Below are 61,335 nucleotides of genomic sequence, written 5' to 3'. Positions count from 1 at the left end.
TGGAATTCAAGCACTTGTACGTCACTTTCAAGGTTCATTTCAATATTTCCCAGCATGTTAAACATAATTAAAACACTAGAGCTCCTAGAGAAGCGAAAAATTTCACAGGGCTTGGTAGGGTCCATGTAGCCCACTCCCCTGCTGTGAAGGGATTAACGCCCATTGTCTTGGTAATGCGGTGGAAGCGGCTCACCCCAAGCTCATACGCCTGCCAAAGCACAAGCTGGCTCACCCCCAAGCTCATATGACCAAAACACCAAACGTGATACTTCACGAAAATGTTGAAGTTACAAGCAGACTGTATGTTACCGATACTACAACAAACGGCAGAAAATTTGTAGACTCGTGTTTCAAAAGTTACAATTCAATCGCACGTAGAGACGACTCTCCCGTCAATGAGTCCCGTCAAACAATAAAAATAAATAAAATTGTTTGAATCTTGCTCTTTGTATATTTCATATACTATACTATATAATATTTGTTGTAATCAAACACTTTCTGTTTCTGCATTTGAATTCGCGTTTGAAAAGCTAAGAAATTATATGGCGCAATTAGCTTGATGCTAATGTTATATAGGAAATCCCATATCATTGCTAGCGAAAATTAGCATGGTCGCGTTGCATCACTGATAAATGTTGTGATCTAAACAGCAGGCTGGAAAAGGAGAGGAAAAGACAGGAAAACAAATTCATGTGCTCTCTATCTATCTATCTATCTATCTATCTATCTATCTATCTATCTATCTATCTATCTATCTATCTTTGTGTTAGAAGCATTTGATAGAAGCATTTGTGTTTCTGCTTGTTTGTGATCTAAACAGCAGGCTTGAATCTTGCTCTTTGTACACTTCTTATACTACCTCTCTATCTATCTATCTATCTATCTATCTATCTATCTATATTTGTGTTAGAAGCATTTGATAGAAGCATTTGTGTTTCTGCTTGTTTGTGATCTAAACAGCAGGCTTGAATCTTGCTCTTTGTAGCTACATTTCTTATACTACCTATCTATCTATCTATCTATCTATCTATCTATATTTGTGTTAGAAGCATTTGATAGAAGCATTTGTGTTTCTGCTTGTTTGTGATCTAAACAGCAGGCTTGAATCTTGCTCTTTGTAGCTACATTTCTTATACTACCTATCTATCTATCTATCTATCTATCTATCTATCTATCTATCTATCTATCTATCTATATTTGTGTTAGAAGCATTTGATAGAAGCATTTGTGTTTCTGCTTGTTTGTGATCTAAACAGCAGGCTTGAATCTTGCTCTTTGTACATTTCTTATACTACCTCTCTATCTATCTATCTATCTATCTATCTATCTATCTATCTATCTATCTGTGTTAGAAGCATTTGATAGAAGCATTTGTGTTTCTGCTTGTTTGTGATCTAAACAGCAGGCTTGAATCTTGCTCTTTGTACATTTCTTATACTACCTCTCTATCTATCTATCTATCTATCTATATTTGTGTTAGAAGCATTTGATAGAAGCATTTGTGTTTCTGCTTGTTTGTGATCTGTGATCTGTTTGACTTCTGGGTGCAGAGACTTTCTGGGTGAGGCTGCTGCCTCAGTCTTGCTCTGTGAATTAACATAATAAAGGGTGATGTTTGGCTTTGCTAATTGTTGGCAAGAAGGAGAAGGAGGGGTGATGTCCTGAGAATCCTGAATTCTCAGGAGCTCTAGTGTTAAGTTAAATATTTATACATATTGTCAGGAACAGCACATGATCGCCCTGAGATGCGTTTCACCTGCCGCTCATCGCCCCTCCCCTTTCACGCTATATAAGCTTCCTCCTCTATCTTCCGGGTTGCGAAGTATTGTTGGCATGCCATCTACCAAGCGTTATCTCCTGATTGCTCTCCTGTGTTTTGACCTCTGCTCTCGTTCCAGACCTCGTCTCCAGCCTAGCCCCTTTGTACCTCCGGCCATCTGTCTACCCGGCGTGAACTCGGACCGTCCTGACCACGACAACCGCACTCACACACTGCACACACCACACGGAGTTATTCACCTGTGCGAGTACTCCGTATTCACTCAAGAAATAAAAACATCAGTAATCCGCATTTGGATCCGTGTCTTCCTGGCTGAAACGTTAAATAATACTTCGCCAGTTTAATGGATCCAGCGGACTTACCTGCACTCCTGGCCCAACAAGAGAACACCATCGCCGCGCTCCAGGAAGACGTCCGACGACTCACGGAGACCATGCAAGCTCAAGCCGCGCAGCTGCAGACGGCCCAACAACAGGTGGCACAACACCAGGCGATACAGCAGCAGGTATTCCAACAGCAGGCTTCTCAACACCAGGCTGCTGCCGCCGTCGCTCCTCCTGGTTTTCCTCCTTGTATTCCTGTTGCAGTGCCGGAGCGGTACGACGGTTCTCCAGAGCGGTGTCAGAACTTTCTCATGCAGTGTTCCATGTACTTCGACTATCACCCAGTCCAGTTCCAAACGGAGAAACAAAAAATCCACTTCGTCCTGACGCACCTTACCGGGGAAGCTGGTGCCTGGGGTACTGCACTGTGGAATAGTAAAGACCCGGCACTCGAATCCGAAGCTCAGTTCTCCATGCTATTTAAGTCCGTGTTTGATCACCCAGCTGCAGGAAGAGACGTGGGCACTATGTTATGTGAGATACACCAAGGACAACGCAGTGCAGCCGATTACGCACGAGAGTTCCGTACCTTGGCTGCCGGTAGCGGATGGAGCGAACCCGCCTTGACGACAGTGTTCCGTAGAGGGCTAAGACAAGACCTTCAGGTAGAGCTCGCCTGCCGGGGTGAAGGAAAATCGCTGTCGGAGTTCATCCAAACCGCTGTCAACGTAGACAAGCTGCTGCTCACCCGCCGTCCAACATCAGGGAGAGGTCCTGCCTTCGCTGCTTCGAGTCGCCCGAATCAACCGACGTCTGACACTACACGTGAAGGTGCAGAACCCATGCAACTGGGCAGAACACCCCTGTCTCTACACGAGAGGTCTCGGCGTCTGCGAGAGGGCTTGTGCCTGTACTGCGGTGAGTGAGGTCACTTCCGCGATCGCTGCCCTGTTCGCCCTACTCGCGCTGGGGAAGACGGCACGAACAAACGAGTAAGCAACCCAGTGTTTTGTTTGAACCGTAAGAACCAGCTTAACTTGCCTGTACAAGTCACGTGGGGAGGCATATCCACTAACCTTTCTGCACTGTTAGACTCGGGGGCTGCAGGAAACATCATTGACGTTGACCTGGCGCACCGGTTGCACATCCCCACGACATCTGTCAGTCCTCCGTTGCGTGTTAACGGCCAGCCTATTGGTGAAGGGCTTATTACTCAGTGTACTGTACCTGTTGTACTCCAGGTGGGGCTGTTCCATACCGAACATATCCAGTTCTTTCTCCTGCCGTCACCCCGCGATCCGGTAGTCCTTGGGTTTCCTTGGCTGTCATTGCACGACCCCACTGTTTCCTGGAAAGCTAGAGAAATCACGAAATGGGGTTCTCAATGTCTCGGGGGTTGTATGCACTTACCTCTCCGATCCACGTCTATAGAAAGTCCCGACTCTCCTCTCGAAACCGCCTATCCCATGCAATATCAGGAGTATGCCGACGTCTTCAGTAAGGACAATGCCAGTCATCTGCCACCACATAGACCATGGGATTGTGTGATTGAGCTGCTGCCCGGGTCGCCGCTTCCGCGTCGTACTAAGCCTTACCCTTTGTCCCGTCCTGAGGATGCAGCTATGGAACAGTACGTCGACGAGGCCCTCCAAAAAGGTTTCATTCGTCCGTCCACATCACCCGTAGCGGCGGGGTTCTTCTTTGTGGAGAAGAAAGGGGGAGGACTGCGTCCTTGTATTGACTATCGCGCACTCAACGCCGTCACGTCCAAATTCGTTTATCCCCTTCCGTTCATCTCCGCTTCACAGGAGCGTCTTAGAGGAGCATGCATCTTTACGAAGTTGGACTTGCGAAGTGCTTACAATCTCGTTCGCATTCGAGAGGGGGACGAGTGGAAAACTGCTTTTGTCACTGCTCGAGGTCATTATGAGTATCTCGTCATGCCGTATGGATTAGCTAACAGCCCCTCAGTCTTCCAGGCGTTTATGGATGAGATATTCCGAGACATGATAGGACAGTACGTCATTGTTTACATAGATGACATTCTTATATATTCCTCGTCAGAGGCCGACCACGTCCGGCACGTCTCCGCTGTACTAACCCGCTTACGGCAGCATCACCTCTACGCAAAAGCTGAGAAATGAGAGTTTCACCGGACTTCCGTGGAATTCCTGGGATGTACTCTGTCTCCGGGGGGAATCTCTATGAATATGGACAAGGCGTCTGCGGTCGCAAAATGGCCAGTGCCTCAAACGAGGAAGGAACTCCAGCGATTCCTGGGATTCGCGAACTTTTACCGTCGCTTCATCAGGGGCTTTGGCTCCGTGGCCGCTCCGCTGACGAATCTCCTACGGGGCGGGCAGCGTCTGCGCCTTGACTGGACGGCTGAGGCTGACCGGGCGTTTTCGTTGCTCAAGAGAGCGTTCTCCTCCGCACCCATTCTTCACCTCCCTGACCCCCATGTCCCCTTTGTGGTCGAGGTCGACGCCTCTGAGGTGGGAGTAGGAGCGGTTCTCTCCCAGCGCCAAGGAAACCCCCCTAAATTGGTCCCTTGTGCGTTTTACTCGAGGAAGTTGCAACCAGCAGAACAAAATTATGATGTCGGCAACCGTGAACTCCTGGCAGTTAAACTCGCCTTAGAACAGTGGAGACACTGGTTAGAGGGGGCGGAGCACCCTTTTATTGTTTACACCGACCACAAAAATTTGGAGTACTTAAAAGAAGCCAGGCGACTTAACCCTCGCCAAGCTAGATGGGCGTTGTTGTTCTCCCGGTTCCGTTTTTCTGTCTCCTATAGACCCGGCTCAAAGAACACAAAAGCCGATGCCCTCTCACGCATCTACGATAAAGACACCGTAGAAAAGGAACCGGAGTACATATTGCCACGCACCTGTTTCGTAGCTGCCGTTCGGTGGAATTTGCAAGGCGAGATGGAGGAAGCACTACGCACAGATCCCCGTCCAGACGATTGCCCGGCAGGAAAACAGTACGTCCCCGTGTCTATGAGAGGACGACTCTTACAACTAGCTCACAATACGGCGGGTACAGGTCACCCGGGGATTACACGCACCATACATCTCATATCACGGCTCTATTGGTGGGCATCTTTAAAAGACGACGTTCGCGATTACATATTAGCTTGCAGCATCTGCGCGACGAGTCGCACCCCCCGAACTCTCCCTGTAGGAAAGTTGCTTCCACTCGCTATTCCTCGCCGACCCTGGTCCCATATCGCGATGGATTTCATCACCGATTTACCGAAGTCCGAAGGCAACACTGTCATTCTAGTTGTAGTCGATAGGTTCTCCAAGATGTGTCGCTTAATTCCTTTTCCCAAGTTACCCACTGCCATGGAGACCGCCCTGGCCGTTTTCACTTTCGTTTTCCGAGTCTTCGGGTTGCCCGAGGATATTGTTTCTGATAGGGGTGTCCAATTCACGTCACAATTGTGGAAACAATTCTGCAAGCTGCTCGGGGTCACAATTAGTCTCACCTCCGGCTACCATCCTCAGGCTAACGGGGAAGTAGAACGAGTAAACCAGGAGATAGGGAGGTTTTTGAGGCAATATTGCGTTTCCCAGGCGGGCTGGAGTAAATACCTACCTTGGGCGGAATATGCCCGGAACTCGCTAATACATTCCTCCACCAAAATGACCCCCTTTCAATGTGTGTACGGGTATCAACCGGCCTTCTTCCCCTGGGACGAAAGTCCATCAAACATTCCAGCGCTGGACCACTGGTTCGAGAACAGTGCGCGCACTTGGGAACGGGCCCACGTGCACCTGCGACGCGCTCTTCACACCCGGAGACTCCACGCAGATCGTCGCCGGTTGCCTACACTGGTCTACCACCCGGGGCAGAGGGTGTGGCTGTCCACGCGAGACTTGAACCTGCGGCAACGATGCAAGAAACTCAGCCCTAAATACGTCGGTCCATTCAAGGTCCTGCGGCGAGTCAACGCCGTCTCGTATGAACTTCAGCTGCCCCCTCAGTATCGCGTCCATCCGGTGTTCCACGTTTCTCTGCTTAAACCGGTGTTCTACAGTCCTATGTCTGCGGCGCCGTCTCTTGCCAAGCCACCTGAACCACTGGAGCTCGACGGGCGCCCCGCTTACCTCATCCATGCCATTCTGGAGTCCCGTCGGCGTCGGGGTGGGCTTCAGTATCTGATCGAGTGGGAGGGCTACGGTCCTGAGGAACGTGCATGGATCCCCGCGCGGGATGTGTTGGACCCCCCTCTTCTCGCCGAATTCCACGCTGCTCATCCTCACTTCCCTGCTCCCAGGCGTCGTGGCCGGCCCCCTTCTAACCGGTCTGTTGCGGCTGGAGCCGCTCGTCGGAGGGGGGGTAATGTCAGGAACAGCACATGATCGCCATGAGATGCGTTTCACCTGCCGCTCATCGCCCCTCCCCTTTCACGCTATATAAGCTTCCTCCTCTATCTTCCGGGTTGCGAAGTATTGTTGGCATGCCATCTACCAAGCGTTATCTCCTGATTGCTCTCCTGTGTTTTGACCTCTGCTCTCGTTCCAGACCTCGTCTCCAGCCTAGCCCCTTTGTACCTCCGGCCATCTGTCTACCCGGCGTGAACTTGGACCGTCCTGACCACGACAACCACACTCACACACTGCACACACCACACGGAGTTATTCACCTGTGCGAGTACTCCGTATTCACTCAAGAAATAAAAACATCAGTAATCCACATTTGGATCCGTGTCTTCCTGGCTGAAACGTTACACATATACTCGAAATAATTCGCTTTTTATCACATTATTTAATGGTTGTTTATTTTAAAAACGCCCAATCTTCACGTCTTCACGTTCTCTCATGTTTCGTCCTGGAATTACAAGAGGCTCGTATTTGTTAACCTAATACAAGAGAACTATTCAGTCAGACAGATATTTGCTGTGAAACCAAGTAGTTACAATTTCAAGCATTTTAAAGTACTTTAACCTAAATTCCAGCACTTTTCAAACCTGAAACACATAGCAACATTAAAATTGGTCAGGTAAATGTTCATTCCCCTGTTATGAGGGGTGTTTCTACCACATATCGTTTCTGACAAAACACCTATCGTTTCGGAGAACACTGCAGTGACGCTCGCGAAAGTATAAACGCCTCCACCGTTCGCGCGAGGTGGGCAGAGTCACCAATCGTTTCATTAGGAGAAGTGCCATTCTGTCGTAATAATCAAGATAAACTAGCAACTCGGGCCACCGAGACCAAATTTAAACATCAAACAAGTGAAGTGTCTACAAAAGTAGGAAAAGAAAATAACTGAGATATCGTTAATCTACAACAGACTCTCAAAATGTGACCGTCCCGGTTTGCTTGTACCTGGGCTAATTTGAGACAAAATTACTGCTGTGGAACTCAATAGGAATAGAAAATCCCTATTGTGATGCCACCAAATTAGGAAGTTACTGTGACAATGGGTGTACAAACCAGTACACAACGCATCAGGAAATGAAGGGAGAAGCAGACCCAAGTGCCGTTTAAAGCAGACAGGATTAAATACTAATAAACTAAGGCTGCGCGCACACAATATATACACAAACACGAGCAAACGGATTGCGAAACCACACACACACACGCACACACACACACACACAGAATAGTCAAAATGAAACTGAAAGGACGCGGAAAACTTGACACATAAAAAATAAAACAGTTTCACTAGAGCACGGTGATGATTAATGTCTCAACAGGGAATTGCATCCAACCAGATGTGATTGGATCGGCTTACAGTCAAGGATCTCCACCCTCCTCCAAAGGGAAAACCTGGGGCCTCAACCATGACCGTTACACCTCACAAGTGCTACATGAGAATAAACGTGCCTCGATCTCCCAAAACACACCAGGAAAAGAGCAAAGGACAAAAAACAGAAGGAAAAAAACAGGAACATTTTAAAGTTAGCCACATTATAAAGTGAACAGTCTGCAAATTGTTGCTGTCATTTTCCTGTTTTTATTGACACTAAGTTCTTGATTGTTCACCCTGTAGAGACAGTATCCAGGTTTTGGTTTGTATATGTATGTGTAGTGACAGATTGGGGGTGTGTGTACAGTTTTCCTACCATGTTCAAGTGGATTACGAGCTTGTGGGAAGAGTTAAAGGGGAAACACTGGAATGCGACTATAAACCAGTGATTTTTTTCCCACCGTTTGAGTATTGCATTATGGACCATCTAAAGACCATATGTACTTCTGTGTTTGAGTGTAAGTAACTGGGATTACAGTTGTATGATGTGTAATGTAGAGTGAGGTTAGAGGTGGGGGAGGGGCTGGACACTGGCCAGGACAGAGTGGGTGGATGTGACCACTAGGGCGTGATACTGGGGTGCACAGAGACAATGGAGCTGGCGTGAGATATTTGGGGTGACACATTTTACAGCGTTATTATTTACCACTAGTAGAGGATATGGTGTAATACATCTTTTCTAGAAGATTCTGTGTGCCACACTGTTAGTTACAGAGACATCTGTTATGAATTAAGTCTTAATAGCACATGTGCATCTCACACCAATATCCAAATGAATACCCTATCTATTTATATATTTATATTGCACTTTTTTACAACTCATATTGTCACAAAGCGGCTTTACAGGCACCTGGGTCCAGATCCCTAATGATCATGCCAGGGACGACTGTTACGGTGACAGCTCCGGACCCTTCCCTGTGGGCGTGCCGTTACGTTGTCTGCGTGTCGTTGTGTCCATATATGTACTTCCGTGGGTGTGGGTTGTCTGTGAGCGTGTTCGTAGTCTCACCTGTGCCTTGTCTTGAGATCACGAGGGTCTGTGTTAATCACCTATTTAATGTGCGTTCGCGCAGTGTCTTGTGCTCGTCTTTGTCTAAAGTTCGTGCTTGAGTGAGCTGCATGTGTTTGTGTGCTTGCGCTATTGCGCCGGACTTCACGTTGTCTACACAGAATAAATCACCGTGTCAGCACTAAAACCGTCGTCGTGCCTGTCTCCATCCATCATCACAACGACGGTGATACTGTGAACACTGTGCAGTCACTATTTATCTGACATTGTGTTGAACTGGGCTGACTTTCCTAGACATAATAATGTTTATTTATCTGTGAGAAAGGACTTTAAACTGAAACCTGGAGAAATATCCTAAAATGTCCTGCAAATTTACATATGCTCAGCAGGCACAAGTTGATCATCATCATTTTGATGGTAGGGAGGATCATTTAGACAGACTGGTAACTACACTAGGACACACTAGAAACTTGAACCCTAACACTAGAAACTAGAACCCTAACCCGCTGTTTCTGCTTTAACACAGCGAGTGGGAATGCTGTACCATTATAGTACACAAACACACACAATAAGCCAGATCTCATGGAAACTAACATACTGTTGTGGCGGTGAAGAAAGGAGTCTCACGTGAGACTCTTTTCAACAAGAGACGCGCTTTATTGAGAACCTCATAGGCCTTTTTTCATGTCTCTCTTACTGCAACTACTCCACTCAGCTGCACTCACTCCACGGTGAGTTCACTCCTGGTTTTCCCCACGGAACACACACATATTCGTCCCCCTAACACTATAACTAAAAACATCAAAATAACTATCAACTCACTTATTTAAAACTGACTATTTACAATTCCCAGTCTCTCTCATCTCCCAGGCTTCTCTGCTGACGTGTGGGCGGGCTTGTCAGTCCGTGTGCCCGGCGCCGTCACAATACCATTCACACATGAAATGATGCACAACAGAAAGTACTGTAGAACTGATACTGATGACAGCTAACAAATCTAAACAGGCAATCCCAGTGTCATAAAACAATGTTTACTCAACTCTGACAGTACAGCAAATAATTACGCAATAATACACGAGAGGGAGTGCTATAACGTGTAATATTGGCACTGCTGTGCTGCAGTCGTAGGCACGAGGCCGCAGGCTAGCTTTAGTTCCCATTTAGGTGACTACTTCTTAGGTACATCTGCTTCTAAATGCTGACCGTCCAGGTATGACTGGAGAGCAATGCAGGAAGAACATTTTACAACATTTAGAAGGATTTCTGAATAGAAGTGTTATAACAACATGCTGCACTTGATCTACCACTGCTGTGTAAAGTAAGATAATGGAGGCTTTAACTACATTCCAGCTCTATACTCCAAATGCCCTAGGTCAGTGGTTCTCAAACTTTTTAGACAAAGTACCACCAACTGTCAAACGAAAAACCTCCACGTACCACCTACTACCCCCCCCCCCCCCCCCCCCCCCCCCCCCAAAAAAAAAGGAAAAGCTGTTTGGCAAGTTTAAGTTGTTGACGGGGGGGGGGGGCGAATGTAAATTGTTACCGGGAGGATGTAAAATGGACACGAATTAAGTATTATATCACGATGGTTGGCGCCAGAGCGAACTAGTAACTCATTGAATCATAGATGTGGATCAGAGGTAAATAAACTAGATTTTTTTTGTCGACGTGAGAAATCGGATGTGTGGCGTGTGAAGACGGTCAAATGCGTGTGTCTCACGCATTTGGCAACCCTGCTCATTACACACATATGTTATAATGTAGTTCTCCTGTAGTTCGTGTTGGTAGTGGTTGGTTTACAGCACAAAAAGTCTTCGTGCGACATGCCCTCATACTCATATCGCACGTAAACGAGCAAGTTGGCTAATTCTGCGAGTGACCGTGTCGTTTGAAAGATGCACCAGGTCGAACTGTTTAGCGACATTTTCTCCGCACATAATACGAGTAATCCCTTTTAGTTTCTGAATTTCAGGACTTGTCATAATTCTGTTTTAATAAAAAAAAATGTGTTGTGTAAAAAAAAAAAAAAAGCATCTTTTATTTTCCGAGTTCATCTGGCGTACCACCGCGGGGTGCTCTGCGTACCACCAGTGGTACGCGTACCACAGTTTGAGAACCACTGCCCTAGGTGTTCCCTGTGAAGTGGACTACACAAGCAATCATCATTTTAGTGAAAATAAATTCATCAGGAACCTCAAAGTGCACAGAGATGTGAGTAACAGTTTATCACTATACAGGAAGTTGGTGTCAAAAGTTTACTCATCACTGCATGTGATAAGATGATAAGATAAAATTTTCTGGTGAGTTGAGCCTCCTGGCTCATCTGTCATGCGGGGTGTGCGAACACGCACAAAGCGCTGGGGTTTTGTTATAGGAGCCCAAATGCCAGACCACAAACAAAAACAATAAACTGAAACCTCCGCCACAAGGAATGCGGGAAAAGCGAGAAAGAAAAATACCCTTGAATAAGTATACTCAAAAGGGAAAAAACCCGAGGAGAAAATAAGGAAAACGCGGAGAGAACTCGACGCGAGGTAAGTATAAAAATAAAAATAAAATAATTCACTAGAGAAAAACAAAACGCAGATTGAGCAGACGCGAAAAAGGACAACAGCACGAAAAATAGAAAAGTAAATAACCCACAACAAAGGAATGCGGAATGAGATCAACGCGAAAAAGAAAAACTGAAATCAAAAGACAACCCAAAAACGCGGAACGAAGTCAACGCGACAAAACGGGAGAGAGAGAAGGAAACGAAAACCGTCAGGGAAGGACTGACAATCCAGCCAAAAGCGGCGAAAAACAAAAACCCTTCCTAATCAAACCAAAACTGGAATAGGAAGAAATATAGCGGGAGGAAAACTTGAGAATGGCCCAAAGGGGCGCAGAAGTAAACACTCGAAAAGACAGGGGATAGCGGAGAGAAAAAACACTGTAGAGAAGGCAATGAAAGTAACGCAATGGAAACCACGATACCGGCTGACCGCTTGAAAGACCAAACAACTCAGCAAAGATGAGTCGCAGTCGGCCTCCTTAAGAAGGGTGAAATCCGGCTGCGGCTCATCTTCGCTGATTGAGAGTTGTGGAATGCGAACGCCTTCTGGTATTCATGGCATGCGTAGAGGAGGGACCTGCCCTGACAGGGGACCGCGAGCGCCCTCTGGTGGACATGGGCGGGGCAGCGCCGGGGCCTGCCCTGACAACATCAGCAAACAATTTGGAATATATCAGAGGTTTTAAATATTAAACATCGATTATGTGTAACATCCAGAAAAGCTGCCAAATCAGCTGGAAAGGAACTAACTTGTTTGCTTTTACCTAGTCAGTGATAGTATTTATTGATTATAAATATAGCAAACTTTAACCAAACATTGCTTGCACATATAATATCAACAAACAAATTAATTTACTAATTCTGCATTATAAGTCCCTTTACTGTTTCATCCCCACTCTAGGCTGTGGGTGTAACTAGAAGGTGTTGAGAAACTAAGTTTTTGCTTAGCAATAACATTAGCAAAAGTATATTTTGCTCATCAATGAAATGGATTTTAAAATTAGATATATAATTATTAATTAGATAAATAATTGCTGCCTTAAACTATTAGTTTATACATAATCTTAAGATGGCCTCACAAGGGGCCATATAGCATATTGTTGCATCAGAGAACAGTTTGGTCTATAGGGAGTGAAGTGTCTGTAGAATACAGTATGTACAATAACAAATGTGATTTATGTCATTGACAGTGGGGGGATTCAGCTTTAGAGACCAAAGAATACTTCAGAGCAAAGAAAGAGAAAAACAGCCATGATACAGAAGGACAGAGTTGTGGTGGGGAGGGGAACACATCTGGATGGATGGAGATTAGACTGAAACCCCATAGAAACAAGACAAAAACAGACACACACAAAACCAGACAACCAACCAGAATTTCATACCAATGCGAACATTCAGTGGATCAGAGTCTTCCAAGTCATGAACATCAACAGATAACAATGTGGTTTGTGTCTGGGGAACAAAATACAGACATGAGTTATGGAACAAAGACGTGTAATACAGAAATGAAAGTGAAACAAACACAACAGTATTACAAATGGTGCACGAAGCCCAGATGTAAACAGGGGGGTTTTATGGTAAACTGGGGTGCTGGTGCTGTCATCCTGTCACTGCACGTGGTCACTCAAGTTTGTTGACAGTGCAGTGGATGGATGCCAATGTCTCAGGATGCTCCCACGTCTATGTTACCTTCTAGTTCTGCATTTTAAGCTAGGCTGTAATAATTTAATTTATTGCCGGAGTTGATGCCACACTCCAGAAATGTTTATAATTTCACCTGTGCTGTATATGACCTCATACAGAGCTCATTTTCCCTGTTTTACTTTCTCCACATGGCTGCCCGCCTATTCGAGGAACACTGAGATGAGGAGAGACAAGCCTTTCCAGAGATCCATCCTGGGCCAGCCACCTCCTGCCTAACCAGATATGATGAAGCATCAACCCATTTCCCTGGGCCCTCTCACCACCCTGAATTCTCCTCTGCTATGACTAACATTACAAACCATCAAGACGTTTAGGACTGAACAGGAATTACATAAAGAACTAATGTATATAAATATACACTAACATGAACTTTATTTATCCCTTACATCTTTTCTTTGTTTTTCTCTCTTTAATTTGTTGTTGTGGTGACCAGTGTCGGCCAGAGGAGGATGGATACCCACCCCCCCGAGTCTTCAAGGTTTCTTCCTCATGCCCTTAGGGAGTTTTTCCTTGCCACTGTCACCCTTGGCTTGCTTACTAGGGGCTTGGACTCGCATACTTGTAAAGCTGCTTTGTGACAACAACTGTTGTAAAAAGCGCTATATAAATTAAATTTGATTGATTGATTGATTTCTAACTCCAAAAAGCCATCGCCAGCATGCCTGAATAACTTCCGGCCCATAGCACTCACCTCCATTCTGTTTCAATACCAGTTTACTTATCCTTTAAATACTTAAAACTAAAAAATCCTAAAAAATCCTTGTGTTACATGTTTATAAGTTACAAAATAATCATAGTTCATTTTACTGGCCTTACGCATTTGGATTACATCACTTCATCACAATGTTTTATGATCACATCACAAAACTGTTTTCTTTCCAAGAGTAATGACTGTTCTCTATTTCCTCAAAGCTTTTTATTAAATCATTTTAAAATAAAAATATGAACTGCTTATAAGAGTAAGAAATGTAGGCATCACACTATACTTGGCATCTGAAGAGAGAGTGACACACACACAGACAGGGAATTGCATCCAACCACTTGTGATTGGATCGGCTTACAGTCAAGGATAGAGAAATATAAGGGTCTTCTTCTGTCAAAATGATTTATGACCTTACCCCCCCTCCCCCCACCCCATCACGTGACGTTGTCAATCACTCGTCATCATGTCAATCAACGTCATCTTGTCAAGATTAAGCATTAAACAATATGATTTATTATGTTTTTAAATGTTTTTTATATGTTTTTATGACTCTCCGGCTCTCGCAGAGTGCAGAGCTCTATAACATCAAAGCGTATTAAGCAATGCTTAAAACTTTATTAGGATCTTCTTTGATTTTGTAAAGGTGGTGAACCCGAGGGTAGAGATGGATCCATAAGCAGGTATAAATATACTTTAATTTTAATAATAAATAGCAATAAGCAGACCTCGTAGGGAAAGCAGGCAGCAGCACAAAAGGGCAAGGCAAAAAGGGTGAGTCAACAACCAGGCAGAGTGTCAAAAAACCAAAAAGACTTCAGAAAGGCAGGCAGAGGTACAAAAGGGCTAGGCTAAACAGGAGGGTATCAAAAGGCCAGAGCAGGGATCAAAAACCAGAATCAGTCAGAATGAAATGCAATAATAAGGCTTAGGTAGAGACACTCAGAGAGGCAATACTTCGCACTGGTGTGTGTGCAGAGTCCTTAAGTAGGGTGTGGTGAGTGTTATATTGGAGTCAGGTGTGCTGGTTAGTATTTCGGCGATGGTGCCCTCTGGTGGTCACGGGTATGACTGACATCCCTGACAGATTTTTACTTTCCAGCTTTATAACACGGCCGACCGTCTACAACAGATACCTCCCCTAACCACCTGCGACACACACACACACACGCACGCCTAGTCACACAGACTCGTGCACACACATTTCCCTGTGCCGGTGGATGGGACCAAAACATGGAACTCAGATTTCAGACTCCCTACATCAAAGAAACTGCCATAACTTTTTATCAAATGTTGAAATATCTCCTCAGGAAACACCTGACTCTTTTAATATTAGTCCTTTCAAAAGTCTGCAGGAGTCTATGATACATGTTGGTCATAGTGCTTAATATCCATTATGTGAAGCGTCACTGTGTAGCAGAGATTCAGGGAGCTTCCTGAAGACTTAGGAAAGGCCATCATTTAACAGTAAATGTGGGTTTAACAATAAATGTGACAAACCCAGAGAAAGTTGCAAAAAACACAGGACCGAGGCATGAATTGTGCACCAGTTTAACACCAAGTTTAATCTATCTGCATAGCAGTTCACAAACAGTGCTTCTGTGGCAATTTCTTTAACTTTATCTTAAAGTCTTTAGTGGAAGCCATGACAACAGTTGCACTGTACATCACATTTTTTACATCACACAGTGCTGTAACAATCTGACCAACTCAGCAGTTACTAATAAGGTTTGAGGTCTAATTGGGTGAGTACAAACCAAGCAAACGCCAGACTACACAGAGATTGTTCAGGTTACTCTTTACTCGGCATTCCCAGAGCATCAGCAACAAAAAGAGTCCCCAAGCTCAGAACACCAATAACTACGACCAGTCCAAGGCCTGGATGTGTTGTAGTCCATTATACCACAGTTAGTTCCGACCCTACAATGTGATTGGCTGAGAGGCGATCTAGGAGTGCCAATATTACACGTTATAGCACTGTAACCGAAGCTCTCCATGTATTACTCCGCCACATAGGCCTACAGGTAACCTAGCAACGAAGCAGCGTTTACAAGACAAACAGCGCAACTACAAACAAGCAGCAATATTATCAAAATGAATTACAGGGAGTTTGTTAAATCCATTGGCTTCAAAAGCATTTGTTTCGATCTGAAACTGGAGGATGAAGCTATAAATGACCAGCCTGATTCCTCCAATGAGCCAAGGTTTGTCACGCTTACAAACAATGATTTGGATGAGCTGGAAATGCAGAGAAACGAAGGTAATACCGTAAAACAAACATCCTGGGCTCTTAAAAGCGGAGGACAAATTTCGATTGGGGTGTAAAAAATCACAATTGACAAAATATGGCACATTTTGGATTATTTGTATCACCTGTATGAAAATCATGGTAAGGTAGTTGTCTGTATCCATTTCCTTTTTGCACCATTAAGTTAATCACACGTTTACATTATTTATACTGAACATATGTGAATTGCGGAGTGATATGATTTGCTTGTAATTTGAACACAAAAGAGGAAGTATGGGGATAAATATATACCTAAAAGTATCTTCACCTAAATTACAAATAATTATTTTTTGTGATAGAGTTTATGCTAATGTATGTTTAAATATATATATATTTATATAAATATGAATATATACCTAAAAGTATCTTCACCTAAATTACAAATAATTATTTTTTGTGAAAGAGTTTATGCTAATGTATGTTTGTGGATCATAACTGCGAGGGAACACGATGGAATGTGTTCAACACCTATTTAATGTGCGTTCGCGCAATGTCTCGTGCTCATCTCTGTCTAAAGTTTCGTGCCTGTGTAAGCATTGGATGTATGTGCTTGCACTCCGCACTGAGCTTCACGTGTTTGTTTTGTGTCATTAAAGTTGTATGTTGCACCGTTCCTTCGGTTGTCATGCCTGCCTCCTCTGCACGTCACAATTTGGAAATATAATTATTAATTTTTAATAATAACCTGCAATCATTCCAAACTAATAATTACAGTACTCAATTAAATGTATAAAGATATGATGTGCTACATCCACAGCAATTTAATTGATAAAACTGAATTTTGTTTCCCGGATGGCGAGACTATGACATCACACTGCTCAGCCAATAGAAGCGGTCCAGCTAAGCTAAGCCTCAACTCTAGCCTGGTACAGAGCAGGTTTGTACAAACATATATTTTGCTGTAGTAACTGAGTGAGGCTTAAGTCTAGCCTCTTTCGTGGAACTGAATTTGAGCAAAATGAGCCAGGCTTGTCTTAAAAAGCCCAGCTTACTGAGTTAGCTCGCTTCGTGGAATAGACCCCTGGTCCTGTCCTTGTTTTGTTTTTCTCTGTTTCTGATTAGTTTTACCTGTTCCTTGTATCTTGCCTTATTAGCTTGTGTATTTAAGGCCTCACTGCTGTTCATTGTACTAGCCTGTGTTCACATTCCTCCTCTGTTTTACATTCTATATGCTTAATAGGTTTCAAATGTAGCTTCTCTATTTTTGCATTTTGCCCTATGTATTCATATTCTGTTCTATTGTCACAGTACAGCCCGTCTTCTCTCTCAGGTGTGTTTGTTTGTGTTTACCTGTGCGTGTGTTCGTCATTATTAGTTTATATCCGTAAGTCGTGTCACCTGTCGTTTTTCTTGTAAATGTGACGCACTTGTGTCTTGTTTATGTTTAGGTATTAGGTGTGCATGGTGTTTTGCGTCCTTGTCAGTTGTTATCTAACTTTGTTCCAGAAAGTGTTCTGTTTTCATGTGTCTATTAGCACTAAGCATTATTGCTAAACATATAATAAAACATTCAAAGCCTGCTCTCACCTCAGCATCCAGCCTCACCCCCTCACGTTACATCTGATTTTGTTTACTTTTCTAGTTCCTACAGATTTTCAATCCCAGACTATTCTGTGTAGTCTGATAATGGATTTGCCATAAATAAAACTCACTCATCTCATCATTTGTGTCCTCCTTTTGGGTGCTTTGTGTTACAATAAAAAAACAGGTCTGACTGCTGAGGATACATCTTATCTAGAAGATTTTATGTGCCACACTGTTACATACAGAGCTACAGTAAGGATGTCTCTCCTCTACGTTAATAAAGTATCAGTGGCACTAATGCATTTGTGTTTATATATTCCTGTTTGTGTGCTTGCCCTCTGCTTCTGTGTTGAGGTCATGACCTCTAACAATATCTGCACTCTCATAGATATCAACCACCATCTCCACCCGCTCTCCTCTCTCCAACTCCAGAATACCATTAACATCATGAGACACACTCCAAGACATGTCTAATATATTACAGACAATCACTAAACTCTAGCGCAGTGGTCGGCAACCTTTGAGACATGGGGTGCCAACTTTAACGTGTCTAGTCAGTGAGTGTGCCACTATCAACCATTAAAATTGGAGTGGGGGGGAGGGGGGGGTTGTGTGGCGAGTGTAAATTGTTAGCGGAGGGGAGGAGTAAATGGAGTATAAACGCCTCCGCCGAGCAGAGTGTTGAGGAGCGATTTCGATTGGAGGATCGTGCTCTCTGTCTGAGATTTTTTATTATAAATTTTTTTTCTGATGCTGGCCCAGCGTGTCGCGTGCCAGTGATTATGCCTCGGCGTGCCAACGGTTGCCGACCCCTGCTCTAGCGTCTCTCTGTGTGAAGACACTACAGAACAGCTGCTCCTCTTTACTCATGTGATGTTTCCTGACTGAGTTTAATTAATGTGCTGCTGCCAGTTAAGGAAGTGACCAAGCAGCAGTGGCGTCTTCTATATACAAGATTACTGTGGTCAATGTGTGAAAACAACAGAGCTCTGGCACTTTTTAACTTGTGGTGTTCTTTTACTCTTAAAGTGTAGAATCTGTGTATAAACTTTTTTAGACGTGTGTATATCCGATGAATGTATAGCATGTGACAATATTCTTATATATATATATATAAGTGTTTTGAACATGATCGGGATTTGCTTTGTCTTGGTTCATTCCAGTCTCCTGGAATGATGCAAGACATTCTAGGATTACCTAACCATATTTAGATATTACCTCACCGTGATTATGATTGTTTTATTAGGGCACAGGCTAATTACCAAGGAAAATAACATATCTCCAACTTACAATACAGGCCTTGCACAGCAGTGTTTGGAGGACTTCAGCATTCGTCATGCACATGTTGCTCCAGGGAAGGTGAATAGATCTCTTGCAGTATCTCATAAATGAATGCCTGAAACACGGAGGACACCATGACAAGGCCATATTAGAGAACCCAGTATTCATAGCGACTGGATCACCTGTTAAGTTATTTCAGTGGCCAGTTCATAGATGTGTGAAGTTTGTGACCCATCTTAATCATCCTCCTTTAACCTTCACAATGAAACTAGCTAGGTGTGTGTTTATCAAATCATTTCAGAGATCAGAAACACTGGTTCATGCTTTACAACACTTCTGGACTCCTCCAACATCTCCATGTACTTTGGTTCAGCACCTCAGTACAGGTCGTGTCACATGCAGACGCCCAGGAAGCCACATTGGTGAAGGAGTTAGTGACACACATATATAGAGGGAGTAGTTTCAGCCAGCAGCTTTTCTCTTAGTGTGATCAAAAATAATTTGAACACAAACAAATTTGAACACAAATCTGTCTGAACTGATTCTTTTTACAGAGAGAAAAACATGGAAATTAATAAGAACATTTATGAAAATACAGAAGTTATTAAAGACTACAGGTCTGATTCAGACAGTGAAGATTTATATGTAGTCATGAAGGGTGCGCTGGAGACTCAGAGGACCAGAAACAAGAAAACATCAGGTCAGTACACTCATATGCTCTCTCTCTCTCTCTCTCTGTTATTTATGTGTTTGAAACATTCAGTAAGATATAGTGAGAAACATTTAGATAATGTGTTCATGATTTACTTCTGTCTTTATTTCCAATCTTTCAGAGCAAGCTTTTAAACAATATTTTCACAATATTTCAGGACAGAGCGATGAAGGCCAGGGTGGTATAGGCACATCTTTAAAATCCATTGTGCATGAAGTTGTTAAGCTCCATTGCCATATTGTCAGTTTTCACCCCAATCAAAATGAGCCATCTGAAATTTACCCAACTGTGCAATGAGAACACACACACATACACACTAGTGATCACTAGGGGGCTGTGGTACACACATGCCCAGAGCAGTGCACCGCCCTAGCCCAGTGCCTGGGGAGCAGTTGGGATTAAGTGCCTCGCTCAAGGGCACTTCAAAATTTAACCCATGACCCTCCGGTCACAAGACTGGTTCATTTACCACCATGACTGTCCAAACAGATGGTGATGCTGACAACACAGGACAGAGTCCAAGGTGCACAATGAACTGAATAATATACTCAAGTCAGTTAAGGAGCAGAACAGAGCTGTAGCAGCAACAGACTTCTTGATTTTTAAGGATCTTGATTTTAGGATCTCTTCCATCTCACCGTTGCATTAGAGGATCTCTCACCAAAACATTATTACATACACATTAAGTTATGGAGGGTCCAAGGTGTGTCAAATACCTGTGCATGTACACGAATGCATTAACAGTGACCGCACACTATAACTGGTATTGCACTGACAGCTGATTGCACTGCCCTCCATGGGACACCAGGTGGCCTCAGCGGGGTAGACACGACTCCATACTTTATTCATCCTCCAACATTACACAGCAGAGGTATTTCAGCTGTAGTACTTCATGGATGTCTAATGAAATGAGCTACTGAGCTGAAATGGGAACATAACTTTTCATGCCTTCAGAGAGCAATGAGAGAGAGAGAGATGCATCACATTTTTAATCAGCGCCAATCTTCACCAAATTATTACAAAACCGTAATTAACTATCAAATACTGGGTAAATACATCATAACTCATTCTGTACAACATTCTCAAAATAATTTTGTACATGAAACCCCCCACTCTGAAACTCAATCACATCACATCTATCGTGGGAATCAGTATCTAACACAATCTCTGTATGTTAGACTAGGCTATTTATTAATAGACGTGCACATTTGCATACCAACATGAGCACAAGGAACTGTTGACCACAACGTACAGAATTTTTCCAGCAGTTCTGCACGTCTATGTGCATATCTGTTTATTTGTCCTGTGTATAGTTGATATGTTGCCATTCCCTCTTGTTAGCTGTACTGTTTGTCTGCACCCTCCCGTTGTTATATTAGGGTATTTAAACCATCATGTTTTGCCCTCTCACTGTCGGTCTTTGTATGTGTTTGTCATTGTCATGGTGTATTTGAATTTGCAGCTGTGTTTGTCTCTACGTCAGTAAATGTTCATCATTTGCACCTCTCTCGGCTTCCCCTCCCCCGCTCACCATGACAGATGGTGATAATTTATTCGTCTCTGCTGTTTATAATCACATTCGCATCACATTTTTAATCTCAGCCAATCATCATCAAATAATTACAAAACCATAATTAACTATGAAACATCAAATATTGGGTAAATACCTCATACCTCAAAAATATTCTATACAAATATTTAAATAAAAACGTTCTCAAAAGAAGTTTGTACATTTTTTTTTACACACTATTTTTGTCACAATCACATCTATTGTGGGAATCAGTATCTAACACAATCTCTGTAAGTTAGACTAGGCTATTTATTAATAGACGTGCACATTTGCATACCAACTTCAGCATAAGGAACTGTTGACCACAACGTACAGAATATTTCCAGCAGTTCTGCACTTCTATTATTTATTAATTTAAATGCCAGCACAGTATTTGAAATGTCTAAGTACACTGTGTTTTCAGTTTATCTTTAAACAGACAGCAACCATTTTCTGTAGATAGAGCAGCTTATATAAATACAAATCCTGTCTATCTATCTATCTATCTATCTATCTATCTATCTATCTATCTATCTATCTATCTATCTATCTATCTATCTATCTTTCTTTCTTTCTTTCTTTCTTTCTTTCTTTCTTTCTTTCCTTCTAGGTGACAGACACCACAGCAAAGTTTCCCCTGTCACTTCCTCCTGTCAGTGGCATAAAGTCGAAATATCACCCACATAATCATTTAGAGCTGAAGAGTGTTGTTTACTCACATTATTCAACACAAATTAAGACTAACAATATCATAGCAGAATGGAGGTTATGGAGGATATTAATGAAAATTCAGCAATAACTTCAGATAGCAAATTAGATTCAGACAATTCATATGAAGATATTTATGTGAATCACAAAAATATGGAAACATTCGATCAGATGTGTCAGAGTGCTCTAGTGAATTAGACTCAGAGAAACCCACACACATTCAAAACAAACATTTTCATCTCCAGAACACTGAGAAGGTCCATATAGCAGATCCTCAGTATAGAGGTAAGAGCAAATTTATGTGGGGATTTTCCACTGCCCAGTTACTGTATTACACATAATCACATATTATACTGAATCACTGATAGGCATTTAACAAAACATCAGTGTCTGTTCTAACAGGGTGGGCATTGGTTAAAGGCTTATATGATGTTCAATCTGCATTCGGTCATGTACTTGTGATAATAGTGTATAAAAAGTGAAGCACTGGGGACTTCAGCCAAGGCCGATTCTCTGAAAAAATTTACTGTATTTTCCATACTATAAGCCACTACATTTTTCCCCACAATTTGAACCATGCGGCTTATGTTGAATGAATTTTCAATTTATATAGCACCTTTCAGAATACCCAAGGTGCTTTACAATTTAACACAGGTACAAGTCACAGACAACCAATCACACACACACCGGCGGGAAGCAGCAGCCAATTGCGCACAGCGTACTCTCTACCGGGATTCACAGCCCCCTGGGGGACTGAATGGGGTGCAGGAAGGGGAGAGAGGACAGACCCTAGTGACAGAGCACCATCCACCACTGGGCACACACACACACATACACTCAGACACTACTTTTTATTGAACAGAGAGACACAGACACACACTCAGGGAGAATGTGTCAGGGACTGCCAATTTACCTAACCTCCATGTTTTGGGACTGTGGGAGGAAACCGGAGATCCTGGAGGAAGCCCACACAGACACAGAGAGAACATGGAAACAGATAGGGACTTGAACCCAAGACCCCAGTGCTGAGAGGCAAACGTGCTAACCACCAAGCTACCATGTTGCCTAAGGTGAAGTAATAATAATAATAATAATACATTTTATTTATATTGTCCTTTACATCACATGATCTCAAAGGGCTACAGGTTAGAAAAGGGGAGAAACAAATATGTCATTAGTAATAAAAATAAGTAGTTTTAAAAGTTTATGAGTGTATATACATATATATACACATATATACATGTATATATTTTTTAAAAAGGGGTGAACCATATGTTCTGCTAAAAAGAAACGTCTTTAGACCCCTTTTAAAAGAGTCAATGGATTGTGGTGCCCTCAGGGGGTCGGGGAGGGCATTCCACAAGCGTGGGGCAACAGCAGAGAAAGCCCTATCTCCCATGGTCCTCAGTCTGGTTCTGGGTAGATGGAGGAGGTTTAGATGAGTGGAGTGGGAGGAGCGGGTTGACTTTTGTGGGATGAGAAGTTCTTTGAGATAAGGGGGAGCATGTCCATGGATGCATTGAAAGGTGAGGAGGGAAACCTTGTATTCAATCCTGGTGGAGACAGGAAGCCAGTGGAGTGAGTGGAGGATGGGGGTGATGTGTTCCTGTTTGCGTACTCTCATCAGGATCCTAGCTGCAGAGTTCTGGATGTATTGGAGCCTCTGCAGGCTTTTGCTAGGGATCCCTATGAGAAGTGAATTGCAGTAGTCCAGTCTGGAGGAGATGAACACATGGACAAGCTTTTCAGCATCTGAGAGAGAGAGAGAGTGGGGCGAAGTTTGGAGATGTTTCGCAGGTGATAGAAAGATGTCTTACAGAGATGGTTGATGTGGGATTCGTAAGTGAGTTGGGGATCCATTTTTATGCCAAGGTTTGTGACTACTGAAGAAAGAGTAATATTGGAGCCAGAGAAGGTGATGCTGGTTATTGATGATGATTTGATCTGATGAGGAGTGCCGACTAGAATAACTTCGGTCTTAGAGTTGTTGAGTTGTAGGAAGTTGTGCCCCCTCCATGCCTTTATCTCCTCCAGACAAGTGGTAAGTTGCGACGGAGGTGATGGCAATGGAGAGGGAGGGGCTGCAGCTCTGGTGTTGATGTAGAGCTGCGTGTCATCGACATAACAGTGGAATGATAGACCATGACGGCTGATGAGTTGACCAAGGGGAGTGAGGTAAAGGATAAAGAGGATGGGGCCAAGAACTGACCCCTGGGGAACACCACAAGTGACTGGGTGTGGGTTTGATGTGGAGTGATCCAAGGAAATGTATTCTGTCCGGTTTGTGAGATAAGATCTGAACCAACTAAGGGCGGTGTCAGTGAGTCCAATGGTGAAGTGGAGCCGGTTTAGTAAGATGTCATGGTCGACAGTGTCAAATGCAGCAGATAGGTCCAGGAGAATGAAAAGGGAGGGGGAACCAGAGTCTGAGGACATCAGGAGGTCATTTGTGACTCTTACAAGGGCAGTCTCTGTGCTGTGAGCAGGGCGGAAACCAGACTGAAATTTTTCATAGAGGTTGTTGTGTGTTAGATGGTTCTGGAGATGAGTACCCACTACTTTTTCAAGTACTTTTGATATGAAGGGGAGATTGGAAATGGGCCTGTAGTTTGAGAGGATCTCTGGGTCAGGGGTGGGTTTTTTGAGAAGTGGTCTGATAATGGCTGTCTTCAAGATGGAGGGGACATTGCCAGATTGGAGAGAGTGATTAATGACAGCGGTGATCAGGGGGGATAGGACAGTGATATGGGTTTTTACCAGTGATGTTGGAAGTGGGTCTAGGGCACAAGTGGTGGATTTCATATTCTTGATGATGTTCTGTACTGCTTCTGAAGAGACCATAGGGAAACAGCTCAGGGGCTGGGAAAAGATATTTAGACATAATAGATATTTAGACATAATACTGCTGTAATAATGCGAAGTCATGTGGTCAGAGGTGAACTTCGATATAGCCAGTGTGTATTTTATTTAAAATAATTAACACCCTTGAGCCAGTGTGTCTTTGGACATAGATAATGCCGTGCCATTTGCTGTTATGGATAATTAAATTGTAGCTCTTATTTATGCATAGAAACATAAATCGACAATATAATCTGTAATGTCTTTATGCGCGGATAAACAAGGGAAGTCGGAATTCAACACAACACAATCGTGCGTGCGTACAGCGTGAGAGAGCGATTGCGTTGACGAGATGGGCTGCGGTGGAGGCTGCGCTGCCTCAGCTTATTATACAAAACACTCTACCACACTCCACAACATTCCACAACACTCCACTGTGATGCCACTGCTCCTCCGTGCACCGCGCAAAATAAAAAAAAGTCGTAACTCCGTTCCATCGTTAACCAGACCCGTCGTTAAATGAGGACTCACTGTATTCAGTTCAGTAGATATATGCGGCTTATAGCCCGGTGCTGCTTATACAATATTTTCAATAAAAAAAAAAAAAACTTTGTAGGTAGGCTTTTATTGAGGTGCGCTCTATAGTCCAGAAAATGCGGTAGTTATTTCACTATATCACTACATGACCCAAAAGCTACTGTGGTGGATGGAAAAGAGAAATAGCTAATTGCACGACTACGCCACCTAGGGGAATTGCACCCCCAGGAACTTGAACTGGCCAAAGAGACCCCAACGCAGAGAACAAACCAGAAGAAAACTAAAGGAAGGCACCCAGGTTCAACACCACTTGGACCAGAGATGTAGTTTCAATATTATTAATAATATAAAAACACTGATATTCACTGACCCACAACAATTAACTAATAAGAAGAATAAATAGGGATGGGGGGTTAACCAACAGGGGAAAGTTAGGGGATCAAATATTTCCTGCACTACACACACCCACCGTGATCAAACCACACATCTCACACACTGCTCTAGGCTACCAATCCAGTGCAAAAGATTCTACCACTGGGGAACATCTACCTCTGTACGGTTCCTGCCCTGCTCACAAACACAAAACAATTGTAAAATAACAGGGATGGAGGGCAAGATCAATAAGAGGGATGGACACTTCTGCCTCACATGAACAGACACTAAAGATAACTGTCCAAAAGCAACTTGGCACGCACAAAATTAAGGAAAACAAATCACACCTAAACCACAACAAAAATAAAATAAAAACCTGCTCAACCTTAACCAAATCCCATGTGTTACCGCCCGGTCTAGGTCAGACGGATAACAAGAAAAAAATTACCCTGATAAGTGGATTAATAAGAAGAAACCAACAACAACTTAGCAGTTTCAAAATATATATATATATTTAAATCAATATAAATGCATGATGGTACATGCATAACACCGGTAGTGTGACGACGGGGTGGGAGATAGAGGCAGCCTGAGACGCAGGTTGAAGTGAAGGGAGTTTATTCTCCATGACAACGAAAATGAAAACAGACAACGAAAACAGGCATTCAAGTGAAAATAATAGGTTTAGGCAGCTTGTAGTACAGAGCTCGAGAGGTCCAGTGTGGCTTCCAGAGGCAATGTGCAGCACTGGACCGAACGACCTGCGGGCTTAAAAAAGAGAAACACAATTGTGTAACATAAAGGTGTTAGTACTCGGGGGAAATTGATGGTGGGAGTGGTTGCGTGCTCGGGGGTGTGTGCTGGGATCGGCTGCTGGCCGGGACATGTGCCCTCCGGTGGCGACCCGGCCCCCTCACCGTGACAGGTAGGCCCATGCTGAAAAAGGAAAAGAAAACCAAAACGACAAAATAATCAGCAGCCTACCCTACCAGGTGATAACCAGCACCTGGTATACTATAGTGTTAAATTATAATTTTAACTACAAATCCATGATAATCAAAATACTAATGAACCCACATACAACCAAGCAAAAAGAAACAATCACCACACCCAGGAGCAGAGCAGTTTAACAATGCTTTCTAATGGATGGCTGATACACAACAAAATCTCCCAAATGGGAGAACAAACGAGGAGAGCCTGCCACTCTCTCCTCCGTCCACACTCCAGGGAGCCTTTTGTAGCCGTGAACTTGAGTCCGACACCGCCCAGGAGCATGTGACGCCATAATCACACACTGGTGCTCCTGTAAGAGATCGTTACAACACTCCACACAACTCATGACATAACACCCCCTCCCATAAAACACAATAAAGGAACCACAAACCATACAAAAAAACTGCAGAAATATCAGCCTTGGGACAGAGCATCAGCAACCACATTATCTGTACCTTTCTTGTGTCTAATAACAAGATTAAACCCTTGTACTTTTAAAGACCACCTCATCAAGCGATGATTCTTATTCGCCATGGTGTTTAAAAACGTCAGGGGGTTACGGTCTGTAAAAACAATCACAGGTACTTCCACCCACATAAACCTCGAAATGTTGCAAAGCGAGGAGCAGTGCCAAGGCCTCCTTCTCCACAGTGCTGTAGGCTAGTTGGTGCTTCAAAAACTTGGAATAATAACAAATCGGATGATCCAAACCCTGATTGTCCTCTTGCATTAGAACAGCACCAGCGCCCGTGTTACTTGCATCTACTTCTAGTTTGAATGGTCGTAGGTGATCTGGAGTTGCAAGAACAGGTGTGCTACACAACAAGGTTTTTATCAGATCGAATGCTCGCTGGCATTCCAGTGACCATGTAAATACAGCCGTTTTCCCAAGCATAGGTAAGAGGAACTACAATCGAGGAGAGGTTTCAGCAAAAACAATTATAACACCCGGCCATACCCAGAAATCGCCGTAGCTGCCGTTTATCCTGAGGAACAGGGAAATTAACCATAGCTTGAACCTTGGCATCAAGGGGACGGACTTTCCCATTAATATATAACAACACTAATATGTATAACACTAGTTTCCCCAAATATACAACCTCACTACAACCAAACTCGCATTTTTCCAAATTTTAAACTAAAGATGCGACTCATAAACTTTCAAAATAGTGGCTAATGCCTCCAAATGCTCCTCCCATGTTGTCGAAAAGACCACCACATCATCGAGATATACCCCATAATTTCGAACCTCACCTACCACCATAAGCATGAGCCCACCAAACTATAAAACAACAGAGCACATTACGGTAAAAAGCTGGTGTGGCCATCGAACACCAGACATGTCGATACCTGCTAAATATTCAAGTGTACTCCACCGAAGGACACATCGCCAGACTCATCCATGCTACATGCCGCCTTATGTTTTGTCTTGATTTATGTGTTCATGTAGGCAAAAGGAACGAGAGAACACAGAGATACAGGCAGCGTGTTTATTCACCTCTTGTTCTAGCACACTAAATTAAACTAAAGTAGCGTGTTACATTCCATTGAGTAATTATTATGAGTTGTCAATTGTGATTTTCACACTGATATTCACTTACTCACAACAACTAATAAAAACTCCAGGAATAATCAAGTGCCTAAAATGTGTCAATGGCCCCAAAGTTCTTCATTTGCTTTTCTCTACATGTAATTAAACACAGTAATATTGGAGGTGAATCTCTGTATAATACAAAGAGAATATTATAGTTGTACAATAAAGTTGACAGAGTTGTACAGTAACAAAGTAGAACTACTTCACTACTGTACTAAAATGCTGTATCTGTACTTTACTGGAGTATTATTTTTTTCTCCTACTTCCACTTTTACTTCACTACATATTTTCCATCAGTTTAATACTTTTACTCCGATACATTCTTTACGTGCTGTATAGTTACTCGTTACAATTATAAACATGTTAGCTGGCGCTGTCACCAGGTCAAGCGATCAGACTGTCTAATGAGAAAACTGTGCATGCTCCGGTCGCGTCTCGTTTACTCTGCTGCTGCCTTCACTGAACACTTGAGCTTCGTAATCTAGGTTCACTTGACACATTGTGACTGACGCAAGGGTCTGCGTGGCAAAAATGATGCAATCGCAGTGGCTCCGCCCATGCGCGTTGGGCACGTGCGCGGTCGTGTTGCGAGGTCGTGCACTCCTCGATTTTTGTGCATGCGAAGTTACAAGGTGGAATTCATGCACTTGTACGGCACTTTGAAGGTCCGTTTTCAGTATTTTTCAGCACCTTCAGCTGTCAGTAAGTGCTAGTTAGGTTAGATATCTTAGCTAACTAACCTAATTATGTTCATTACGTGCTGCAGTATTCAATTAACATTAGCTGGCAATCATTAAGGTGATGTCATGCCAAATTGTGTTTTTAGCAACAGTAATCTGTGTCTCTTTTCATGCTGACTAATCATGTGCCCATTTTTATAGTGTAGTGTTCTTATAGGGTAAGGGCATTTATTGAGGGTAAACGCAGGGCAGTAGGCTCACCCTTAGAATCCGAAGGATGGATTTTACGTCCAAAATACACCTCGTTTTCTCAGCTAAATTAAGACAAACTTGTACTTCTGCATCAAACCTACAAGGTAGCGGAACATAGGCTATCTGTTTTTGTGTATGAAGTGTTAAGCCCAGTTTTTAAAGTTGCTACTTGTTTGTACATACAGAACACTTGTATTTGTATTCTTTGACATCTTTGATTTGTAAGTGATATATAAAAACAATTGATAATCAAACTTTGACGGCTTTCTTTAATTCAAAACACAATACTTGTACTTTTTACTTTCAGTACTTGGGTAATACATTTTAGAATAAACTACTTGCTGTCACGTAGGGCTACGCCCCCTTCTCCTCGCTGTCACTCCAGTGTCTCTGTTCCTCGTGTCTCTGTTGTTCCTTGCCGTTAGCCCCGCCTTGCTTGTCTGTTGCCCTGGTTTCTGTCTGTCTGCCACGCCTCGTTATGATCGTCCTCACCTGTGTCTTGTTTGTTTTATGTTCATATAGTCCCTGTATTCCCCCAGTCTGGTTATCGGTGGTTTTGTGCTTTCATGTTGATCGCGTTCCTGAATCCATGCAGTGTGTTTCTATGTTCATGTCTGTGTTATCCTGGTTCTGTGAGTATGTCTTGTTATCGCTGCCCAGTCGCCCTGTGTTATCTGTTTGTTTCAGTTGCTCTGCGTTCTACCCGTGTTTTGGTTTCTCAGTATTCGTTCTGTCATGTCTCTCCGTGTTTCGTGTTCGGACTCCCTCACTGATCTGACCTCCGCCTTCTTATTCGACCCTGATTGTGGTATTCCCTTTATTAAATATCGCTCTCCTCAGTGCTTCTACTCAAGTCAATTTTTTTATAGAGTACTTGTACTTTTACTCAAGTATGGGTCTCTAATACTTTTTACAACACTGAAAGTTGAGTCTATATAATCTATCTAACATCAGTGCAGTTTAAGGACATCTTATATAGTATACATGTTAATAGGTACTTTTATACAAAACCCTTACAAATATGACTGAATACAATTTCAGCAATTGAGGATTAAGGGATTTTGTTCAGGGCCCCCAACAGTGATGGCGGTTGACCTGTCAACCTTCTGAACTAGTATAGTGTTATATTAGGTTCTGTAGGTCCCACACATATACACACTGTTTGTGGTCTAAACTAGTATAGTGTTATATTAGGTTCTGTAGGTCCCACACATATACACACTGTTTGTGGTCTGAACTAGTGTAGTGTTATATTAGGTTCTGTAGGTTCCACACATATACACACTGTTTGTGGTCTGAACTAGTATAGTGTTATATTAGGTTCTGTAGGTCCCACACATATACACACTGTTTGTGGTCTGAACTAGTGTTATATTAGTTCAACATGTGCAATGTATTTATTTAATTGTCTAAAATATGATGTATCTTCAGAAACCAACAGTCCAAGGAGCAGATGCTACAGACTGACTGCAGTGTGTCTGTGTCTGCTGTGTGTTCTCCTGCTGACTGTCATCATAGTGTTGTGGGTCAAGCTACAGACCACATACAACAGCCTGACTGCAGAGAGAGACCAGTTAAAGAGAAAAGCAGATGTTTGCTGCCATGGTGACACATTCTAAGCATTTGCTACCATTATGAACAGCATTATACACAATTTTGCTGAGTGCTTAAGACTGTAATACAACAAGACATGCAATTCAACACAGTAATATTGGAGGTGAAGCTCTGTGCTGCTCTTCCTGTATGTGTACATATAGAGACAGAAGGGGTGTTGATGTGATTATCATCACCATGATGAAACATTTTTTTATTCATTTGGGCACCACTGGAGGTGCAACAGACTGGAAGATCTAACTGAACTTTCCATTAAAAACAAAGAAAAAACCCTATTGCTACACTTCATTGTAATATTCACTGTAATAATCAATGTATTGTAAAAATATTAATTTGCATTAATGACAGAGTTACATGGAAGAACAGGAAAAATTCTCATGGCAATTTATTATCAAACCAAAAATAATGTGTCAGAGGGAGAATCCAATAATCAGAGAGTAAAGGCAGTAAAAAAACACCAAACAAAAAAAAACAAAAAACAAAAAACAGAAAGGCATGAATGACAAGGCAAAAATGTTATGATGATGATGATGATGATGATAATAATAATAATAATCTAAATCCAATATTGCTAGGCAAAAGTCTGAATTCACAGCAGACTCACAACACATTAATGCGGAATAAACAGCACAGTACACACTTAGCAGAAGAAACAGTGACAGAACTTTGCCAGAAGATGAATAGACAAGTATAAGAAGACATATATACAACAATAAATGAATGAGGATTCTGGTGAAGATGAGTGAGTAAATATTTGATGGTTGGTTTAGTGTTCCAAGCTATGAATGGAATTCTGGAAAGTGTAGTGGATTGGACTGTTGATAATTTAAGACTTTTTAATACAAATGTTTTTACCTTTCTTGAAGAAATGTCCTGAGTTCTTGTTTACAAAGTCATTCATTATATAATTTTCTGGAAATAGAATCAAAAGAAGAGGCAAGTAGACAAGGCTGGAGATACTTCAACTCCAGTATGTACTACGTCTTTACTGGGAGGAAGAACTGGAATGAGAGCAGACAGGACTGCAGAGAGAGAGGAGCAGACCTGGTGATCATAAACAGCAGAGAGGAACAGGTGAGAGAGAAAGAGAGAGAGAGAGAGAGAGAGAGCGTGTTTGATTACCAGATTTTAATTTATTTTATGTTAAAAATGACAGGAGTTCTTAAGTCAACATTTAGGCAGCAGTCAAGCTTGGATTGGTCTGACTGACACAGACTCAGAGGGGGTGTGGAAATGGGTGGACGGTACAGCACTGACCACTGGGTAAGAGAAAACTGAACTGACCTTTTTAATGGTGAAGATACTAGTAGTTTATCTTCAATATTGTCAGGAACATACTGGAACCTCTGATTCTCTGTTTCAGGTACTGGAGCAGTGGGGAACCCAATAGTCTCGTTGGGGATGAGGACTGTGTTGTTTATGACTTTGGGCCCAATACTACATGGAACTGGGCTGATTATCCTTGCACTCGCAATTTTATTTGGATCTGTGAGAAAACATTTTTTTGCTGAGTCTGCAGTGTGTGTATACTTAAATACCTCTATTAGATAGTTAATATGTACCTTTCTATCTTATTATTGTCTTATTAATTCTTATCAATCAATGCACTTCAAGAATTAAGTGATGTTTATTATTCCACATTTTATATTATTTACATATTACATAATTCATTTCAGAGTTTTAAGACTGGAATTAATTAGAAATGCTTGGGAAAAAGAAGATGTCAAACTTTCTGAAGATGTCTGGAAAGCCTTAAACAAGTAATGAAATGAAATGTGCCATATTTTGTCAATTGTGATTTTTACACCCCAATCGAAATTTGTCCTCCACTTTTAACCCATCTGTGCAGTCAGAACACACACACACACACACACACACACACACACACACTAGTGATTACTAGGGGGCTGTGGATCAAACGTACCCAGAGCGGTGGGCAGCCCTAGCCCGGCGCCCGGGGAGCAGTTGGGGTTAGGTGCCTTGCTCAAGGGCACCTCAGTCATGGCCTGTCTGGGAATCGAACCCACGACCCTCCGGTCACAAGACCAGTTCCCTAACCGCCAGGCCATGACTGCCCAAGTACTCTCTTGCTCTGTTAATGCTCAGCACTGTTTAATACAGTTCACAATACTCCATAGCCTGCGTTGTTCCAGATGTATCACCGTTGTGTGATAAATGTCAATCAACAGAAGGTACCATCTCCCATAGCAATGCGTTATGTCCTAAGATTTATACATTTTGGATCGCTGGTGCTCCCTTCCTTTAGTTCCTATAGTTTAATTATGGCTAAAAAAAATACTTGTTCTTAATTTTTGAAGAAAAGCTGAAGCACTTTCATTAAATTAGGCCCAGGCACTGGTGATGCTGGTTGCCACTAAGGTGCAGCTCTCTGCCTCCCTCTAGTGGAGTGTGGCCTACCACACTGGTTGTTATTCTTGGGTCTCACCAACTACATGTTCAAGAACAAACCCAAAATAACAGTCCATTGATACAGAATCAGGTGTATGGAGTTTCCAGGCTCTTGACTGGTAAAACATTTATTAAAATGGTACATTTAGACATGCTGGATATATTTGTTGTACTGGAAAACTCAAGCATGTTTCTGAATGTATTTAAAACAAAATATTTAAAAACTGCACAAGTAAAAGGCACAAATGGTAGCAAAAATAAACAAGATTTCTGTTAACCTGTGGGGTGATTTTTCACTTTATAGAACATCTATCCATTTGGGTTCTGCTGTAGCGGATACATATGTTAGTTTATGGATTATGAACGGGGCACCATCCTGATTGCTCAGGAACCAGTATTGTGATAACGGAGATAGGTGGAATATGGTTTAATCAGTCTCATTAACAAAGGGTTAAGTTCTGATTCCGCGCAGTGACCTAATACCATCAATCAAAATATGTAGGCTATTTACCACCGTGACCAGATTAATGAACAAATATCAACATTTATTAAATGGTTAATATGACAATTGATATAAAGGATAACATGTGGAATGATTTGGCTCAAAGTGAAACTAAACCTATACGTGAATCTACTAATCAAACCAGATATATAATAGTAAACAACAAAGAATAGAACATTAAACAACAACAGCAAATAATCAGCAATTATTGACGGTCATGGAACTTAAATGGATTATAGATGTTTTAGAAAGAGAGTAGGATAGTATGAAGAGAAGGTCCGGGCATAGATTTCTATAGTAACAACTATTGCTAGATCGAACTCTGGGAGGTAGAGATATAATTGGTCGCTAACAGACGAACTGGCAACCCCAAAACAGCACGTGAAATCTGGGTCTTACTGTGACGTAGCCCGGCACGTCCGTGCGTGTGTCCGGGGGGAGGAAGGCGTGTCGACCGACGCGCGTTCAATGTTCGTTCACTCCTGAGGTGGCTGGGTCAGCTGAGTCTGTCTTTCAAGACGGCTTGAAGCGCTAAGACCTAGCGGTGACGTCACAGTCGTGGTTGGAGGGTAGCAGTTCACTTGATGAGATGACTTCGAAGTTAAACTAAAGTTAATTTCTATCGGCCAAACAGAAATAACTCGAATTTAACTAAGAAAGGAAGATGAGCTTGACTTTAAAACAATGAAAACAAAGTAAGTTTGACGACGACACAGACTAAATAAAACACTTTCTCGAGAAATAAATTATAACGAAGATCTTCTAGAAGTTGGATAAAGTTCGAACTTAATTGCGGTCTCTTGGCATCACTCCAACTCTTCTTTTCACTTCTCGAGGGACACCTTTTAAGCAACATTTAGGGGCGTGACTGTAGTTCCCCATGAGTTGCTATTCTGGTGATCATTGGACTCTGATTCCTGAATATGCATAATCTCTGCCCGGACAGGAGGTAATCCGAGAAAGGAGAGAGAGGGGAGAAGGGAGAGAAGGGGGGTTTGTGACCCTGCCCGTCTCTCAGAGATTTAGTTAATGGGAGATAAAAGCAGACTATTACAATTTCAAGACAATTGGAATTCTCTGATTCCTAAATAAATTGATTTGTATGCTCTGCCTAAATAAGTATTAATTTGACTCTACCATCCTATACCATGAGCCATTCTTAATTTCCACTTCTGGACACTGAATGACACATAATGCACAGACAGGTATAAATATGAGGTCACAAAAGCACATATGAACATGGTTACATTTGGTAAGTGACACAACTTAATATATGTATATGCCTACTATAGCACATTACATTTTGATACTCGGATAGATATATAAATCTTAATTAGACATTACACTGGACTACAAGTGTATTGAGAGATCTCAAATAATGTAGCACATGGATATGAGAATATGTAGGTCTCTATGACCTTAACACACAGAACTTAATGAGCATGCATATCTAAACAGCAGAACACACAAAAATATGTATATGCATGCATGCCTTCATGATACAATTCAAAGCTACAAAGATAGGTGTATCTAACTACTGAAATTATAGTAATACATGGATATGCATCAATGTGGTGTGATTATATAACCACAGAGATTCTGATAACATTACTTAATGCTGAACGCATGAAAGATCACGATTGGTTTCTTTATATCAACCACAGATCACATAATGTTCAATTCAGAGGTACTCTGTCCTGGTGACTGAAGGCTGGGAAGCTGGATATTGGTTCCATGCATACTTGTCCTTTCCTTGGGTGAAAGATAGTCATGTTTGGTGTCTCTAGACTGCATCCGCCGAGCTGGTTCCTGAATTCCGTGTACAGTTCAGATTTGGAGTTACAAGGATTTCTAAAATATTGCACCTTTAGTTCTGGGTCTTAACACAAGAATTCAAGGTGTTATAAAATGGGGTCAAACGTTGGAGAATCAGATAGGCCTGTGATTTAGGTTTATGAGTGTAGACCTTTCCTGTTCTCTGTGCCCTCCTGAGAAGGGTTGATCCTGGCCAGAGCACGTTAAAGGTCTTTGTTTTACTCTCAGACGATCAGATAAGTTAAGACTTCCTAAGCTTTTTGGAGAGGAGAGCCATTAGGAGTAGGGATTCCTTGGTGATTGTTACCGAGCGAAGGACCAGTGTTTATGTTTACATACAATTAAAGAGCTGTGGATGGGTTAGTCTCTTGCCTTCCAAGGTGAAAGTAATCCACTTTGTGATTTTGCAATGTCTTTGGCTGTCTCCGCTACACTGCGGTGGATTCAATACAGTGGAAACTGAAGGCTAGTTTGTCTGGTTCCATCCCACTTTATTATTTTTTTATTAGACCTTTATTTATACAGGTAGTCCCATTGAGACTTGGCGTCTCATTTACAAGAGAGACCTGTTTTCAATACAATATAAAACAATTAAGCTAAAAATAACACTTAAATAATATACATATTGTTCATACACATCATAAAACAATGTACAAGATATAAAAAAATTACAATAACTAAATAACTATTATTCATAAAACATAAAACATAGCATTTTTATACTGATTAATAATTACATGTGCAGGTATCTACACATGTAATTATTAATCAGTATAAATATGCTATGTTTTATTTTAATTGCTACTATAGCACAAATCCCCAAAAGACAATGCTGGCTATAATTGAAAGGTGTGAGAACAGAAAACACATACTTTACTGTGTATGGGACTGTGTAGCTGAAGACACAGAGTCAGAGAACATGTTCTACCACAGAAAGCTCCCACAGAGGGAATGCATGGAGCAATGGGGGAAGACACCGTACCTCGTATCATGGAGCCAGTAATAGTATTACAGTTAATCTGACTTTGGGCTGTTAATCTGAAGGTTGTTATTTCCAATCCCAGCTCAGCCATGCAGGTACTCTTGAGCACCGTCAGTAATTTTGTTGACTTGTACGTATACTGAGCAATGACAATAAAAGTGACTCAATGTTTTACCATTTACACTAGTTTGCTGATAAGTAATTCCTTGAATCAGATTATTTTGGAGTTCTGTGGACCTGAGACCAATAGCACCACCTGAAGTTTCAGGAAAATACAAATTGGCTCATAAGGTCAAACTGATCCAGCACCAAGATGCAGATTCATAGTCAGTCTGGCAAGTGTGTCTAGACAGATTACACACAGTGAAATGCCCCCTTCATTAGATAGTAATTTAAATCTGGCCATCTGTGTCACGGTACGGCGGCCCCCTACTGGTCGCCCCCGTCTACAGCAGCAGCTTGTCCTGTGGGTGTGGCGTTGTGTTCGTCCCTCAGGTGGGCGGAGCCCGCGATCCGTCTCACCTGAGGGTCGTTTGTTCGTCTATATATGTCTTGTCTTTGTACCAGTTGACTGCTGGTTATTATATCCTTAATTCGGATCAGTTCACGGGTTTTGGTTTGCGCACTTTACATATTAAACCATCCTATTTCCCTGAGACTTGGCGTGATCGCTTCCATTTATTTTCGCTCACCCTACCCGTCACAGAATAACCAGCCTCCCTTCGGAAGCCGCCAGTCTCCTTTGCTTTCTCCTTCGTTCGTGGTCATGTCTCGTGGTAAGTGTTTGTCTGCGTGGTGTTTTGTGTGAAGAGCTTCGCCGTGCTTATGTGTTTTGTGTATGTGTGTAGCACGGCGAGGACCAGGGCAGTCTGCCCTGGGAAAGCTCTTCCTGTACATTGTTTGTCTGTCTGAAGAGTTTCGCCGTGCGTTAGTGTTGTGAGTGGCACGGCGAAGACCGGGGCGTCTTCCCCGGGAAACTCTTCATGTTGTGTGAGTGTAAAGTGTGTACGTGTGAACGGGCGTCTGGATCAGTGTGCGTGCTCGTGGTGTTGAATGTTTAATGTTTTGTGTAAAGCGCGGAAGCCGCTCCTCACTGTCGCCTCGCTCCCCGTTGTGTTGTGTTTCATGTGGGGAGTGACTGCGAACCTGAGCGGCGCGTCGCTGTTATGTGTTTAAACCGAGCGCGCATGTGTGGGTCTCGTCCGTTCGTCGTCTGTACACCGTTTTTGTCTAGTCTTTGCGTGTGTGTTGTTCTTGCGTGCCCGTGATTATGTTGAATGTAATTCCACACATGCTCCTCCCCCTTGAGTGTGTGTTGGGGGTGGACCAGTGATGGTCCCGTGCCACGGGGAGTGGCACGGAGGGCGTCGCTCCTGAGGGAGGCCCTGACCAGGAATGTGGGGGGTTCTCCTGAGCAGGTGGAACTCTCCTGCTAAGACGGAGACCCCTCCCCCATTGTAAGGGGGATCAGGGCAGTGCGCGTCTGTGTTTTGTGTTGGTGTGTGTGGGTGTGTGTGCATTTTGTGTTTTATGTGCAGGTGCTTCTCCCTGGCGGTGGATCGTGGCAGTCCTGGACCTTGTGGGGGTCTCCAGCTGGCAGGAGCCCCCTTATGTTGTGGGGTGACCGGAGCCCGGTCGGAAAGAGCCCCTCCCTAGAGGGCTGGGGCCCCCGGATGTTTGGGGACGATAGGGCTCTGGTCTGAAGAGCTCCTGCTGAAGATGGAGATCCTCCCTCCTGCTCGGGGTGACCAGGAGGCCCTTGGGGGCTGTTCCCCAGCCCGCGATAAGGGTGCTCTGGGCCTCGGTCTCTGGCGCTCCTGGGTTTGGTGGAGGAGTCCACCTCGTAAAGTCAGGCCCCGGCTGGGGCTGACTCCCCAGGAGGCTGGGGTGGCCCCTAGCAGAAGGCAGGGGCCAGCTCCGGGAGGAGGTAGGTCCAGGAGGTGACTTAGCCACGCCCCAGGGAGGTAACCTGCACACATACACCCCGGACGGACACGGAGCCGTGGCCCGCCGTCCTCGCACCTGTGGGGCTATGCGGCTTAAGGCCGGTTAGGGCGTGAGGGCCCTGTGACCGACCGGGGCGTGGTTTTGTCTTGTTGACGGCCCAGTCGGTCCAGGGTCCCACCCAGGTAGGTGAGCTAACCTGTGTTTTGTGTTTCAGCTCCGGGACTACAGGGGGTGTGTCCCTTGTCCCTGCCTGCCTGCCCCTTTGTTTTGTGTGCTGCTGCTGTAGGCCGCACAGCCGGTGGAGGGGAGTGCGGCTTGGAGGGGGGATCTGTCACGGTACGGCGGCCCCCTACTGGTCGCCCCCGTCTACAGCAGCAGCTTGTCCTGTGGGTGTGGCGTTGTGTTCGTCCCTCAGGTGGGCGGAGCCCGCGATCCGTCTCACCTGAGGGTCGTTTGTTCGTCTATATATGTCTTGTCTTTGTACCAATTGACTGCTGGTTATTATATCCTTAATTCGGATCAGTTCACGGGTTTTGGTTTGCGCACTTTACATATTAAACCATCCTATTTCCCTGAGACTTGGCGTGATCGCTTCCATTTATTTTCGCTCACCCTACCCGTCACAATCTGCATTTAATACTTTTTAATGCAGATAGATTATAAAAAGCAACACAGTGACTATAAATATATACATGTGGAAATTATATATAAAAATATTGAGCACATATTCATAACACATTCACTACTATATCAATAGAAATGTATTTAAAGTTATAAAAGTTCCTAAAAATGCCTCTCTTAACAGTACCAGGTGACAAAGATTGTAGATGTGTAGAGTTTACACAACAGGATCAATATCCAAAGCCAGGAAACAAACAGTACAAAATCATCCAATCCATGAATATACATAATCTCACCAAGATAATATGAAAATCTAAAAACATTCATTCCCTTATCAGAGCTGTGCTACAGCAACATAAAAGAAAATAACAGGACCAAACAACCTTTATAAACATAACACACATTAATATTGTCAATGACAATTTTGACTTTGTAAAATGATTGTACAGTTATGAACGACACAAAAGACAACTTCAAACAATGGACAGTATTAAGAACTGTAAAAACTCCAAAGCTTGATTTTACCAGGAAGTGCTATGTAACACTTTTCTCACAGATCCACTTGTTTTTATTAGAGCATGTCCAGTCATTCCAGCCCTTTGAATATGTGAATATGACAACCTCACCACAGTGCTCAATACCTTTACCATTTGGCTCCCCCTGAGCCCAGTACCTGAAATTCAGAGAATCAGATTCAATGTCTGATCACTGTTCTGAAATCTCTCAGCTCAGACTTCTGTACTGAGTTCTGCAAACCAGTGAAGATTTACTAAAAATCTCTAAAAATTAGTAAAGGTGAGAGAAGCCACTATATCCTTATCAAACCAAGTCACATGAAATTCCAATTCAATATTAACCACACCCCCTAACATCAGGTTAACTATTTCAATGTTAACCACACCCCCTAACATCAGCTTAACTATTTCAATATTAACCCCACTCCCTAACATCAGCGTAACTATTTCAATATTAACCACACCCCCTAACATCAGCTTAACTCTGTCATTTTTCTCTTATTGGGTCATACAAATTCTTACAAATTTACAGCAGCCACCACAGAGCTTATAAACTATGTACTGTCTTCTGACAAATTAGAATAGTAATACATTCAAATGCTTATAGGTTGATTTTATCAGAGTTTAATGAGTGTGTGTCTTATTTTACACTGATTCTCTTACCCAGTGTTTGGAGGTCTGGAGCCATCCACCCATTTCCAGATGCCCTCTGTATTCATATCAGTCAGTCCGATCCAAGCATGAGTGTTGTTCACCATTTCAAACATAAACTCCTGCAAACATAGTTCCTACATAAGAAAAGGCATTAGAAGTATAACTGTTCTCCCTCACAGGAATCTCCCTCTCTCACCTGTTCCTCTCTGCTGTTTATGATCACCAGGTCTGCTCCTCTCTCTCTGCAGTCCTGTCTGCTCTCACTCCAGGTCTTCTCTTCAGTAGAGATATAGTAAAGACTGGAGTTGAAATAATTCCATCCTTGTGCATTACATTTTCACAAAAAGAAACACATACATAAATATACTAATTCATAGTAAATCAGTGTTATGAGGGCTTGAAGTTCCACTACATTGTCATTTCTTTGTTCATATTATGCTACATTCATTTAACACTAGAAGCGCCAAAGCTCCGGTCATTTGACCGCTGTGACGTCTACTAGAAGCGCCGCCTCTGGTCGACCTAATTATACCTAGAAGCGCCGAGCACCGGTCACTTGACCGCAGTAGCACAAAAAATAATAATATCTTTGCACTGGATCCAATTTCAGAACCCTCCTTTCATGACTTTTCCCAGAATTGTCCTTTTAATAAACTAGTATTTTTACATTGTTAAAAGAAACCCTGCACATGCTAGTTTCAATCGATTTCGCTCGTATCTCTGTAATATTGTCGTCGTCGCCTACACTTCAAGACTGTGATTCTCTTTTCTGCCAGCGGGTGTCGCAAAGATTCGTATGTCATTTAATATTTAGTATAACTAAATAAAGATCAATAGTTTTCAAAACTAAATTATTCAAAGTTCAAACTGATTATTGTGTAAAGACAAAACGGAATTCGTCCGTTGAACGAAAGTGAAAGTGTTTCACTTTCCAAAGTCTTAAAATATATACTTTATTTATTAATATTATTTAATATATACTATATATAAGTTTACATCAATGGTTTTCAAACCGTGAGAGCGTCTTGCTTTGCCTAATAAATGCTTTAGTAGTTTGCAGGAATTCTGCGAATGGTAATTAGCCTACTTATCAAGTCAATATCTCAAAGAAATGATCTCTCGGGTATAATCCCTCTTCGCCAGGGCTAGCTGTTAGATACATACATTATGTATGGCTGCTTTTGACACACTGGCATTACAAAAGAATTAAGCAGAATGCAAGTTACGTATGTAAATGCATACCTTTGCGAGCGAAACTGAGATGATGGCATGGGCGGTGCTGTTATGAACACTTTATTCACAATAGCATTCATGAGGCAACGTGAGCTATAAATTCGTCGGGACGCGGCTACACAGTTTGAGTGAAAACTCTGCTTGGGCGATCGAACAGCAACACAGTTTGCTTGAAAGCTCGGTTTTGGCGTTTGAACAGCAACATAGTTTGCGTGACTCCTCGGTTTGGGCGTTTGAACAGCAACACAGTTTGCTTGAAAGCTCGGTTTGGGCGATCGAACAGCAACACAGTTTGCTTGAAAGCTCGGTTTTGGCGTTTGAACAGCAACATAGTTTGCACCCGTTGTTGGCCTGTAGCTGTGTTCTACAACCTCCAAAACCTGGCTGTAATTAATAAATATTGTTCAAACAGTGCATGAACATTAACCACAGCGGTGGAGGTTTATTCTCAAGTTCACAATTCACTACATAAATGGAACTTAATTTGAGGTGGTGAACGAAACTTATGCAATATACGCTAAAGAGAGACGGGATGCACCCGTTGTTGGCCTGTAGCTGTGTTCTACAACCTCCAAAACCTGGCTGTAATTAATAAATATTGTTCAAACAGTGCATGAACATTAACCACAGCGGCGGAGGTTTATTCTCAAGTTCACAATTCACTACATAAATGGAACTTAATTTGAGGTGGGGAACGAAACTTATGCAATATACGATACATGTAAATCGGCTATTCACCGATCAAACACCTCATTTGAAACGGCAACACAATACGGCAAGATAAAAAAGTGAACATTAGAGAGGACAGAGGCAACTATATTCGTGAAGCCATCCGTATCATTTTAATAATTTTGCGTTTTGTTACGCAAAGGTACATAGCCTACCTTTTATAATGATATTTTTGTAATTATTTTGCCTATTTATGCTTTTTGTTCTTTGTCTAACACAAAACATTATAGACATTTATTTGTAGATTTGTTATGTTCACCATAGCCTACAATTCACTAACATACACAACTTTTAGACATTAAAACTTGAAATGGCGTAACATTGAGTATACAAACAAACTTGCTTTAGCTCGGTCTACGGGCTTCACTTTGCTACTCTGAGTATCGAACAAGCTTTTTGTGGATGTGGGGGTGGAAGGCTGCAGCGCAGTCTGTTTCATTAGCAAGACAAAAGACGTGAACGCTTCACAGTGGGGGTGCGGGCCAGTGGGTTAGTGGTGTGGCGAACGTACATGATAATATAGTGACATATATGCCAACAGAATAACACACAGACAAATAAGCAAACTATTACACTAACCAAGCAAACTATTACACTAACCAAGAAACAAAACTGAAACTATATTTTGCATTTACGTTTTCGCACAAACCAGGAAATGCAATATGAAACTAAACAAAACTGACAATGGGAAAGCTACTGAGAACAAGGTCACAAGGCACTGATTCTAAAAGGTTTAGTCACATTAATTTGTTAACATATTGACGTTACGTGCAAATGTCACCATTACGAATATTTTGTTTGGGCGGCTCATTCTTCCTTTTGTGCAAAACGCCATCTAGCGTTAATTATGTGTCAGTACCAGCTCCCCTGTGTAAAGACTCAGCGGTCTTTTGACCGCCCGAGGCGCGCTTTAAGTAGGTGAAAACAACACGGCGCTAGTAGGAGGTGGTGAAATCGGTCAGATGACCGGCCCTCCGCGCTTCTAGGTATAAGTATGTAAATGAGGCGCGGCGCTTCTAGTGTTAAAGGGAGCGTTATAGTTTGTTCAGGTTGTTCATGTTCTTTAGGCTAATTTCTTTCTTTACAGTCTTTAGCTGAACATAACACACCATTAATTTTACACCAAGTGTATAAAATACTTTTTCATAACATAATAAATAGCTAATAATAAATAGCTTAGGCTGAACAAATATTGTGACGTGTAGACTTATTTTACCTGCTGTAGGATATTTTCCTTGTGCAGGATCGCTGTAGTTCATATTTATTCACTTACCCAGTACTGAAAGTCCTTTCTGCAGTACAGCACTCTCCATCAGTAACTGGTCTCTCTCTACAGTCAAATTGGTGTAATTGGTCTGTAGCTGGTCTCTCTCTACAGTCAAGTTATTGTAACTGGTCTGTAACTGGTCTCTCTCAACAGTCAGGTTGTTGCATCTGGTCTGTAACTGTTTTCTCTCTATAGTCATGTTGGAGTAACTGGTCTGTAACTGGTCTCTCACTATAGTCAGGTTATAGTTTCTGATATGTAGCTGGTCTCTCTCCATAGTCAGGTTGGTGTAACTGGTCTGTAACTGGTCTCTCACTATAGTCAGGTTGTTGTTACTGGTCTGTAGTTGGTCTCTCTCTATAGTCAGGTTATAGTTACTGGTGTGTAACTGGTCTCTCTCCATAGTCAGGTTATAGTTACTGGTGTGTAACTGGTCTCTCTCTGCAGTGAACGTGACCCACATCACTATGATGACAGTCAGCAGGAGAACACACAGCAGCCCCAGACACACTGCAGTCAGTCTGGAACATCTGCTCCCTGCTGTGTCTCCTCCTATAGTGAGGAATCAACACACAAATATGGTTTAGTCTTTTTTATCTGTCCATCTTTATACCAAGGTCTTTTTGTCTTTAATCACTCTTTACACTTTTACAACCTCGTACAAACACAGTAGCTTTAGACTTAGCACTCATTATCCATAATCATGGTTACATTTTTCCGCTGTAACACAGTGTTCTTTAATTCCATTTCTAACTTTTCCTTAACATCAGCTAGTTTAATTAGGCCAACATGATCATTTAACTGAAACATAATTTTGGATATGTTCTGTATGTTAACTAATTTCTGAGTTATCAGATAAAGAAGCTCTCAAAGAAAAGTCCCCACATACCTGTTTGTTTGGTTTGTGGTTTGCTTGTATCCGTGACTGGTGTTTTGAGGTCATGACCTTTAACATCATCTGCACTCTCATAAATATCCACCACCATTTCCACTCTTTCTCCTCTCTTGAGCTTCTCATCAAAGCTCATCTCAGCAGCAACACCCTGAGACATCGTTAATCTACAACAGACTCTCAAAATGTGACCGTCCCGGTTTGCTTGTACCTGGGATAATTTGAGACAAAGTTACTGGTGTGGAACTCAATAGGAATAGGAAGTCCCTATTGTAATGCCACCAAATTAGGAAGTTACCAAACCATATCTGAATAATTGGTGTTCCTGAAATCACTGTACCTGTACATATTTATACAGTGCCTTGCAAAAGTATTCATACACACTTTTCAGATTTTTATTTATCAACAATTTTTAACACTTTGTTTATTTTCACTTCACATTTAATTGATACTTTGTGTTGGTCCATCATACAAAACCTAAACCTTGGTGGGCGCAATGTGAAAAAATGTGGAAACGTTTTACATACCACAGTTTTTTCTGATCTAAGGTCACCAAATCAAATCAAATCAAATTTATTATATTTATATAGCGCTTTTTACAACAGTTGTTGTCACAAAGCAGCTTTACAAGTGTCAGAGTCCAAGCCCCCAGTGAGCAAGCCAAGGACAACAGTGGCAAGGAAAAACTCCCTAAGGGCATAAGGAAGAAACCTTAAGAGGAACCAAGACTCAGGGGGGGAACCCATCCTCCTCTGGCTGACGCCGGTCACCATGACAACAATTTAAAGAGAGACAGAAAAAAAGGAAAGGATGTGAGGGATAAATAAAGTCCATCTTGGTGTGCATTTATAAACATGAGTTCTTTATGTAATTCCTGTTCAGTCCCAAACGTCTTGATGGTTGGTAATGTTATACATGAGTTCTTTATGTAATTCCTGTTCAGTCCCAAACGTCTTGATGGTTGGTAATGTTATACATGAGTTCTTTATGTAATTCCTGTTCAGTCCCAAACGTCTTGATGGTTGGTAATGTTATACATGAGTTCTTTATGTAATTCCTGTTCAGTCCCAAACGTCTTGATGGTTGGTAATGTTATACATGAGTTCTTTATGTAATTCCTAGTCCTAAAATGTCTTGATGACTTGGCTGTTTCTGAAAATGATCAAAAGACTTGCCTTAACAACTACAGGCCATAATTAATTTAAATTAGAAATCTGAATGCTCGACCCTCTAATATCTAAAGTCAGTTTGCAAATATTAGTGTAACAGTGAGGACAAGGCACGACCAAGACAGAGCATTAATTTTTAAAACGAGGTTTATTTAACAAATGAGACAACACCGAACAAGAGGGATGAGATCAGACAACAAAAGAAGTTATGTCCTTTGGTGGATTGCATTTGAATACTTACCAGGTATCTGCGTTTCTGGTGTTTGATGGCTGGTTAGAAGCGTGAGTTGAGTATTAACATATTCCGCTGTTTCATTGTAATATGGTGGACTGATCATTGAATACACAACTTTGATATATACTGCTGTGGTGCGATGTTTCCTTTGACATCTGATGCCGTTTCCCAGGTAGGTTTGCTCATCTTAGGTACATTTTATTGGTGCAAGTGAATTTTTAATTCCTTTTAAGCGGCTGTGCTGGGTAACATGAAATCGTGGTAGTTACTGAGTCTGCAAACTGGTTCATTCCAGTTCTTGTGCTGCTTTTTTATCTGGGTTGTGATTGGTCATCTGTTTTGTCTGTGAGTGTCTACACCAGGGGTGGCCAACCCGTCAGAGACCAAGAGCCGGGTCGTTTGTTCGTCTATACAATTATTGTGGTTATTATTTCCTTAATCTGGAACAATGCACGGGTTTTTGGTTTGCACACTTTCTATTAAACCATCCTATTTCCCTGAGACTTGGTGTGATCGCTTCCTTTTTAGTTGCTCACCCCTGCCCGTCACTATATATATATATATATATATATATATATATATATATATATATATATATATATAAATATATATAAATATAAATATATATATTCTGTCAAAACCGACAATTAAACTGTTACATTATGTGCCACACTATGTTTCTTGGTGAGGGCAGACATGTTTTAATGACAAGTTATAAAAAAATAAGCACTGCAAATCAGTCCTTCAGTTTACATTGACATTAACCAATACATCAAAGTCTATGTGACGCAGGAACAGAGGCAGCCGAAGGTCGAAGGGTTGAGCTAGCGTAGCGCTCCGTGTACCGAGCGGATAGAACAGATGACTCCGGTAAGAACAAAGGCGGGGGTGTGTGCATGTATGTACACAATAAATGGTGCACTGCAGTGGACATTGTCGATACACATTGTTCACCACATTTGGAATATCTAATGGTGAGGTGCAGACCATTTTATATGCCGAGGGAGTTTTCTGCTACTCTGATCACAGCGGTGTACATACCACCACAGGTTAACGCTAAGCTAGCTCTAGAAGCGTTACACAGAGCAATCAACAACCATCTAAATACACAACTGGATACAGCACTGATTGTGGCAGGGGACTTTAATCATGTGGACATAAAAAAGGTGCTGCCCAAACTCCACAAAAACATTAATTTCCCGACCAGGGGCAGTAACACACTGGACCAGGTCTACACTAACATAGCGGGGGCTTATAAAGCCACAGCCTCACCACACCTTGGAGCGTCCGACCATCTAGCAATAAAACTGATCCCGGCATACAGACCTCTTATTTGTAGGTCCAGACCAGTTGCAAAAACTGTGCAAGTGTGGAGCAACGAAACCACCTCAATCCTTCAGGACTGCTTCGAGAACACTGACTGGGAAGTGTTCAGAGAAGGTGCAGACATAGAGCAGTACACATCTTCTGTCCTGTCCTATATACAGTTCTGGGAAGTGTTCAGAGAAGGTGCAGACATAGAGCAGTATACATCTTCTGTCCTGTCCTATATACAGTTCTGGGAAGTGTTCAGAGAAGGTGCAAACATAGAGCAGTACACATCTTCTGTCCTTTTCTATATACAGTTCTGGGAAGTGTTCAGAGAAGGTGCAGACATAGAGCAGTATACATCTTCTGTCCTGTTCTATATACAGTTCTGGGAAGTGTTCAGAGAAGGTGCAGACATAGAGCAGTACACATCTTCTGTCCTTTTCTATATACAGTTCTGGGAAGTGTTCAGAGAAGGTGCAGACATAGAGCAGTATACATCTTCTGTCCTGTTCTATATACAGTTCTGGGAAGTGTTCAGAGAAGGTGCAGACATAGAGCAGTACACATCTTCTGCCCTGTCCTATATAGGCCTACAGTTCTGGGAAGTGTTCAGAGAAGGTGCAGACATAGAGCAGTACACATCTTCTGTCCTGTTCTATATACAGTTCTGGGAAGTGTTCAGAGAAGGTGCAGACATAGAGCAGTACACATCTTCTGTCCTGTCCTATATACAGTTCTGCACAGACTCTGTCCTGCCAACCAAGATCATCAAGGTGTTTCCAAATCAGAAGTCATGGCTGGACAACACAGTGTGCAGTCTGCTTAGGGCCAGAGACGCTGCCTATAGACCGGGTGACATGCTGACGTACAGCAGTGCCAGAAGAGACCTGAAGAAGGGCATAAAGGAGGCAAAAAACAGATACAAACAGCTTATAGAGGAGCAATTCAACAATAACAATCCCCGTAGTATGTGGAGAGGCATTACAAACATAGCAGACTACAAATGCAACAACCAGCAGCCCGCTCACTACCTGACACTTTGAACCAGTTCTTCGCACGCTATGATACACAAGAAGGCGGAGTACTGGCCGAGCCCCCGAGACCTGAAGAGCAGCAGCCATATCTCACTCTCCAGCACCATCAGGTGAGATCCACTCTGAGGAAGATAGATACTTCCAAGGCTGCGGGGCCGGACAAGGTTTCAGGCAAAGCAGTAAAATGATGTGCGGACCAATTAGCAGGTGTATTTCTGGACATTTTTAACATCTCCTTACAGCAGGCTGTAGTCCCCATCTGCATTCAATCATCTGTTATTGTACCTGTGCCTAAACAGTCAGCAATAACTTGTCTCAATGACTACCCACCAGTTGCTCTGACCCCTGTGATCGCAAAATGCTTTGAGAGACTCATCCTGAAACATATTGGGGACAGTATTCCACTCAGCTTGGACAAACACCAGTTTGCCTACAGGGGGAATCGTTCCACAGAGGATGCCGTCTCCATCGCACTCCACACGGGCCTGTCTCACCTGGAGCAACCTGACACATATGTCAGGATGTTATTCATCGACTATAGCTCTGCGTTCAACACAATAATCCCTCATAAGCTGGTGGCCAAACTCTACAATCTAGGACTGTCCCCCTCACTGTGCTCATGGATCAAAGACTTTTTCACTAACAGACCACAAGTGGTGAGAATAGGGGACCACACATCGTCCCAAATCATTTTAAACACTGGTACACCGCAGGGCTGTGTGCTCAGTCCAGTCTTCTTCATACTTTTCACCCATGACTGCAGCCCCATCCATGCCTCCAACACATTTGTGAAATACGCTGACGACACCATAGTGATAGGCTGCATCTCTAACAACAATGAAACTCAGTAGAGAGAGGAGATTCAGCACCTGGCACGGTGGTGCTCAGACAACAACCTAGCTCTGAACACCACCAAAACATTAAATACCTCGGACTCCACATCACAGCTGATCTCACCTGGACACGAAATACCTCACACCTCATAAAGAAGGCTCATCAGAGACTTTTCTTTCTGAGGAAACTAAAGCAGTCTGGACTCACCCCACAACTACTTGTGAACTTTTACACCAGCACAATTGAGAGTGTACTTTGTCTCTGCATGACTGTATGGTATTCTAGCTGTACAGTATAAGAGAGAAAGGACCTGACCCGGGTGGTCAGAACAGCGCAGAGGATCATAGGGAGTACACTCACAGATCTGGACTCTGTGTATGCTGGCCGCCTTCATAAATAAACCAGCAACATTATTGAACATCACACCAACCCAGGACACCATCTCTTTGTTCCTCTACCTTCAGGACGAAGATATAGGACAATAAAAACCCGGACTAACAGGCTGAGGAACAGCTTCTTTCCCAGAGCTGTAACATCCATCACTCCCCCTACAAACCCAAACCCTTAGGACCTATTGCACTACACTATTCATATCAGCACTATTGCACTATTTCTCATTAGCAACTTTGCACCCAAAACTTTTATTGGTGCTATTAATATTTTTAGTTTAGTTATAATACTTTAATACTATACATAATGTAAATACACTGTTATACCATCATGCCACAACTGCCTCACCTACACCATGTTGCTGATACAAACCAATATCAGTATCTGTCCCGACAGACTAGTGAAATGTTTTATGTTTATATGTTGTCTTGCACTGTTTTTATTCTTTTAAACTTATGTCACTAAGAGGTACCAATCAGAATTTTGTTGTATCATGTACAATGACAATAAATCTCTACTCTACTCTTTTAGCAAAGTGCAAAGGTATGTCTTAAATGTTAATGCCTTAAAGTAACTCTTTCTCATCCTTTAAGTGGTCTCACAGCCACATACAGGGTGTAGTGGCAGCTCTTTCTCCATCTGTTTGCCGCCAACGAAGCGGCTGTGTAGCTATTAGCCTGACGCGATATAAATCCTCAAACTCGGTTTTCTTCATTAAAACGTCCTTTACTGATGTCTTAGATCTCAAACAATAAAAACATTAACAGTTCAGTATGTTAGTTTAACCAATTTTTTGAGGTCTTAACTAATCGTTCGTCAGAAAACTGTACCCAACCGTCCACCTCCACCCAACCGTCTAAAAGAGAAGAAAAAACAAAACTGCACATTCTAACTCAAAGAAAACAATCCAGCTAGTGGCCAAACTCAGGAACTTTTCAACAAATAATCCACAGCAAATACACAGTATGTTTTTAAACATGGCTCTTACACAAGGGTTGAATTTCTATAAGCAGCTACAGAAAATGGTTGCTGTCCATTTAAATATGAGCTGAAAACAGTGTAGTTTGATATTTTTAAATATGCTGGCACTGACATGAATAACTAACTGCAGTGCATGAAAGATTCTGTACATCGTGGTTAGCAGCTCCTTGTGCTGAAGTTGGTATGCAAATGTGCATGTCTATTAATAAATAGCCTAGTCTAACTTACAGAGATTGTGTTAGATACTGATTCCCATGATAGATGTGATTATGACAGTGAAGAGTTTCAGAGTGGGGGGGGGGGATTTCATACAAACTTATTATGAGAACGCTTAAAAAAATATCTGTACAGAATGATGTATTTACCCAGTCTTTGATGTTTGATAATTATTTGGAGATAAAACATTCCTGCATTCTCAGTTTGGAGGTTGAATAAGTGCTGTGTCATGTAATTGTCATGCCCGTGATTGGCTGAGATTAATAATTTGATGCATGATTATAAACAGCAGAGAAGAATCTGTCATGGTTAGTGGGGGAGGGGAAGCCGAGAGAGGTGCAAACGATGAACATTTACTGACATAGAGAAAAACACAGCTGCAAATGCAAATACACCATGACAATGACAAACACATACAAAGACTGACAGTGAGAGGGCAAAACATGATGGTTTAAATATCCTAATATAACAAGGGGAGGGTGCAGACAAACAGGACAGCTAACAAGAGGGAATGGCAACACATCAACTATACACAGGACAACAGACAGATATGCAAACAGCGGGTACCGTAACTATACATGTGTGGAGGGCACAACCGTTACTTACAGCAACAATCCTCTCTCTCTCTCATTACTCTCTGATGATGTGAAAATGTATCTTCCCATTTTAGCACTTCCTTTCAATGGAATTGAATGAAGTTCTACAGCTGAAATATCTCTGCTGTTTGATATTGTTGGAGGATGAATAAAGCCTTAGTCTGCAGGTGTACAGCTAATAATTACCGCCCCGCTGAGGCCACCTGGTGGCCCTTAACATGCAGTGCAATCAAATGTTAGTGCAAAATAGTGTACAATCACTGTTGATACATGGATATACATGAATGGGTACTTGATGGGGGTGGCTGTTATGGGGCGCCCGTAGCGTGACAGATACAGTTCACTCTGATAGTGCAGAATTATAAAACAATTACTTACCAGTAATCTTCTTTATATATTTCCATTTTTTAATTGGAAACTTTTCAGTTTAATTTCTCTCAGCACTATATAATGAAAGCACAAATAAGCAATTGTAGTTAAAAACGAATGGAATCAATTTATAGACCAAAATGTATTCTAAACGTTTGACTCCTCAAAGTACATCAAAGTAGCAACCTTTTGCAGCTTTAACTGAACATATTGCATGGCTCTGTAGAACGCTGTGGTAGTCGTTTTGGTTCAGGTTGACTATCAGGGCCTAAGAATATGACTTAGAGATATACATATTTTTACGACCCAGATGAACCCAGCTTGCCATTTATTTATTTGTTTTATATGTGTATATCTATAATCTGTCATCTATAATGAACAATAAATTTAAATCAATAACTTCAGGCTGGGCCAAGGCAAACATAACAAACAAAATTCCATAATCCCCCGTTTCAACTTAATGAACCTTATAAAAAGAAAACAAATGAAAATAATAATAATAATAATACATTTTATTTCATAGGCGCCTTTCTGACACTCAAGGACACCTTACAGACAACACAGCAATAAAATAAGAGAACAAACATAAAATACATAAACATTACCTATCTCTCTATAACCTAAACAGGAGAAAATGCCCCAAAAGAATATGGCAGCCCAGCCTTACAATTTTAAATCAATAACCCAAAATAAACAAACCCCAAAATCCACAATGATATTCTTTATGCACTATACACACAACTTCAATAAATGGGTAGCATATAAGCATTACTTCACACATGTCACGGTAGGCCGGCCCGGAGGCCACCAGAGGGCGCCCAAACACCTTCGGTCACACGCACACCCACAACTACACGCAGCACACCCTCGCAGTCTCGATCACTCCCACCTTCCCAATCACCAGAATACTAGCACCTGTCTCTAATCAGCTGGGGTGTATTTATTCCCACAGGTCGCGCCGTCCAGTGCTGCGCATTCACCTGGCTACCCCGTCTCGCTCCGTGGGAGAGAAGAGTATTACTCACCTGTGTGCCTTAGTTTTTAGTTTTATTAGTTTTATTATTAGGATCCCCATTAGCTGCTATCTCAGAGCTGCTATTCTTCCTGGGGTCCAAAAAGACAAACCACACTAACAATACAAGCCAACTTAATAACAATAACAACAATCATAAAATTAAAATTAAAAATTAATACTAACAATAATAATAATAACCATAATAATAAGAACAATAATAATAATCGTTACCATTATTGCCATTATCATTCTCACCATCACCATAATGACATTATCAACAATATCAACAACTGAATAAGTAAAAAAAAAAAGAAATAAATCCGCTTATAAATAAATACAGCCTTAGTCTTCGTTGCTCGCTTGTCTTCTATATTTCTTTTGCTTTACTGTTTCTACTGCCGTGGTGCCTGAGTTCCTAAGTTTCCATGGAGAATAAAACAGGTCACCCTCAGCCTCTGTCTCCTGCTGCTTCTGTCCCAGCGTCACAACACAATGCTAATTGAATTCTCTCATAAGAGACCCGAAGGTAAACCATCGGTTCGAACACACGCAGCCTGTTACAAATCACGCCAGAAATCACTAGCATCATCCAATGACCGAGAGACCTGCAAAATAACTCCAAAACAACCAAACACCAAAATAAACCCGAAAAAAAAATTTGACCATAACAAAATTCATTAATCAACAAATGGTTTAGTCTGATCTCTTTATTCCGTTGTTATCACATGTTCAGAGTACATTTGGGCACACTGAGAAACAGAGGGGGGAGAATGCACAGTAGATTCAGAGTAGTCTCATATGTGTATTCCTCGTAATAAGGAGCTTTCCTGTTTTTAGTGGAAGAAACTGAAGTATCAGTTGTACACAAGCTTTCTGTCACTACACACGATACATACAGAATCACTAAATAATATTCCTTCTGCTAATCAGAAGAACATGTACTAAATCATAAGCATCCTCACCACAGGTATTACTGTCTGGTATGGTAACACCACACAGGCAGAGAGGAAGGCTCTGCAAAGAGTTATAAAGATGGCAGAGAGGATTATAGGGACAAAACTTCCTTCTATGGACTCTATGTATGAGCAGCGCTGTCAGAAATGAGGAGAGGGAATCATTAAAGACTTATTCCATCCGGCTCACTCTCTGCTCAGACGTAAGCACTTGCACATACAATACACACACAAACATACAAGACACAGAAGGGCAGACAGTATTATAACTCACAGAACTCGCTTTTTTAACAGTTTTTTCCCATCTACAGTTAGGCTGATGGCAAAACACAGCCACTGAAAATGTATAATAATTAATTCTAAATTTATTGTATATGCTGATGACGGGCAACTGTGTAATGAAATGTTATTGTTTATATATACTATGATATATCTATTTTTCTTTTTCTTTTTCCGCTGCTGGTCAGGGAGCAATTGTATTTTCGTATTGTAACTTTTGGTATGTTTGTCTCTTTGCTTATCTTTATGGTGGTTATGTTGTTTTATTGTTTTTAAACTGTTGATGATGAGAGAGCTCTGCACAAGAATTCCAATGTGTCTGGACTGTGGTCTTTACACAAATGGCAAATAAAAATTTTATCTCATCATAAGTGTCACGCTACGGTGCCCGAACCCTTCCTTTGGGGCGTGTGTTAATGTTGTCTGCGTCTATTCGTCTGCGTCTGTGTACCTCCGTGGGTGTGGGTGCGTCTTGTCATTATCCGTCTCACCTGTGGCTCGTCTCGTCATCACGTGGGGTTGATGTGGTCTGTCTATTTAATGTGCGTTCGCGCAGTGTCTTGTGCTCGTCGTTGTCTAATGTTGGAGTCTGCACGTTGTGTGTGCTTGTTTTCTGTGCGCTAAACAAAGCGCTATATACGTAATAATAAAAGTGACGTCTGTCGCAACAAGGACTCTGTGTCTCGTCCGTCTGCCACCGCCCAGCGTCACAGAACGACGAGCCGTCTGAGACACCACAAATATGCCAGGCTACGCCACCCGGCCAAAGAGGGGCCAGCGCCCCAGCAAGCGGCGACATACTCCTGCCCAACACCGTGCGACCACTGTAACTCCCGACCTTATGGAGCAGGACCCTTTATGCAGCATCATGCTGCTCCGGGCTCGGGAGGCCAGCACTGGGGAACTGGCAGAGTATTTCCGCCAGACCGCGGTGCGGATGTGGAGGGAGCGACACCCCTCTCCCACCAGAGACCTCTCGCCCCTGAGGGTCGGCTACCTCGAACTCTGCTCCACAGAGAAGACCCCTGAGAGCGAGTTCGAGGGGGAGGAATCGGAGGGCGAGGAGGAAGAGGACGATCAGGCTCCCTCGGTTTGTTCCGCTTCCACCGTGGACTACGGCGAGGAGGAGGATTACCCTCCCTCCGTTTGCTACGCCCCCACAGTGGATTATGGTGGGGGAGAGGGGAACGAGGAGGACTACCCACCGTCCGAATGCTCCGCTCCTGCCGTGGGCTACGGCGAGGAAGAGGAGGAGGAGGACGACGATTACCCTCCGTTCGAGTGGAACGCACCTGCCGTGGGCTACGGTGAGGAGGAGGAGGAGGAAGACGATGATTACCTTCCGTCAGAACGTTCCTTCCCCGCCGTGGGCTACGATGAGGAGGTGGAGGAGTTCGAGTCGGAGGAGGAAGGCAGTCCGCCTCCCTCTGAGTGTTCTGCTGGGACTGTAAAGGGGAGGTGGACACCAGAGACGGTCCCATCCTCCGATCGTTACGGAGGAGAGAGGATGGACTGCTCCCGGGGTGGCAGCCCGGAGCAGTCCATGGAGTGGGACCAAGGAGAAGAGGAGGAGGAGATGGAGACCGCAGGGGATCTCCCAGGCGTGCCTAACCCGTTTTTCCCTTTCGTTCCACTATGTGTAAGTGTACCTGTGTGTGTGTTTGTGAACGTCCCGTTAAATGTGTCTAACGTGTTTTCCCCCGTCTTCCCAGGGAGGGTGTTCTAGACTGTGCGTGGCGGACTCTCCGCCGAGGGCGGTCATCTCCCAGACGCAGGACTGGGCACTTCAGATCCGCCCATCGACGTGGGTTCGGGGCACTCAGTCCTGTTGGCACCCCGGGACGGGTAGTGCCCTTGGTGGGGGCGTCTGTCACGCTACGGTCCCCGAACCCTTCCTTTGGGGCGTGTGTTAATGTTGTCTGCGTCTATTCGTCTGCGTCTGTGTACCTCCGTGGGTGTGGGTGCGTCTTGTCATTATCCGTCTCACCTGTGGCTCGTCTCGTCATCACGTGGGGTTGATGTGGTCTGTCTATTTAATGTGCGTTCGCGCAGTGTCTTGTGCTCGTCGTTGTCTAATGTTGGAGTCTGCACGTTGTGTGTGCTTGTTTTCTGTGCGCTAAACAAAGCGCTATATACGTAATAATAAAAGTGACGTCTGTCGCAACAAGGACTCTGTGTCTCGTCCGTCTGCCGCCGCCCAGCGTCACAATAAGGTTCTTTTGTAATCTTAAATAATATTAGCAAAATGGCATAAATTCCCTCATATGTCTCAAGTCAAGTACAGGCACTACATTTTATGGTCCATATGTTGTCAAGAAAACACTTTTTGAGATGGACTACATTATTTGTTCTCCCATTAGGAAACACAAGACTTGGGTGTTTTGCGTTATTAGGTTTTTTACTCAGGGAATTCCTAATGGGAAATCAAATCAGTTATTACTGAAAGCCATTGGGAAAGTTGTCACTGACAAAACTTTACACTCATTATTGTGGTGATATTTGCAAGTGTAGTATACAACAATAAAAAATACTTTCAACTTTTGTTATAATAGTGTGCATGTTAATCAGTTCATGGTCTTTTAAATGAGGCTAAAACATTTTGTTCTCACTCTTGTATTGGAGAACCTCAGCTTATGTTTTGTACTCTCTCCAAAACATTACTAAATACACATTTTAAGTTTGTGAGGGTCCATGACAAGCAAGTAGCAATCTATGAATGTTAATGCTTTAACAGTGATGGCACACTATAACTGTCTTTGCACTGACGTTTGACTGCACTGCATGTTGAGGGTCACAAGGTGGCCATATACTTCTTGTATATCTGCTTATAATCATGCATCACATTATTAATCTCAGCCAATCACAGACCACTAAATGTTTAGTTGAAGTTCACACTCGTAAACTTGTACACAGTACACAATCTCACACATATGGCAGGATTGAGTGTCTAACACATATCTGTAATTAGACTGGGCTGTTTGTGATTAGACATGTACACATTTACATATCTGCTTCAGCAGAAGACACTGCTGACCATCTGAACATGTGATGGTTCAGATCTGGTCTACACTGATATTAGTTATTATTTTTAGTGACTGCATACTTTGTAAAAATGAAACTGTGCTTTCAGCATATCTTTAAATATATATCCGTTGTTCTCTGTAGAGGCACCAATGAAGTAAGTGGTCTATGGCAGCACAGACCACTTACAGAACAAGAGAGAGAGAGCAAGAGATTTACTGTTTATCTAAATTAGCAGACATGTTTTGATCATACAAAACACAAAGCATCTAAGCAACAAACAATACCACTGTTTTCAAGGGGTTATACAAAAAACACCCCTGTGACTTCCTGCTGTCAGTGGCATAAAGTTAAATTCACACCCACAGGAGAGTGGAGAGTGTTGTGTACTCACACACTATTCAAAACAAGTACAGCTGTACAACTGGAGATTGGGATGGATATTTATCAAAATTCAGACAGAAGAGCAGATTCAGACAGTGATAATAAATATGAAGACATTTATGCGAATGCGGGAAATGTAGAAACTTGCGAGATCAGAAGTGGAAAGGAGCCCTCTAGTGAATTAGACTCAAAGAAACACACACCCGTCCAAAACAAATATGTTCATCGTATGAACACTGAGAAAGTTCATACAGCAGATCTTCAGTACAGAGGTAAGAGAAAATTTTATGGAGAGCACACTGACCAATTACTGCACTACGATAGCTGATTACTTATAGGCCTTTGACTAAACATAGTTGTGTCCATGGAAACGGTGGGGATTAGTTAAAGACTTATAAGGTTCAGTCTGCAATGATATTGTCTTGCAATGATATATGAAGTCCTTTCAAAAACATGTTGGAGACTTCAGCCTAGGAAGTAGTTTAGATTGTGATCCCCTGAAACAATGAATTTAAAAATTACATTACATCAGGTAATTTTTAAATGTGTATGAACCCAGGAACCAGAACTACATGGAGCAGATGTTTCAGACTGACTACAGTGTGTCTGGGGCTGCTGTGTGTTCTCCTGCTGAATGTCATCATAGTGCTGTGGGTCAAGTTCACTGCAGAGAGAGACCAGTTACAGACCAGTTACACCAATCTAACCATAGAGATAGACCAGCTACAGACCAGTAACTACAACCTGACTATAGAGAGAGATCAATTACAGATTGGTTACAACAACCAGACTATAGAGAGATGCCAGTTACTGACCAAGTACAACACCCTGAAGGTAGAAAGAGACCAGCTAAAGAAAGAGCAAGAACAACTCCAAAGAAAGTTTTCTGATCCAGGTAAGTGCATATTTGCAGACCATTCCCAATAGGAAGTTCCCAAGGAAATTGTGTCTAAAGCAGGTAGTGTCGAAATACTTTAGTTTGATTTAGTTTAATTACTAAAAACTATGGCACCCTTTTCATTCTGTCCAAGTAATTCAACACACTTATTTCAGAGGTGAGGCTCTGTGCTGCTTTTCCTGTATGTTCACATATAGAGACATCAATGTGTTAATGTGACCTTTTTTAATTCATTGGGAACCCTTGGAGGTGCAACAGGCTAGTAGTATCTAACTGTTGTTTCCTTTAAAAAGTACTCAGAAATGTGTACAAACATGGGTGTCTCTTAAAGAAGTGTTCTAAGAAACAGATTTCCATATTAGGATGGAGATACTTCAGCTCCAGTCTTTACTACGTCTCTACTGAGAAGAAGACCTGGAGTGAGAGCAGACAAGACTGCAGACAGAGAGGAGCAGACCTGGTGATCATAAACAGCAGAGAGGAACAGGTGAGGGTGGAGCAGAGGAACAGGTGAAGGTGGAGCAGATTAATAGGTGAGGGTGGAACAGAAGAACATGTGAGGGTGGAGTAGAGCAACAGGTGAGGGTGGAGCAGAATAACGGGTGAGGGTGGAGCAGATTAACAGGTGAGGGTGGAGTAGAGGAACAGGTGAGGGTGGAGCAGCAGATTACCAGGTGAAGGTGGAGCAGCAGAACAAGTGAGGGTGGAGCAGATTAATGGGTGAGGGTGGAGCAGATTAATGGGTGAGGGTGGAGCAAATGAATGGGTGAGGGTGGAGCAAATTAACGGGTGAGGGTGGAGCAGCAGATTACCAGGTGAAGGTGGAGCAGCAGAACAAGTGAGGGTGGAGCAGATTAATGGGTGAGGGTGGAGCAAATTAACGGGTGAGGGTGGAGTAGAGGAACAGGTGAGGGTGGAGCAGATTACCAGGTGAGGGTGGAGCAGCAGACCAGGTGAGGTTGGAGCAGATTACCAGGTGAGGGTGGTGCAGAATAACAGGTGAGGGTGGAGCAGCAGAACAGGTGAGGGTGGAACAGAAGAACAAGTGATGGTGGAGCAGATTAACAGGTGAGGGTGGAGCAGAATAACAGGTGAGGGTGGAGCAGATTACCAGGTGAGGGTGGAGCAGATTACCAGGTGAGGGTGGAGCAGCAGAACAGGTGAGGTTGGAGCAGCAGAACAGGTGAGGGTGGAGCAGCAGAACAGGTGAGGGTGGAGCAGAATACCAGGTGAGGGTGGTGCAGAATAACAGGTGAGGGTGGAGCAGAGGAAGAGGTGAGGGTGGAACAGAAGAATATGTGAGGGTGGAGTAGAGGAACATGTGAGGGTGGAACAGAAGAACAGGTGAGGGTGAAGCAGATTAACAGGTGAGGGTGGAGCAGCATATCATGTGAGGGTGGAGTATAGGAACAGGTGAGGGTGGAGCAGATTAACAGGTGGGTGGGGGGGGGGGGACTGTTTTTTTTTTTTACTTTTAATTATACAATTTTCCCACTATGACAGGAGTTCATCAGTAAAACTCTCAGCAGCGTGCGTGCTTGGATTGGCTTGACTGACAGTGAGAAAGAGGGAACTTGGAAATGGGTGGACGGTACAGCACTGACCACTGGGTAAGAGACCACTGAACTGAAGTCTGATCATGATGGAGTTAATGACTCTTGCTCATTACCTTTAGAAACACAGGTGAACCTCTGATTCTCTGTTTCAGATTCTGGGATCGTGGGGAACCAAACAGTTATGCAGGAGATGAGGACTGTGTTAATACTGGCTATGGGTCTAATGTAAAGACGTGGGCTGATTATCCTTGTATTGACCATTTTGGTTGGATTTGTGAGGATATAATTTTTTACTGAATCTGTATCTGCAGATAAGAACAGGATTAAAAACATTTCTTTGCACTTTTAATATCTTTTGGTGTGAAACTTGTGTCGTGGAAATTTTCTGAAAATGGATGAGGACTCAGACGTGGTTAAATGATTAATTTATTACAAAAATATAAATATATATAAATAGGACAAAGACAGATACAAGACAGACACAAGACAGACACAGACATGAGAGTCTCATTCAAGCATGACAACTCTGAAGGCAGGGGGGCAGTCCCCCTGCTTATATACAATCTTAAACACAATTCAGCAGTTCTAACAGCAGGTTATCTTTAGCACAGCATGTTCCAAAACATAAGCGTCCAGCAGGCTACTTTGTCTCACATGTGTGTATCTCCTAATATGGACTTCCCTAGAGTTAGCGGAAGCAACTGATGTATCAGTTGAACACAGAGAAAGCTAAATGACCCAAGACTAGTAGCCTAGTGACTACCAGTTAACAGAGTGCTCTTACCCTCAGCACTCTCCCTGACCTGGGTCACGTATAGCACACATGCATAATATGAACTAAACATAAGTACATGATTACACTGAAACACACCACTTCATTATTGTAGTCCTTCTGCTTAGTCAGAATGGACATGTCCTAAATCATAAAGTTCATAATGATCTAACTAAACATGATCTAATCAATGATGATTAGTCAATAATCAATAATTTCTCTCACACTTGTATATGAGAGAATTGTAGAAGTGGAGCAAGGAGATGAAATTAGCCGTCTTTCCACACACTGTCATCACTATACTGCTACTCACACGCTATACATTCCCATACTAACAAAATAGTTTCCATTATATTTCACAATCATTTCTGCTTGACATAATATAACAGACCAATTGCAATTGCAATTTCCCCCAGGGGATTAATAAAGTATTTCTGATTCTGATTCTGACCAGTTGTAAACACACAAGAATTCCTGAACATTTGTTAAAAGTTCAATGAAACATCTCCCTAGCTGATTCTTTTTAAATTTATTTAATTTCACTACACATTTGTAGCAGAGAAAGATTTCTCGTGTCATTGCTATTCTGATGACACTCAGCTATTTCTTTCTTTCCCATATTCTGACACCCAGGTTTCTGGGCGTATTTCTTCATGCTTGGTGGATATTCATGATGACCACTCACCACTTGAAGCTCAACCCTATCAAAAAAATTCCAGGAACCCCAAACCCATACAATGTCCTCACCGTTTCTTTCCAGAACCCCATGTAAACACAATCAGAAAGACCTTGAAGCCTGGGTGTAACTTTGGACAACCAGTTGTTCTTCTCAACATGTTGCAAACCTGACCACATCCTGCAGATTTCTCCTCTGCAACATACAGAGAATATGACCCTTTGTAACACAGGATGCTACCCAGGTGCTTGTGCAGTCTCTAGTCATCTCAAAGCTAAACTACTGCAACTCCCCATTTGCGGT

At 42.6% G+C, this 61,335-nt stretch overlaps 3 protein-coding genes across 4 annotated transcripts; 2 read left to right on the top strand and 1 right to left on the bottom strand.

Moving 5' to 3' along the window:
• Positions 1-19,325: 19,325 nt before the first annotated feature.
• Positions 19,326-32,480, top strand: LOC143524922 (C-type lectin domain family 4 member E-like). Of its 2 annotated transcripts, XM_077018331.1 has the most exons (5): positions 19,326-19,628; positions 30,595-30,768; positions 31,700-31,851; positions 31,934-32,040; positions 32,141-32,480. In XM_077018331.1, exons 1-5 carry the CDS (start codon positions 19,493-19,495, stop codon positions 32,286-32,288), a joined length of 717 nt encoding a protein of 238 aa, XP_076874446.1. In that variant the 5' UTR covers positions 19,326-19,492; the 3' UTR covers positions 32,289-32,480. The 2 variants fall into 2 exon arrangements, with proteins under 2 accessions (XP_076874446.1, XP_076874449.1); XM_077018334.1 differs by lacking the exon at positions 30,595-30,768.
• A 3,815-nt stretch (positions 32,481-36,295) lies between these two features.
• Positions 36,296-44,708, bottom strand: LOC143524812 (uncharacterized). Its single transcript, XM_077018291.1, has 5 exons — positions 44,341-44,708; positions 43,458-44,003; positions 40,419-40,543; positions 40,232-40,341; positions 36,296-39,726 (listed from the first exon to the last, which is right to left on the bottom strand). Exons 1-5 carry the CDS (start codon positions 44,501-44,503, stop codon positions 39,588-39,590), a joined length of 1,083 nt encoding a protein of 360 aa, XP_076874406.1. The 5' UTR covers positions 44,504-44,708; the 3' UTR covers positions 36,296-39,587.
• Positions 44,709-57,141: 12,433 nt separating this feature from the next.
• LOC143524828 (uncharacterized) lies at positions 57,142-59,907 on the top strand. Its single transcript, XM_077018292.1, has 5 exons — positions 57,142-57,402; positions 57,690-58,025; positions 58,391-58,515; positions 59,532-59,638; positions 59,737-59,907. Exons 1-5 carry the CDS (start codon positions 57,183-57,185, stop codon positions 59,879-59,881), a joined length of 933 nt encoding a protein of 310 aa, XP_076874407.1. The 5' UTR covers positions 57,142-57,182; the 3' UTR covers positions 59,882-59,907.
• The last annotated feature ends 1,428 nt before the right edge of the window (positions 59,908-61,335 follow it).

The sequence above is a fragment of the Brachyhypopomus gauderio genome, chromosome 1, assembly GCF_052324685.1.
Source record: "Brachyhypopomus gauderio isolate BG-103 chromosome 1, BGAUD_0.2, whole genome shotgun sequence".
In the NCBI taxonomy this organism is placed as follows: Eukaryota; Metazoa; Chordata; class Actinopteri; order Gymnotiformes; family Hypopomidae; genus Brachyhypopomus; species Brachyhypopomus gauderio.
Note: the sequence above shows the minus strand (reverse complement) of the source record. Positions and strands in the feature narration are given on the sequence as shown.

Coding starts and splice junctions, on each gene's coding strand:
- LOC143524922 (XM_077018331.1), top strand. CDS start 19,493: ATGGAAATTAATAAGAACATTTATGAAAATACAGAAGTTATTAAAGAC. Junction 30,769..31,699: donor AGCAGATGTTTGCTGCCATG/GTGACACATTCT, acceptor TTCTGGAAATAG/AATCAAAAGAAGAGGCAAGT. Junction 32,041..32,140: donor GGTACAGCACTGACCACTGG/GTAAGAGAAAAC, acceptor TCTCTGTTTCAG/GTACTGGAGCAGTGGGGAAC.
- LOC143524812 (XM_077018291.1), bottom strand. CDS start 44,503: ATGTCTCAGGGTGTTGCTGCTGAGATGAGCTTTGATGAGAAGCTCAAG. Junction 40,342..40,418: donor TAAACAGCAGAGAGGAACAG/GTGAGAGAGGGA, acceptor CTATGTTTGCAG/GAGTTTATGTTTGAAATGGT. Junction 39,727..40,231: donor TCCAGACCTCCAAACACTGG/GTAAGAGAATCA, acceptor TCTGAATTTCAG/GTACTGGGCTCAGGGGGAGC.
- LOC143524828 (XM_077018292.1), top strand. CDS start 57,183: ATGGATATTTATCAAAATTCAGACAGAAGAGCAGATTCAGACAGTGAT. Junction 57,403..57,689: donor AGCAGATCTTCAGTACAGAG/GTAAGAGAAAAT, acceptor GTATGAACCCAG/GAACCAGAACTACATGGAGC. Junction 58,516..59,531: donor TAAACAGCAGAGAGGAACAG/GTGAGGGTGGAG, acceptor CCACTATGACAG/GAGTTCATCAGTAAAACTCT.